Consider the following 72,089-nt stretch of genomic DNA (forward strand, 5'->3'; position numbering starts at 1 on the left):
GCTATGTTATCTCAGAAAATTTGTGGCTATGTTATCTCAGAAAAGTTGTGGGACGTGCTTGCAGAGTTTGGTGTCCTACAACACTTGAGAACACTGATCCAAGTCCAAGTGCCGGCTCGTCTAATTACTTCGGTGTATTAAAAGGCGTAACTGTACAACATCTATGCAGGACATGTAATTAAGAATGCTCTTGATGACTAGACTAAAGGCATCGCAATTGGTGGAAGAACTATTAAAAAACTCCGATTTGTCGATGAAACCGTGCTTTTAGCCAGCACAGAAGATGAACTTGCTGAGGTATTAATGAAAGTAAAGGCCATTACTCCCTCGTATGTATTGGACCTCAATCTCAAAAATGATTCAAATGGCTCTCAGCACTATGGGACTTAACTTCTTAGGTCATCAGTCCCCTAGAACTTAGGACTACTTAAACCTAACTTACATAAGGACATCACACACATCCATGCCCGAGGCAGGATTCGAACCTGCGACCATAGCGATCGCGCGGTTCCAGACTGTAGCGCCTAGAACCGCTCGGCCACTGCGGCCGGCCAAGGACAACGGTTTTAGATTCTGAGATCGCCTTCAAGACAACTGACAATGTCAGGTAATGTTCATGAACTAATATTCTTTATATGTGTTGCAGTAAGCGCTCGACCTCCTCCAGAAGTAATACTGATCCACTTTTGTGTCGTGTGTTTACACATTAAAAGTTTTAGGGCGGGTGGCTATGAAGAACCTCACTAAGATCTGACAGAAAAGAGCAATAATGAACACCATAGAGATCTAGCTCGTTGAAACGCTTTTGTTACCGATCTTCTTTTATGGTTATGAAACATGGACCCTTAAGGCCAGAGACAAACAGCGTATTGATGTATTTCAGCTTTGGGGCTGCCGCATGATGATGTGCGTAAAATGGACCGATAGAAGAACAAATGTGTCCATTATTGAGCAGCTCAGTATTTTCAGGCATCTTTCTTCTCGCGTCAACCAAAAAATTCTCCAGTTCTTTGGACATATTGTGAGAAGAGATGGAAGAAATGTAGAGTAAACAATCACGGAGAGGGCGCTCGAGGGCAAGAGTCGAGGGGAAGAGCAGTGAGCAGGTGTACAGGTCAAAGAAAGATCTCTGGTCTACCCCTTCGGCCAGTTCTAAGAGAAACTGATAACCGTCCAGGATGGAGACCCTTGGAGCGTGAGATCACGATGCTCAGCAGTGAGCACAATGGCTCGTGATGATGATCTGCTGCGAAACCATGCTCAGTATTATGAGAAGAGTGAGGATGAAATTTAGAGGCGGGTGTTCGAAACCCTTGTGACTCCACCAATCCCTAGAATTACATCTCCAGAACTTCATTTTCTGATGTAACCGATGACTGCCTTCCTTCAGTAGCAAAAACCCAGGCAATAATTGTCAAAAAAAAAAAACTACTCGAGCTTGTAACACGCCACTTACAATGAAAACCCCGGTTGACAAATATAACTGCAGATATATGAACATCCGCGAAATTTTAAAAGTAGACTTGCTCATATTACGTAGTGTTTTTAATTTGGTACTTAGGTGGTTTTATATGTAGGCTTCGTTGGTTCCGGTGTATGACTGCTGTCTCCGGATTTTTCTTTACGAAGAGATCAGGAACTTTCCAGAGTTCGATGGAACACTAACTACAAAACAACAAATATTCACACTTTAACTTCTGTATTCTTAAACACGTCAAACAACTGGTTGACAAAAATAGCTTCCTTCTGCTCCCATGAGCTACAGACTCCAGTTAAATCTATCCTGTACAAACGACTTCCCACCACTCCCTTTTACGACTACTCTTCACGACAGATGAGAAACTAGCAGCGATCACATTTATAGGCAAAGAATCTATTTATTCACATCATTGCCAAAGACAGTATTTCAGTTAACATTTAATGACGGAAGTAGATTTCGCATGATATGTGACTACCAAAGAACTTAGCGATATGAAACCTGGACCATACATAGATATAACAGCGACAGTGCAGTGAAAATGACAACTGAAAGAAACATGCAGTGAGACGAACAGAAATTGCACCTTTATTCAAGGACAATAATTACACTGAAGTCACCGCCATTCGTGACGGTCCACTGGACATTACAAACAGCGGAACATGGTTCCTGGATGCATTACGTATTCCCATCGTTCGCCATATGTGGATGCATCCAGCATTCTCGAACATGATCGTTCTCATGGTCCAGGTGTTATGGTGAGGAGAGGCATATTGCCCTCCAAATCTTGGAACGTGGTGAACTCACCAGTCAACGTTATTTTGACGCCGTATTCCTTCCCCACGCGCTTCTCTTCAGGGGTGCATGCGGCCCTTACTTCATTTTTGTGGGTGACAATGCGCGACCGCGTCGAACGCGCAGCTGAAGGGGCTCCTGGAACGAGAGGATGTTCGGTGAATAGAATGACCTGCCCATTCCCCCCGACTTAAATCCCACCGATCACGTGTGGGATGCGTTAAGTAGATCTACTGCAGCACGTCCACATGCGCCAACGAGCATCCGGCAGTTGTCAGCGGCGCTGGTGGAGAAATGGAATGCCCCATCACAAGAACTCCTCACCTACATTATGGCCATCATGGAAGAACGCGACAGAGCATTGTTGTCCGATGTGATCACACACCCTATTAAGAACCATGTCTCACCTTTCGTAATGCCCAGGTGACCATAATGAATTGCGATGACTTCAGTGTGTTATTGTCCTTGAATAAAAGTGTCATTTCTGTTCGCCTCATTGCTTATTTCTTTCAGAGAGTGGTTTGAAAAGTTCTCGGAACGGAATAGAGAAAAAAGTACTTACATCACTGAATCTTCTTTTATTTTCCAATGTAGTCTCCTTGTAGATTAATGAACTTGGTCCAACGATGTTCCAGCGCCTTGATACCATGTCGAAAATGAGTTTCCTCCAGGCCTGCAAAATAGTTGTCAACTCCGGTTATCAGTTCTTCATTTGAAGTGAATCTTCGTCCGCCAAGAAAAAATTTCAGTTTTGGGAAGAGATGGAAGTCTGAAGGAGCCATATCCGGTGAATAAGGCGGGTGTGGCAACAATTCATACCTTAGTTCCTGTAATCTTGTCATGTCGACGGCTCATGTGTTTTTGATCCAGCGGCCGGCCTGGGTGGCCGAGCGGCTCTAGGCGCTACAGTCTGGTACCGCGCGACCGCCACGGTCGCAGGTTCGAATCTTGCCTCGGGTATGGATGTGTGTGATGTCCTTATGTTAGTTAGGTTTAAGTAGTTCTACGTTCTAGGGTATTGATGACAGAAGTTAAGTCCCATAGTGCTCAGAGCCATTTTTTTTTCTTTGCTCCAGCGTCAAGAGTCGCCGAGCCCATCTTGTAGATTTTTTTTTCATGTCTAATTCTTCAGTTAAAATGTAATATACCCTTTCAGATGACATATGGCGATCCTACATGACCACTTTGTGCACTTTCACAATGATTTCTGGAGCACTGACAAATCTTGGCCGACCACTGCGCGGATCATCATCTAAGCTCTCCCGACCAAATTTAAATTCATTTGTCCACTTGGCAACAGTCGAATATGATGGAGTAGAGTCCCCAGTGTATTCTGGAAATCGGCATGAATGTCCTTTGCTTCCATACCTTTCTTTACGAAGTACTTAATCACTGCTCGAATCTCGATTTCTTCCATGTTCTCAAATCACTATGCGGGAACAATATCAGAGACACGTCACCGACACAGCTCTCTTCCAAGAGCACTGACGTGGCACATATTTACAGGCAACAGTCCAATGAACATCACGTGAACAACTCGTTGCGCTAGCGCTGACCTCTCGTGGTGATTCCGAGAACTTTTCGAACCACCCTGGTAGTGCACCCTATCAATATTTTTATATGTATGGTCCAAGTTTCGTCGAGCTATGTTACTTCGAATTACACGTCGTGCGAAAGTTACTTTCGTCCTTAAGTTACATTCTTCTATTCATATAGAACGTAACCAGTGATGCAGAAAATATTTTTGTATAAGGTTATTGTCTTAAAGTGAAATTATTGATACCCCTCAACATCACAGAGTTCATGAAGCGTGTTAGGCTTGATAACATCACAAGTTTTCTGTCGCTAAGACACTAACCACATCCTCCACAGCCACCAAGTCGTCCTAAATAAACCACTGAGGAGGCATAACAACGCGAAACCGTTCTGTCTGCGCGAATGTTACTATTCCAGCCGACGTTTAGCCAGGAAGCTTGGAGCAGGAGCCCGGAAGAGGGAAAACTCTCCGTACAAGTCAATCTACGTGGGAGCAGAAAGTCCAAAACACCGTGTAGAGACTTGACATGGGAAAAAAGGAAAAAAAAACACGACCAGCGCGAATGACCGATACAACTAGCACGTGTAATTAAAGAGCACGGAGCGATGCGAAAGCCAGGTCCGTGTTAATAGATCGCAGCGTAACAAATGACACACCCGGTCTGTCGCCGTGAGCAAGCAAACTCCCTGGACAGCAGTTCCACTTACATGACTCTCCAGGCACACTGTCCGATAGCTTTCTACACTATTCTGCCATGAGACCCACGCCAACCCATCTGCGTAGGCTACATCCGCTGGTGGGGCTATTAAAACCTCGGTTGGTACTCTGTTAGTAAACTGGAATCTCCACCTACTAATTACGTAGAAGAAATAACACAACACACTAAAACTAGTAAGACTACAGGCCGAACATGGGGGGTTATTCATTCACTATCTTCGATACATAAAAGATCCCCATTTGTCCCACCCTTGGCTATTCCAATGTCGCTTGGTCTTCCACTCCTAAATTCTACCACTGTCTCCAAATCCAAGATCGCCATGCAACCCATCTTATCTACTGTATTGTGAAAATCCTCGTCGCCACTTTTAGGCCTCGCCGCTACTGCTGTAACGGTAAGCCGAATTTGTGATTTCGTGAAACTCAGGTGAATCATGTGAAAAGATTTCCGACGTGACTATGGAAACATGACGGGAATTAATATACTTTGGTAGTTGGAGATAGACGCATGGGACATTCCATTTCTGAAAGCGTTAGGGAATCAAATCGTTAAGGAATCCGCAGTGTCAAGAGTGTGTTGAGAATACTAAGTTCCAGACATTACCTCTCACCACGGACAACGCAGTAAGCGAAGCCTTTCACTTGACGACGAGAGCAGTAGCGTTTTCGTGGAGTTATCAGTGCTAACAGACAAGCAACACTGCGTGAAATAACCGCAGAAATCGATTTGGGACGTACGACGAACGTATCCGTTAGGACAGTGCCGCGAAATCTGGCGTTGATGGGCCATCGCAGTAGACGATCGACGTGAATGCATTTGCTAACAGCTCGACTTTGGCGGCAACGCCACTCTTGGGGTCATGACCATTTCGGTTGAGCCTGGATAACTGGAAAACCGTGGCCTGGTCAGACGAGTCCCGATTTCAGTTGTTAAGAGTGATGATAGGGTTTTAGTGTGGCGCAGACCCCACTGAGCCATGGACCCAAGTTGTCAACACCACTGTGCATACTGGCGATGGCTCCATGACTGTGTGGGCTGTGTTTGCATGGAATGGATTGGGTCTTCTGGAAGTTCGGCTACTTGGAGACCATTTGCAGCCATTAATAGACTTCATGATCCTAAGTAACGATGGAATTTTTATGGATGACAATGTGCCATGTCACCAGGCCACAACTGTTCGCGACTGGTTTGAAGGACGTTCTGGACAATTCGACAGAATCATTTGACCACCCAAATCGACCGACATGAATCCTATCGAACATTTATAGGACATAATCGAGAGGTCAGTCTGTGGGGCGGCGGGTGGAAATTTTTTGTTCTTGAAATGTTCCTATGATTTATTTAATGCTTTTGTTTGCCGTTCTCAACACTGGCTCTCTAACTACAATATTGGCAACCAGAAAGTGATTAGCAAAACGTGAAGCCTGTAATTAGAATTCCAAGTGCCCACTTCAACTGAGATATACACTTATAGCTACAGCTTATAGCTCTGAGGAATTAGGAGATTGTCTGGGATTCATAATCAAAAGCGATTCACTCTAAAAGGTTTACTATATTCTGAAAGTCACAGACCAAAAAAGAATCCACACAATCCAACTACCGGAGCAGTTCAGAGTCTAATGCGCTGATGCAACTATAACTGTTCAAATTAAATGCTTAAGTGAATGCTCGCCATAATTTGATGATAAAGTTCATCAAACGCCACGCTAAATAATGGTAGAATGTCTGTCCCGCGGCGGCACGTGAAAATACGGCATACGCGAACTGAAGATAGATCATCAAAGTCATCCCAGAATTAACACTTCACTCGAAAATGATTTCTTGGCTACTCGTATCCCGAGTAACTTATTACGGCATCTGAGGCTGTTTATAACAATGATACCGACGCGACGCTACTCCCGGCACAGATGGTGCGCTAATCAGCGTCTGGAGAGAACTGGGGCCTTATTTCTCGCGCAGCGTTCTTATATATAAAGCCGCGGTGCGGACAGCTAAGGGAACGCCTGATTAATTCCGCTGTCCCGACTAGACGCTGGGCTAGTAATGCACCACTTTAAGTTATCGAATAAATCATTGCTTCCTTTGCTGATGGCCAATGAAGCTCTCAATTTAAATGTGCAATCAGCACACAGGTAAGTAATCGGAATAAAAGTCTGACGTGGCTGAGTCCAACATTTTGGGCAAGAGAATTAATTTAATTACAGTACACGCAGTAAACGAGCTCTGAACTTGCCCTTTGGAGATACGCTATCGCTATAGTTTTATAGTTATACAGTTGAAACTTTTCACATCTTTATGATTGTAGCGTATCTCCCTTCTAATTAAATTTAAACATCCTAGCTTTATTTATTCACCTACTTAATCTATCTTGCTTCCTTAATTTTTAAGACAAAAACAGAAAATCATGAATTTCAACTAAAATTTTCATTTATGATATCCAGAATACTGTTTCTACTAAATTGTTATGCAAAAGGAATCTAAATATAAATTTTTAAGTTTCTAGCTGTTTTCTGTTGCGCCAATGATTTTTACAGAAAAACATCCCAATTTCGAAAATGGTTTAAGTTATTGAACTGATATTCAACACATATTTATTTAGTATTCCTCCTGACATGCTAGAAACGTTTCAGGTTATTTACTTGATTTTTAAAGTATTGCGCAACATTTATGACGCCAGAGCTAGTTACAGCGAACTGGCTGGCACACAATGGAAAGACTGATGTGAATTTTATACGGCGTGAGTAGGCTGCTTCCCTACAAGTCTGCGCACAAAAATCATGCACCGGCAACACTTTGACTATTATGGGAGGCTATAGAGACAGAATGACTCAGTATTACTGCAGGTGACTTCCAACGACTTATCGGTCCGTGCCACATCTAGTTGCTGCACTACAATTGGCGAAAGGAGGTCCTACACGACATTAGCAGGTATCCCATGACATTTGTCACTTCAGTGTATGTCATTCATCCACAAACAAGGGAACGAGCCAATAAGAAAGTTGTAGCCATCCGTGCGACCAGGACTGAAGGCCGCCCTCTGGCCTCAGCTGGCACCTCGTCCACCCACTGAAGGCTGGTGTTCATTTCCGTAGTCGCCGCCGTTGCTACCGCCCAATCCGCTCGCTACCGCCGTCGCGGTCCTCACTCGACATCGCGCTTCTGGGCTGCTCAGCACATCACTTTCGGACTCAAAGAAGTTTCAGTAGTAACTATGGAAATCAGACAAATTTTTATGTTCCATTCTGGACACGGACTTTAGCTCAGAACCAAGGCAGGACATTTTACGCGCCAGGATAGTGAATTTGCTAGTTGGGTGGTTCCAAGGGTTGTCTGAGTTTCCTGCCAGGAAATGAAGATTTTTTTTCTTTGGATCTAGACACTTCAAGAAGAAGCTAACCTTTCTTTCAGTATTCAGAAGAATATTGTTTCCATTTTCGATTCAAGCAATGGCTTAATTTTGTTCAAAGGTCCTTCAATTCTGTGTTAGTAAATGTGTTAAATAACAGAGCTTCTCAGTTTTTTTACGAAACGTTTCATTAAATCTCTCCCATCCTTAACAACACTGGCTTGTTACCGCGCCTCCATCAGCATGTCCCAATACTCCTCCTTCTACATAAAATCCATATCTTCCCCAACGAAATTCCACTCGCATCCCCTTCCCTGACAGTGAAATCCGCGAGATCTACTCCTGATTCCTAAAAGAGCCTTCCTAACCATCCCATCCAATACTAATGAAGGCTCCAAGCCACCCCAGGTGGCACCACATTGCTATCCCAACACCTGCGTCCCAGCTACCAATTCCTGCTCACAAACACAGTTCATCCATCTGTTTCCAATGTCCTCCCGAACACTTCCTGCATCCCATTACACTCTCAGAATTACCAAGAGCCCTTATCACATCATTCCCCAAATGATTTTGAATGTACATCACATCTTCATTATCTTTTCATAAACGTAATCATTTGTAATTTAAATTTCATACGTAGCTGAATTATGATTAGTGAATAAATGGCTGAAGAGCGGCAACATAATCACTGCCAGCCTGCCTTACAAATGGGACTGGTAGAACGTAAATAACTCTTAAACAAAACAAAATAATAATAAAAACACAAAAAAATTATTTGGGATTAATAAAGTAAGAAAGTGAAAAATACAGGCTCGGTCTGTGAAGATGTTTAAGTTGTATGGTGAAGAGGCAATAAAGATTCAGAAGTATGAGAGTGGGTATAGAAGAACACGTGATCAGAAAGCAACGGTAAGGAACACACAAATCATAGTCCTCCTGGCTGATGCTCAGGAAGGTTTACAAAATTTTTTGAATTGAATGGACAATACACGTATTTCAGAATGTGGATTAAGAAGAAAGTAATAGTGACTTCCTAAGAAATAAAGTGAGAAACACATAGCAGAAGAAGTGAATGAGACAAAATTACATAGTTAGGTCAAAGTGTGTGCTGCTACAGACAAAAATCACATTCAGTAACAAACACTTTCAAAAGCTTCTATGAACTAAAGAATCTCTATTTACCATGACAGATAATACACTAAAATGAATAAATCCGAATTAATTAAAAAAAATGTTCAAACGTGTGTGAATTCCTAAGGGACCAAACTGCTTAGGTCATCGGTGCCTAGACTTACACATTACTTAAACCAACTTATACAAAGAACACCACACACACCCATGCCCGAGGGAGGGCTCGAACCTCCGGCGTGAGGGGCCACGCAGTCCGTGACATGACGCCTCAAACGACGCGACCACCCCGAGCGAGACGAATTTATTGCCACTGGGAACATTTTATGATCTTGAAAGGCTGCAGGTCATTTTGGACTGCTGCCCTTTCACAATTGTGATCATTACGGTGTTGTTTATCAATATTCTGAAGAGGTATGTTTGATCTAAAAGTGACTGCACACTTATAGGGTCGGTATTTAGTTTCTGTGGCCAACCAAGAGGTTACAGATCCTTCCTTCATTTAATCATTACTTGTTCGATCTGTTTCGCTACACATATATGCAGAGGCAAGCGTATGTTTTTGGTGGGCGACAACTGGGAAAGTATTAACAGAAGGAACAGTTGTGCGCATAGCAGGTTAGAGCTGAGCAGCTCTTTCACGCAAAACGGACCTCATGCAAGGAGAGAGTCAATAGTATGGCCGAACGGGGCCTGGTGGTAGCTGTGAGCGCAGGCTGGCGTCCATTGCAAGCCACAGGGGTCCATCCCAACACGAAGGAAACGCCTGCAGAAACGTTTTACACCGGAAGACGACTGTTTTTTCACTGTCTCGCCATTTTCAGGCTGAATGTGTGTTGCTTATGTAGACAGCACATTTTTCTGTTTTCCTTTTGGTTCTGATGCCTAGCGATTTCCCACTTGCGGAACAAGTGAACGTTTTGGTTCGAAATCAGACGGTCACGCCAGAAGATGTAAATAGGCACTACTGACTTTTTTTGCAACAAATAACTGTGTCGGAAGAATGACTTCAACCCGTCTGCTGGAGGGAGAGGAACTGGGAATGTTTGTTTATGGAGCTAGCATAGAAATATGCTGCTCTATCCTATTGGTTGACAAAAAATGGTTCAAATGGCTCTGAGCACTATGGGACTCAACTGCTGTGGTCATCAGTCCCCTAGAACTTAGAACTACTTAAACCTACTTAACCTAAGGACATCACACACATCCATGCCCGAGGCAGGATTCGAACCTGCGACCGTAGCAGTCGTACGGTTCCGGACTGCGCGCCTAGAACCGCGAGACCACCGCGGCCGGCTGTTGGTTGACACATGTGTTTGGTTGAGTATACGTGGAGTAATTTGGCACCACAAGGCATGCTCTGAGCGTTAGTGGCAAGAAGCCAAAGTGAGGAGTCGGCAACATGAAGCTGAGGTGGGGTTTGAGTGGCGGGGACTCCGTTGCGACGTCAGAGTGTGGTGTTTGTAACTGACAACATGCGGCCCTTGTCGTAAATTTGCATCTCTTCACAGCACTGCGCCCAATGTCGAAATTATGGGAACAGTCTGTGGTAAATATACTAGCAGCTAAGGAATTTACGGAATTCGGCAGTTTTGCTACTAATAGTCAGCGTAGCGTGTTTCAGCCGATCTGCTGTTACACGTACTGCAGCATGGTCACTGTCTCGTGGACTGAAATCAGTTACGTAGTATTGCTAACAGTACTCACAAGAGGTAGCGTAGTATTTGAACAGCAGCCTATTTGAACAGCAGCCCTTTCATATCAGCATTGCCATTTCCCATAAATGTGATTCATTGATTTTAAGTATTTTGTTTTTTTTCCTATGACAAAACACAATTTTCCCCGTGTTTTTAGATAAAGAAACCTATTTGTTATCGTGAAACGTTTCTCATTTTAACATTAAACGTATCTCCTGTAGTCGTTTAATTTTGCAATTCCAATTTCATTTGTGGAATATTTCATACGATATATACTGATTTATGATGAAAACTTCTCTGAAAGGAACCAGCGCATTAGCGCTCTTAACTAACATGGCGGGTCACCAGAGCGCCATCTGTGCCTACCCTTTAATGGGTAGGCTCAGTGTGTTACAGAAATGTGAAGCAAGCAGGCAACGATGCAACGGAGACGCACTCGAGGCTTCTACAGCCAAATGAGCGAGTTTGAAAGGGGTCAAATTGTGGCATTCCGAGTGGTGGAATGGTCCTTTCTGAGAATTACTACACAAGTTGGACGTGCTGTGTCAGTTGTACAGTGATGCTGATACCAGTGGTAACATGCACATTCTCACACCCGTAGATGAGGTTCTGCACTTACACGCACTATAGACGCCCGCCAGGATTGTCGTATTGTAAGGGCAGCAGTGGCAGATCGTATAGCTACTACAGCACAGACAAGAGGGCTTTTCTTTTTTTTTCTTTTTTTTTTTTTTTAGCTCAGACACGCCAACACGAGCCATGGTGAAGCGGTTATTAGCAGTGAGGCTATGGGCACGCACTTATCTAGCCCGTCTTCCACTCACATCACAGCATCGAGTGCACAGTTCGACTGGCGCTGTCGGCGTATCACTTTGGACACGGAATGGCGCGCCATGATCTTCAGCATTAGGTGCAGATTCTGTTTGCACGCAAGTAATAGTCATTTGAGTGTACGACGTAGACCTGGTGAGCGCTGTCTCGTAGATTGCATTTGTCCAAGACACCCCACGCACTGGGCCAACTACACGCATTATGGTCTGGCGTGCGATAAACTATAGCTCTCGTTCGTCTTTGGTGTTTCTGGAGTGGACGCTAACCAGTGCACGGTACGTGCAGAATATTGTTCGACATGATCTTCTGCCGTTTTTGCAACAGGAAGCTGATGTGTTGTTCCAACACAGGCCGTGAACCTCACTGTGCTCTGCTAGACATGCAGCAACCTTCCTGGCCAGTGCAATTTCCGGAGTTGTCTCCAATCGAGCACGAGTGTGATGTGATGGGACGAGAAGTGACTCATGCGACTAGTCGACCAACAACTCTTACAGAACTACGTGAACAGGTCGAGAAGGCGTAGAATGAGGCATCCCAGGACGTTATTCACCATCTATGCGATCGACTGCATACCAGAGTCAGCACCTGCACTGCCGTCCGTGGGGGCTACACTGCGTTCTGTTATGAGTATTTCAGCATCGGTCTATACACGATACCTCAGAACCGGTTGTGCTACTCACCTGTAAATATAGCAGTGTCTTGTACTCCAGACACACTGTTGTACCAATAAATGCTGGGTCAATTGACAACCCTAAAATGGGGTACTAATTTCTTTTCCAGCAGTGTGTTAGTGCACGTTAACAGTGGTGTGTCCATTCTCTGTCTTTATGATAGCTTCAACTTTAATAGGGGCACTTTCAATGATGTGTCTGAATGTCTTTAAAGGAATGGCCTCACACTGTTCCTCAAGAGCCGAAGCGGAGAAGGTAGTAATTTTGGATGCTGGAGTATGGAGCGAAATCGATGTTGTAACTCATCACGAAGGTATTCCATTGTGTTCAGGTTAGGACTCTGAATAGACCAGGGCTGTTATTGGCCACAAACCATTGCCGCGCGGATGAAGCTTTATATGAGCTCACATTGTCACATTCAAAAAACAGCGATTATCGTCTCTGAACTGTTCTTCTGCTATACACACTACGCAGTGCTGTAAAATGTGTTCGTTATCTTCTGCACAATAAGGGGACCACACTCTAACCACACCCGTACCATACCACAATCTCTTCCATGTTCACTGTTAGCACCACACTTGAAAGCATATAACAATCTTCAGAGATTCATCAAACCCAGTTCCTTCAGTTTGATAGCCCCAGGGTATAACGTAATTCATCAGTGCAAATCATTCGTTTTGGGTCACTCACGGTGAGTACCGTCGCGCTTTACACCATCTGAGGCGTCACTTAGTACTGACTACAGAAATGTTTGGCTTATGCGGAGCTGCTCGACCATAGCACCCAACCTTTGTAGCTCCCTGCGAAGAGTCGCTGTGTTGCTGGAATTCTCCTAGCATTCTGAATCTCAACGGTTTTTCACAACCAGCCTCAACAATGCTCGACGGTCCCTGTCCATTAATACATGACTTCTGCCTACTCTTCCTTTAGCTGCGGTTTTTTCTACTTAACAAGCACATCACCAACACTCGACTTGAGCAACTTTAGAAACGTTAAAATATTCTTGATGTATTTCTTACTCAGGTGACATCCAGTGATTAGACCACGTTATATCTCCCCAACTACACTTGTAATTTTTTTAAACAAAGCCTGTGATGGTATAATAAGACAACACATTAAATAATAACCATAGTCGCCTGAAAATCAGACTGTTAATTAATAGTGCTATGCAGACCATGTATCGAAGCTTCTAGCTCAATGAAGAGTCTAGAATAATGCATAGGCTGTGTACAGTATGCAAGACCACGGCGTTCAACCTCCTTACCACTCTCTCCCAATGTACTGCAATCTTATTGAAGATTAATGGAATAAAAAGTCAGAGACTTCAAGTTGCCTCACCATCAGTTTCGTGGATCTGGCCTTTATTTTAATCATCTCCGCATTCAATTATTGTGTGTCACAGCACGTAGTAAAGACAGATAATGATTCTGCTCGATAATTAACACGTCATTAATCATATGTCTGTACTAGAGACTCGACTAGATCATGTCTTTACTATCGAAAACACAATCACAGTGATACTTCTCTATAAAGTTAATAAGACACAATAAAAAAGGCGTAAACACGTAGTACATGGAGCATACATCGAGCTACATTTTAGCCACATATAGTCATTAGTCCACATAGTAGTGTGTTTAACAACACGTTTAATTGTAGGTGTAGTCTCTTTTCATACTCAAGGCCAATGTCGCATCCCTTCATAAACGCTATACTACAACATTTGAAGTCACTGAGCTCTCCTCTCCAACAACTTCTGTTGTCGTAGCTTCCCTACTGACAACACAATAGTCCCCACCTCCTTTCACGCAGGAGGGTCAGCCTCTCATGACATCCAGTAGTTAATTCCGCATTGCGTAGTGGTGTCCATATATTTTTTATCACATAGTATGTGCAAAAGCTGTTTCCCTTACGCCACCTGCTAAGAGAATCTAGCGTTGTAAGCATTAATTAATAAAGGCGTATTTGATGTGATCTTGCTCGACGTCTGAGCGAAATGCCTCTAAGAAGGCTTCAAAAAAATGTTGATGCGGCGCACACTCACCAACAAGTCCCCATATCCTCAATGTGTGCTCTCCCTCCTAGATAACCGTACGCAAATTCTATCCAACAATCATTTGCCCATGTGGGCAGTAACGAGTAATGGAACTGTTCCAACCATCCCTATGTGTGGATACAATTTTAAGAGCTCCGGAACATTTCAGACTTCCGCGCTGATATAAAATGCTTGTAGTCAAAATCTCCCCTCTCTCTGTGTATGTTGCTACAATTATTCTGACCGTAGGTGGGACAGCAATACTCTTGACCTCAATGCGCTCAGCTATATTGTACATCCAGACAGTCACACCATCTTCATTAGAACTTTCTTTGACTTCGTCTGTCTTGACCAATTTTCATTCTACTGGAGATAGACGCTTATGCAAATCATGCGCGATAACCTGGTGATGTCTTTTAATTTCAGACTGTGCCTGTTTGAGTTTTAGAAGCAAGATAACTTCGTCAGTATCCACCTGAAATTGGTACGCATTATTCCATCGGAATTTTTCTCCATATCTCTTTCACACTGTTGATGAGCTTGGTAGAATATGCTCTTGGATTCTGCGGCAGAAGGGCATTACCGACGTACCTGCATTATACACTGAGGTGACAAAAGTCATGACGTACCTCCTATTATCTTGTCGGACCTCTACTTGTCCTGCGTAGTGCAACAACTAGACGTTCCGAAGTAACGTGGACTCAATGAGTCGTTGGAAGTCCCGTGCAGAAATATTGAGCCATACTGCACCTTTAGCAGCCCATAACTGGAAAAGTATTGTCAGTGCAGGATTTTGTGCACGAAATGATGTCTCGATTGTATAACATTAATGTTCACTGTGATTCATATCGGGCAATCTGGGTGGCCAAATCATTGGCCCGAAATCACTAGAATGTTCTTAAAATCAATCGTGAACAGTTGTGTCCCGGTGACATATTTGGGAACATTAAAACCACGAATGGCTGCAAATGGCCTCCAAGTAGCAAAACATAATCATTTCCTGTTAATGATCGGTTCAGTTGAACTAGAGGATCCTCTCCATTCCATGTAAACACAGCCCACACCACGAGGCAGCCACCACCAGCTTGCTCAGTGCCTTCTTGACAACTTAAGTCCATGGCTCAATGAGGTATGCGTCATACTAATACCCTACCATCACCTGTCACCAACCGAAACTGGGTCTCATCTGACCAGTCCACGGTTTTCCACTTGTCTAGGTTCCAAAACTGGTTCAAATGGCTCTAAGCACTATAGGACTTAACATCTGAGGTCATCACTCCTCTAGACTTAGAGCTACTTAAACCTTACCTAAGGACATCACACACATTCATGCCCGAGACAGGATTCGAACCTGCGACCGTAGCAGCAGCGCGGTTCCGGACAAGCACCTAGAACCGCTCCTCCACGGCGGCCGGGTCTAGGTTCCAACCGATACGTTCTCGACCTCAGGATAGGCGCCACAGGCGATTTCGTGCTGTTAGCAAAGGCATTCACAAAATTGTTAAGGCTTTAGTGGCCACTTGTTGACAAACTGCCTATTGGCTTCTGCCTCGGGTTCTTCGGCCGACGTTCATCTAATGATTTTTCTGACGTTTCGCCAGCACAAGTGGCTGGCATTGTCAAAGCTTCACCCTCCATTGCCGGTGGTGAACTGGAGCCCAGCTCGCGGCCGAAGACTATATGTACCTGGCGCGCCAACGTCCGAGGGCTTCTACGCCGTCATTTCCGGTGCGGCTCTCCTCTTGCTACCTGCGACGGTCGTTCGCTGCAGTACGGGAAGCCAGGATCCGTTTACCTTCAGGCTTTATGGAACAATTCGAAGCACAGGCACTGGACTCGGCGACTTGCAAACCTAAGGTGTGGTACAGGTACGTCGATGATACTTTCGGGGTGTGGATCCATGGTGAAGAACAGCTCGGTGGCTTCCTAAGACACTTGAACAGCCTCCATGCCAACATAACATTTCCCACGGGAGTAGAAAAGGACAAGAAACTGCCATTTCTAGATGTGCTGGTCACAAGGGACGGCGAAATCCTGGGACACAGCGTGTATCTAAAACCGATACACACGGACCGATACCTGCACAAACTGTCAAACCACCACCCGAGCCAGAAAAGAGGCATGATTAGTACGCTCGTAACGAGAGCAGGACGAATATGTGAGCCGCAACACCTCAAACGAGAAATGCAACACCTGGAAGCTGTTCTGAGGAGCAATGGGTACTCCACAAATTATATTAGAAGTGTAACAGAGCCAAACACTCGGCGAAGTAAGGAACCAGAAAAAGAAATGTCGGGTACGGCCTTTCTGCCATACATTCCCAGAGTGACGGACAGAATCAGCGGTATATTGCGCAAACATGGCGTAAAGACGATTTTCAAACCGACAACGAAGATCAAAGAGTTTCTTAGATCGGCGAAGGAGAAAAGAGACCCACCTGCAATGTCGGGAATATGCCGGATACCATGCGCCTGTGGAAAAGTTAATGTCGGAATGACTGGACGATCAATTAACACCAGGATCAAAGAGCATAAACGACAATGCAGGTTGGGGCAGGTGGAGAAATCGGCCATGGCAGAGCACGCACTGAATGAGACCGACCACGTAATAAAATTCGCCGACACGGAAGTTCTGGCTGTAGAGAAGCACTATCACACGCGCTTGTTCAGAGAAGCTGTAGAAATACAAAAATACGCGAATAGTTTCAACAAGAAAGAGGAAAGCCTTAAAGTAAACGGATCCTGGCTTCCCGTACTGCAGCGAACGACCGTCGCATGTAGCAAGAGGAGAACCGCACCGGAAATGTCCGCGGAGAAGACCTCGGACGTTGGTGCGCCAGGTACATATAGTCTTCGGCCGCGAGCTGGGCTCCAGTTCATCACCGGCAATGGAGGGTGAAGCTTTGACAGTGTCAGCCACTCGTGCCGGCGAAACGTCAGAAAAATCATTAGATGAACATCAGCCGAAGAAACCGAGACAGAAGCCAATAGGCAATTTGTCAAAGGCATTCACGTCGGTCATTTGCTGTCATAGCGGATTAACGCCAGATTTAGCCGCACTCTCCTAACGGATTCATTCTTCGTACGTCGCACATTGATTTCTGCTGTTATTTCACGCAGTGTTGCTTGTCTGTTAGCACTGGCAACTTTACGTTTACGCCACTGCTCTCGGTCGTTAACTGAAGGCCGTCGGCCAGTGCGTTGTTCGTGGTGAGGGGTCTCGGCACACTCTTGACACCGCGGAGCTCGGAATATTGAATTCCGTAACTGTTTCGGAAATAGAATATCGCATGCTTCTATCTCCAACTACCATTCCGCGTTCTCTGTTAGTTCTCGTCATGCGTCAGTAACCAGTAGGAAATCTTTTCACATGAATCACCTGTGTACAGAATTACAACTCCGAAGATGCACGACCCATTTATACCTTGTGTACGCGATACTACTGCTATCTGTTCAAAAGTGGTTCAAATGGCTCTGAGCAATATTTGACTTAACTTCTAAGGTCATCAGTCCCCTAGAACTTAGAACTACTTAAACCTAACTAACCTAAGGACATCACGCACATTCATGCCCGAGGCAGGATTCGAATCTGCGACTGTAGCGGTCGCGCGGGTACAGGCTGTAGCGCCTAGAACCGCTCCGCCACCACGGCCGGCTCTGCCATCTGTATATGTGACTTTTGCCACCTCAATGTATTATCTATGTGAAAATATCAAGCCGGCCGGAGTGGCCGTGCGGTTCTAGGCGCTACAGTCTGGAACCGAGCGACAGCTACGGCCACAGGTTCGAATCCTGCTTCGGGCATGGATGTGTGTGATGTCCTTAGGTTAGTTAGGTTTAATTAGTTCTTAGTTCTAGGCGACTGATGACCTCAGAAGTTAAGTCGCATAGTGCCCAGAGCCATTTGAACCATTTTGAAAATATCTATAAGAGTTCCCTGAAATAGATGCATAGGAAAGACAGCGATATATCGTTGCAGTCCGTAGCAGCAGCTCGCTTTTAGAGGGAGGGCCAGCGTCCACATGGCGCAGTATTGTGATGTGTGCCGGGAGGGGCGGACTGCAGAGCGTGTGGGATCGGGCCTCGCGCCACGCGGCCGGGCATTTGCATGACTATGGGAGCGCGGCACTGCGGATTAGGCGACGCTGACATGTCGACAGATGGCCGCCGCGGAACCCTTTAATCGCCGACGCTCGCTACTGAATGCACAGAGCGGCAGCGCCTGCGCCTGCGCATTAGCGACAAAGGCGGCCCAGCTCGGCGCCGCCCTCCGCGTTTAGTCATCCCCGCGGTGGCCGGACACGCCGCCACGGGCCGCTCTACCGCGCGGAGACACGGCCCAGGACGCCGCAGCCTCGCTAATGGCCACTCATTATTTCTGTCAGCTCGAGCATTCACTCACCGGCCGCTCAGGGTCTTCCACAGGGAAGGGAAGCTGAGGGTCTCGCTCCACCTTAGCATCGACGTCACACACATATGTGACAAGGCTGGAAACGCACCGTTACTCATTTGCTGTTGTCGATGCAGTGTGCAGTCCGAAGGCTGGTCTGATGCACTGATCAACGCCAGCCAGGTTCATTTCTGCGCAGCTGCCGCCACCTACAGTACATTCGTTTCAACTTGCTTATTGAGACGCCCTGCTAAACCCACAGGACATTGACAGGCAGTTTAAATTGCGGAAAGGGGCCAAAATAAGCGGCTGTCAGTTACACTCGAACATAGAACTTTATGTATTTGACTAAATATTACAAGAGCCAAGAAAATTAAAAAAAAAAAAAAAAAAAAAACAAGAAACACAGCATTAATTTACCGGCTGATGCGCCCTACAATCTCATGCTTTAAGGGTAAGACCACTTTAATCTAAAAGCGGTTGAAAGCCAATAACTTAAGGCTCAAACCAAAATCAGAAATTTAAAGGGCAGAAGGCCTTATCTTAAATCAGTTCTTTCAATCAGGCTGAAGGCCCAAACAGTTTCACAACTTAAGAGCAAAACAACTTTAAGTTTTAAAAAATCGGCTGAAGGATCACCTCTTAAGACTCAAACCATAATAAATTTTTAAAAGGCCAAAGCCTTACCTTAAAACCACCGAAGTTAAGCACTGTCAGACGTGGTCGGCTCTTGGATGACTGACCATCCAGGCCGCCATGCACTGTTGCCATTTTTCGGGGTGCACTCAGTCTCGTGATGCCAATTGAGGAGCTACTCGATCAAATAGTAGCGGCTTCGGTCAAGAATACCATCATACGACCGAGAGAGCGGTGTGCTGACTCCACGCCCCTCCTATCCGCATCCTCCACCGAAGATGACACGGTGGTGGGCTGGTCCCGGTAGGCCACTCGTGGCCTGACGACGGAGTGCTTACCTTAATACAGTTCTTTAAATTAGGCTGAAGGCCCAAACAATCTTACGCCTTAAGGGCAAAACAACTTTAATTTAAAAATCGGGTAGAAGCCATACAAATACAAACAACAAGAACAAATAAGAAAACGCAGTACACCCAACGGCGCTCAGAAGTTTCCGAGGATCGGCCTAAAAATGAAACACTAACGCTCACTTAGTTGAGACAGGCAGTCGACCCAACCATTCCCGATCCGACGACAACCCAACCGACAGACAGTCAACGGACCCACCGACAAGATAACTTCCACTCCACCCGACCAGCACACAACGGGGAGTTCAATAGAACAACGTAGAAGGTACTGGCGCTCACAACCAATTATACATTGAGCTGTCAAACCACACACACTGCTGGACAGCGACAACACGATGAGGAAAATACACTGCCATAATTTACATCAATGGCCAGGGTAGGTAACCGGAACGTTAACGGCGACAAGGCAGAAGATTCCGCAGGTGCACTTCAATTCAAAATAACCAAGCACAGTTAAACTCCACCGGAGGGTAGCTAAAATTTGCCAACTTGAAAACACACGTTGTTGCTCGCGGGAATGTCCCAAAAGCCGACAACGAAATCCAAACGACACAACGGGAACAGTCGTGACTTGCTGGTAGATTAAGTCAAAACTCAACTTTCGTGTCCAGGATCGGTGAGCCACGGACCTCGTAACAATGGGAACAGCACTCTCCGACCGTGCGTGGACGCCGCCAGCGGCCTCGGCCAAACAACGCACAGTGGAGATTTCCTCGCTGCTCCAAGCCAACCGACCAACTGGCTGCACACAGCACAGCCGGAAACTACAGGCGCCAGGCCAAAGATAGTACAAACATCGATACACACCGCTGCTGCCACTCGCGGAGAAAGAGGATAATAGCATAATCGCGATTACCGAGGGAGACTAGATACAGAATAGCAATCAAGATTTAATCCAAAGCATAACATGAGCCAGCCACGGCTCACTTATTCTAGTCAGTTCTTCGTCTCTCTGCACACTTTTTACCTGCCAGGCCTCCTTCCATTACTAAATTAGCTGCTGATGCTGCCGATTAACAGTCTGAAGAGACTAAACATCTCTCACAAGTCTCTTATTCACCGCCCCTTCACCTGTGTGGAATCCTGTTTACTCTAACTGTCGGCGTTTAGAGTTAATTGCGCACAGTCCCGTCACATTAATGTGACCACCGCTTATTTTCGACGTCAGTCCGCAATAATCACTATCGCTATCAATGGAGGTGGAATGCGTAGTCATTGTTGTAACGCGGGAACGAAGCGATTTATCTTACGAACAAAGGACTCGATCATTGGCTTTCGGGCCAAACTCTTCCCTTGCCGTCGTGCCTAAAGAATACCGTGAATGTCAAAATAGTACTATGCAACACCGGCACCCCGTCGGTGCACCACGGTCATAGATGACAGGGTCGAATGACGGCTGCGGATATGTGTAGTGCCAATAGGTGACAACTGCTGGAAAACTCATCACCCGGATCAACTAGGGCCTACTAACAGCATCAAGCAACTCGTTCATGCACCCATTCTGACTGCTGTTCATCTGCGACGGGGGTTCAAATTTGCACTCGAGTACCGAAACTGAACGTTCAATGAATGCTGACGGGTGACGTTTTCAGATGAATCATGTTTTATGCTCCATAGGACAATAATTGTTAGAGCGGACGGCGTGAAACGTCTGAAAGCGAAGACTCAAGGCCAGAGGCGGAAGCATTATTGTCTGGATAATGTTTTGTGGCATTCCCTGGATGATCTCATTATTTTGGAAGGCTAAATGGAACAATACATGAATACATCTATCCTTGGGAACCATCTCAACCCCTACAAGCAGTTTATTTTTTCCTTGGAGTAAATGGCATTTACCAGCAGGACAATGCAGCGTGTCTCAGTGCACTTGCGTGCTTCGAAGAGCTCCAGAATGAGTTTACCACACTCCTGTGGCTGCCAAACTCCCCTGATTTAAGCCCAATCGACCCTCTGTGTGACTACTTCGACCGGGCTGTTGACTTAACGGATCCTCAGCCGAGAAAGGCGGATCAGCTGCCTATGGTACTGGATTCGGCATGGCTCCATGTCCCTGACGGTACCTTCCACAACTCACTCACTCTCTTCCCGCACATCCAAGCTGCAACAGGTGGTCAGTTATTCAAGCTTTTGGTAGATGGTCACATTAATGTGACTGTACTGTGTATTGAAACGCAAATAATATTTTTCCACTGCTGGTAGTAACAAAGTTGCAAAAATGCGGTGCTATCTGTTGCCACACCAGTCTTCGTGTAGATTCGGTGGTCGTATGCCTGTGGGTGAAAGGAGACTTCAATGCTTTAGAAATACGTTAATCTAGCTAATTGCGAAGAACGTGTTGCAGTTCGATTTTTGTCTTCAAGCTTATATACAGTTACCTGAATTCATCAGACGTCGTGCCTAGTTTATAGGTCTGAGTCACCAGCAGAAGAGGTCATCTGGACCACCAGAGAGAGAGGTCATGGAGTCCCATGTGGATTGTCATACACAGAGTTCACGGAGTCTTATCTGGACGGTCAGGAAGAGTTCTCATTGAACCTCATGTGGCAGTCAGGGAGAGAGGTCACAGAGTCTCATCTGGGTCGCCAGAGAGAGAGCTTCACGGAGCCTCATGTGGACCGCCAGAGCTCATGGAGTCTTTTCTGGACTGTCAGAGAAGTCATAGAGTCTCATCTAAACTGTCAGAGACAGAGGTAATTGAGTCTAATCTCAGCGGCCAGAGAGAAGGGTTGTGATGTTTCCTCTGGCCCAGCAGTGAAAGCGCGTTTCTTCGTGGAGTAGACCAAATTCGTGGTCGACATAGTGAAACGTCCCCTTAGAAAAATTTATACAAGACTGGTCTATGTGAAACGTCCTCTTTGAACAATTATACACGAATGTGCTTAAACTGACACACAATATTTTTAGCGCAACGCAATCTGACTTCCAAAAATCCCTACGAAAGAATGGCCCTGACTAACATTAACCTATACGTTTCACATATAACTTACCTCACAAAAGTCTTGGTTACTCGAACTACTGCAACACAGCAAGACGCCACCACTGCCAGCTAAATAAAAGATTCAAACTACTGAAGGCACTAACTACTGATAGGCAAAGTTAGCAAATGAAAGATTTTAATACAGAACAAACAATGTATTTACCTTAATAGTCATAATATATATATCAGTTCGTGACACCAGTTCTTACAAATTTCAAAACTCCGCCATCTCTCTCCCCACGTCCACCACTGCTGGCGGCTCACCTCCAACTGCGCAACGCTACGCGCTGTTAGCATCCAGCTGCCGCTGCCCAACACTACAATGGCAGACAACAATGCAAACCAGCCACAGACTGCACACGGCACAGCCAGTGATTTTTATACAGAGCGCTACGTGGCGGCGGCGTTACCAATAAAAAAACCTAAACAGCCTACTTACAATAGGAGTAATTGCTGTCAGGTAGCCTGTGATCTAGGAGTGGTGCCTTCGATTAGCAATCAAAAAATTCTGCATCCCGGCTTCGAACATTGTCACCGTATTAGTTTTGAATAATAATCATCAGCAGAAGACTTCTGGCATAAGATGTCACCCATCATTCTGCCAACGGCCTTGTCAAAGAGGGCGGGGAAACTGCCTCTAAAGGTGGAAGAATAAGTAATGATCAACAGCATTAGGATTCAGAAGGCAATGAAAACCCCTGCATTAAAGACACATAATTTGTATCCACAGGATATGTGGTTTCTAACCGAAAAAAGTGTCATAATGACCACAAGAAAAAGACTGAGTAATCAACGGAAAGGCAACGTTCTGCGAGTCAGAGCGCGGAATGTCAGACGTTTGAATGTGATAGCGAAGCTAGAACACCTGAAAAGGGAAATTCAAAGACTAGGTCTAGATATAGAAATGGGAAGAAGGCACGGATTTCTAGTCATATGAGCACAGGGTAATATCAACAGCAGCAGAGAATGGTACAACGGGAACAGAGTTCGTAACGAATAGGAAGGTAGGAGAGAGAGTGTGTTACTCTGAACAGTCAAGTGACAGGTTTATTATCAGAATCAACAAAAAACCAACACCAGCATCGACAGTTCAGGCATACATGCCAACGTCGCAAGTCGAAGATAATGAGATAGAGAAAGTATATGAGGATACTAAACGGGTAATTTAGAGTGTACATTTAGATGAAAGTCTAATAGTCATAGGGGTTTGAAATGCGGTTGTAGGGGAAGGAGTAGAAGACAGTGTTAAGCCTTGGTACTAGAAATGAAAAAGGAGAAAGGCTAACTGAGTTCTGCAATAACTTTCAGTAAATAGTAGCGAATAGTATATTTGGAAAAGGTCGGAAGACCCGGGAAAATCAAAGATAGACTGCATAATGGTCAGGCACAGATTCCGAAATCAGATTCTAGATTGTAAGGCGTACCCAGGTGCAGATATAGATTCAGATCACAATTTAGTAGAAGAGTAAGCCGAAGTTTAAGAGACTAGTCAGGAAGAATCATTGTGCAAAAAAGTGGGATACGAAAATATGAAGCGGTACGCTTGAAGTTCTATGGGGCTATAATATTGCGACAAGGAATAGCTCAGTAGGCAGTTCAGTTGAGGTGGAATGGACATCCCTAAAAAGGGCAATCACAGAATTTGGAAAGAAAAACATAGATACAAAAGAGATAGCTGAGACGAAACCATGAGTAACAGAAGAAATACTTCAGTTGATCAATGAAAGAAGGAAGTACAAAAATGTTCAGGAAACTCAGCAACAGAGAAATGCAAGTCACTTGGGAATGAAGCAAATGCAAGGAAGCTAAGCCGAAATGACTGCAGGAAAAGTGTGAAGAAATCGAAGAAGAAATGATTGTCGGGAGGACTCACTCAGCATACAGAAAAATCAAAACAACCTTCGGTGGAATTAAAAGCAAGGGTGCTAACAGTAAGAGTCCAAAGGGACTTCCACTGTTAAACTGAGAGGAGAGAGCAGATTGGTGGAAAAAGTATACCGAAGGCCTCTATTACAATTAGTGTTTAAAAGAGACGTCGGAATTTCTAAAATAACTGGGGAAAGTCTACTCACGTTGGTGTGTAGAATGTATGAGACTGGCTATCTACCATCAGACTTTCGGGAAATCATCCATACAGTGACAAAGATTGCAAGAGTCGATAAGTGCGAGAATTATTTCACTATCAACGTAACAACTCATGCATTCAAGTTGCTGACAACAATAACATACAGAAGAACGGAAAAGTAAATTGAGGATCCGTTCGATAACCATCAGTTTGGTTTTACGAAAAGTAAAAGGACAAGAGAAGAAATTCTGACGTTGCGGTTGATAATGAAACCAAGGCAAAAAAAACCTAAGACACATTCACAGGATTTGTCACCCTCGAAAAAGTGTTCGACAAAAGATGCAAAACAGGGGTAAGCTGTAGGCAAAGACAGGTAATAGAACCAAGAGGGAGCAATAAGTGGGGAAGACCGAGAACGAACTGCTTGGATTAAAAAGGGTGTAAGACAGGGACGTAGTCTTTCGCCCTTGCTAATCACTCTATATATCGAAGAAGCAATGACTGAAATAAGAGACAGTTTCACGAATGGAATTAAATTTTAAGGTGAAAGAGTGTCACTGATAAGTTTCGGTGATAACATAGCTAATGTCAGTGTAAGAGAGGAAGAGTTACATGATCTGTTGAATGGAAAGAACACTCTAATGAGAATAGAATATGGATTGAGAATAAATCGAAGGAAAGACGAAAGTAATGAGCAGTAGCAGAAATGAAACAGTAAGAAACTAAACATTAGGATTTGTTATCGTCAAGTAGATTAAGTTAAGGAACTCAGCTACCTAGTCAGTAAAATAACCCGTGATGAACGGAGCAAGGGGGACATAAAAAGCAGACTAGCTCTAGCAAAAAGGATATTCCTGGCCAAGAGAATTATACTAGTATCCAACACAGACCTTAATTAGACGAATAAATTTGTGAGAATGAACACTGGGAGCACAGCATTTTGCTACAGAAGAGTGAAGTATCCTGGATTTGGACGCTTCCACAGGAAACACACGGGCATCTAATTCGTCCTCTATAGTTAAGAACACTATGAGTTCATGACAAATGGTCTTGTTGACCATCACAAACAAGTAACAAACTATGTAACTAGTTCCGAACAGGAAAATAAGTTCACAGCTTAATGCAAATATTTGGCAAACAAGTCTTGAACGAGGAAACAACACAATTATAGCTTATTCAGTCAGAGATCGTTGTCCACTAGTCTGACTACCAAATACTTAAGATCTCGCTCACCTTGAATGGAACACATTGCAGCAAACTAATACCAAAATTACGATCTGTAAGAGTTCACAGTTTCTACAGTCTTGCCAAATGAGCAGGACAGAATGCCAACAGGCCTACGAGCATGTTACCCAGGTCCCTTGGCGGCGAAGGCGGCATGCGGTCGAAACAGTGCTGGATCCGAGGCAGACTTCTTCTCATGGCTGGCTGCATCATAACTGCCATGATCCAAGCTGGGCGCTGGTGCGGACCTAAATACCCATATGGTGGAGGTACACTTCCTGCTGATCGGCTGCACCTGAGTTGGCGGATGCAGCAAAAGGCTTGTAGAAGGAGCTACATCTCTTGCCGATTTACATGCCGATGTCTGTACCGTGGACCGTTGAACGTGAAGGGCCTCTGCAGGTCACGCTGCAAATGATGGAGCCGGAACGTAGTGTAGTCACAGGAACTGAGTAGGCAACCAACCCGATGGCACTGTGTTGCTGTGTGGCGTCTGCGCCTGACGACTTTTGCGACACGCCATTTCTCTTCACCCTCCCAAAATGACAGAGGCGAGGTGCAGACAGGTATCTGAGTCCTCAACGAGATCATTGGTGTCCCCCCTCCCCCCACACACACACCCCTGGCTCGGTCGTGGAGGCGAAGGCAGAGCAGGATCGACTTCCATTGGGGTGTCAGGTTGTGACATCGGAGAGAAGTGTCGAGATCAGCATCCCCAGGAAGCCCTCGTCATGCTGCATGTCTGGAATAGAAAATTAAGACAAATTGTCTGTAAGTGGAATACAGCTATGCCATGGTCAGATCTGATTAATGTGTTTGCGACAGTGGGCGCCGTTTTCTAGAGTAACTTCCAGAATTGCATGGCCAAAGACGTGGGACACTGTAGTTTACGATTTAATCAGACAGTAATGTCGTCAGTACTAAATGGATGCCGTATGTTCTTACAATGTGCGTAATACTATATACAGCCATGAGCATGAGCTCTGTAACAGTTTTCTTAAATTTTCCATTTGCTGTAGTCAAACTGGATTAATCTTCCCTTTAGTTAAATTTGACTGAAGTAATTCTCTTGTCTCCAGTTTTATCGAAGCTATTACTTTTTCACAATGCAGCACTTTTATTTTGATGCCTGCAGTCAAGCCATAAGCTCTGTAGCGTCGTTGACTCTCCTACACTCATTCAAAAAATTAAATAAATAAAATAAAAACTAAAAAACAAACCTGAACAGTGAATAACTGTGCAAGAAACAAGATAAAACAGCTTTCTGTTTGTACACTAATTATTGTATACTAATTTTAACCGTTGAACTTTAGTGTTTATTACATCAAACGTACATTTTTTGAAATATTCGTCGTTACTTCTAGTGCTGTTAAATTCTCTTCATTGAATTATAGTAAATATCAGTGCTATGACGTATGTAAATATTTTAAAACTGAAATCAACAGATTGTGAACTCTAAAACAGGTCCACATTCAAGTGACATTAAGCCTAAATAATATTCGCCATGGAGAAGATGTAATCGTACGTTTCTCTCGTATGAGAATTACTTATCGTGAATAAAAATCAAACATACACAAATGCTCAGCCAAGATAACTGGTTGATAGAACGCAAAACAATAATAACGTTACATTTTTGTATGTGGCATAATGATGCTTTAATGAGCACTCTCAAAAAAATGAATGATACGATAGGAACTGCAACTGACAATTTAACTTATACTAATTTTGCAACGAGGCACAGTTGAAAGGAAAGGGAATTTAATCAAAGCATATATTAAATAGAGATAGCTTTTATTGAGTGTTTTAGTTTCCTCTAAATCTATATCAGATTCCAATGTAATCTCCGGACACTTTTCTGCTTTTCTCGTAACAGTGCACAACGCTTTTTAGCATTTCTACAAAGATGCTCTGGGCGGTCAAGAGTTGTCCTCAAACTATTTCGATTCTTCGATGGTTTAGGATATCTACGTCTCGTTGTCGGTAATAATACGGTAACAAATTGATCTTGTCGAAAGCGGTACATAAACACTTGTACGTCTGAATTCTTTTGCTCTTTGTGTTCATCGGTAATCATTATCAGTACCCAGCTTGCACAGAATATGTGACACCAACTTTTACGTGGGGTGGGAATTTAAAGAGATGGGACCTGGATAAACTAAAAGAACCAGAGGTTGTACAGAGTTTCAAGGAGATCATAAGGAAGCAATTGACAGGAATGGGGGAAAGAAATACAATAGAAGAAGAATGGGTAGCTTTGAGGGATGAAGTAGTGAAGGCAGCAGAGGATCAAGTAGGTAAAAAGACGAGGGCTAGTAGAAATCCTTGGGTAACAGAAGGAATATTGAATTTAATTGATGAAAGGAGAAAATATAAAAATGCAGTAAATGAATCAGGCAAAAAGGAATTCAAACGTCTCAAAAATGAGATCGACAGGAAGTACAAAATGGCTAAGCAGGGATGGCTAGAGGACAAATGTAAGGATGTAGAGGCTTATCTCGCTAAGGGTAAGATAGATACTGCCTACAGGAAAATTAAAGAGACCTTTGGAGAAAAGAGGACCACTTGTACGAATATTAAGAGCTCAGATGGAAACCCAGTTCTAAGCAAAGAAGGGAAAGCAGAAAGGTGGAAGGAGTATATAGAGGGTCTATACAAGTGCGATGTACTTGAGGACAATATTATGGAAATGGAAGAGGATGTAGATGAAGATGAAATGGGGGATACGATATTGCGTGAAGAGTTTGACAGAGCAGTGAAAGACATGAGTCGAAGCAAGGCCCCCGGAGTAGACAACATTCCATTGCAACTTCTGACGGCCTTGGGAGAGCCAGTCCTGACAAAACTCTACCATCTGGTGAGCAAGATGTATGAGACAGGCGAAATATCCTCAGACTTCAAGAAGAATATAATAATTCCAATCCCAAAGAAAGCAGGTGTTGACAGATGTGAAAATTACCGAACTATCACTTTAATAAGTCACAGCTGCAAAATACTAACACGAATTCTTTACAGACGAATGGAAAAACTAGTAGAAGCCGACCTCGGGGAAGATCAGTTTGGATTCCGCAGAAATGTTGGAACACGTGAGGCAATACTGACCCTACGACTTATCTTTGAAGCTAGATTAAGGAAGGGCAAACCTACGTTTCTAGCATTTGTAGACTTAGAGAAAGCTTTTGACAATGTTGACTGGAATACTCTCTTTCAAATTCTGAAGGTGGCAGGGGTAAAATACAGGGAGCGAAAGGCTATTTACAATTTGTACAGAAACCAGATGGCAGTTATAAGAGTCGAGGGATATGAAAGAAAGGGCAGTGGTTGGGAAGGGAGTGAGACAGGGCTGTAGTCTCTCCCCGATGTTATTCAATCTGTATATTGAGCAAGCAGTGAAGGAAACAAAAGAAAAATTCGGAGTAGGTATTAAAGTCCATGGAGAAGAAATTAAAACCTTGAGGTTTGACATTGTAATTCTGTCAGAGACAGCAAAGGACCTGGAAGAGTAGTTGAACGGAATGGATAGTGTCTTGAAAGGAGGATATAAGATGATCATCAACAAAAGCAAAACGAGAATAATGGAATGTAGTCGAATTAAGTCGGGTGATGCTGAGGGAATTAGATTAGGAAATGAGACACTTAAAGTAGTAAAGGAGTTTTGCTATTTGGGGAGCAAAATACCTGATGATGGTCGAAGTAGAGAGGATATCAAATGTAGACTGGCAATGGCAAGGAAAGCGTTTCTGAAGAAGAGAAATTTGTTAACATCGAGTATAGATTTCAGTATCAGGAAGTCATTTCTAAAAGTATTTGTATGGAGTGTAGCCATGTAAGGAAGTGAAACGTGGACGATAAATAGTTTGGACAAGAAGAGACTAGAAGCTTTCGAAATGTGGTGCTACAGAAGAATGCTGAAGATTAAATGGGTAGATCACATAACTAATGAGGAGGTATTGAATAGGATTGGGGAGAAGAGAAGTTTGTGGCATAACTTGACCAGAAGAAGGGATCGGTTGGTAGGACATGTTCTGAGGCATCAAGGGATCACCAATTTAGTATTGGAGGGCACCGTGGAGGGTAAAAATCGTAGAGGGAGACCAAGAGATGAATACAGTAAGCAGATTCAGAAGGACGTAGGTTGCAGTAGGTACTGGGAGATGAAGAAGCTTGCACAGGATAGAGTAGCATGGAGAGCTGCATCAAACCAGTCTCAGGACTGAAGACCACAACAACAACAACAACAACTTTTACGTGCCAAGTGTGCAAATAGTTGTGCCTACTGTTGTGACTGCCCTTGCACGCTGTGGGGTTCTGCAGTGGATACAGGAGCAAGGAACAGACGCCGTTCATGAATAGAGACTTCAGATATTTCAAGAATGAAATTTTCACTCTGCAGCGGAGTGTGCGCTGATATGAAACTTCCTACAAGACCTGCAGGAGAGCTTCTGTGAAGTTTGGAAGGTAGGAGACAAGGTACTAGCGGAACTAAAGCTGTGAGGACGGGTAGTGGGTCGTGCATGGGAGGCCCCGATGATAGAGTACTTGCCCGCGAAAGGCAAAGGTCCAGAGTTCGAGTCTCGGTCCGTTACACAGATTTAATCAGACAGAGAGTTTCAATTCCGATATTAATTCGTCTTACATTTAATGTAAAAAAGTAAGCATAACGCATAATTTTGCAGAGTCAGTTTCGAACAGTAGATTTCAATGTAAAAATATATCTGTCACTCTTTAACATAACGCCTATTCAGAAAATATCGAGCCCTGGCCACTGTGAGAGTCTGCAACTTTATTCAACTGGCAAACAAACAAAATGGGCTCAGTTCATGAATGGAGCTCCGGAGAGGGGATGCTTACATCTCATTGGCAGCGGCGTAATCGTTCGTGGCAGCGTCCTCGTGCGCGATGGCGGCAGTTGGGAACGCGCCGGCTTAGCTGGCGGAGCGCATATTTGAAAGTGCGGCCTGCCGGGTAGTGGCCGGTACCGCACCTACCACACGAGAAGGTTTATTAGCCAGGGCAGCAATCATCAGAGCTTACAGTTTAGTGCCATTTGTCCCGTATTTCGTCGGTCCTGATAATGTGCCTGGCACTACACTCTTCACTTCCTTCATTCATACAGCGTCTATGTAAATTTCGATGGTACTCTCTTACCTTTCTTTCCCATTCCAGATGGGACTCCATGACCTCTCTCTCTCTGATGGTCCTGAAGAGACTCCATGACCTCTTCCGCTGGTGACTCAGATGAGACTCCATGACCTCTCTCCCTGAGTTGAGACTCCGTGATATCACTCCGTGACAGTATGTAGGAGAATCTGTGAATGTCTACACTGGTCAATATGAACATCATAATCTCTATCCCTAGTGATTCAGATGAGACTCGATTGCCTCTATCTCTCTCTCTGAAGGTTCAGTTGACACTTCATGAACTCAGTCTCTGGTGGTCCAGATGAGACTCACTGATCTCCATCTCTGGTGGCCAAGAAGAGACTACGTAACCTCATTCTTGGGTACCCAGATGATACTCGCTGATCTCTCTCTCTAATGGTCCAGATGAGACTCTGTGAAGTTGTAACGACCCCTTAGCAAAATTTATAATTGCTGTGCTGGTAAACCTCTACGTTATTTGAGTTTCAAGCAGCTGAGCAAAACTGAAGGTACTCAGACATTTCTCTCTTTATTTATTCTCATCAACACTAAACTGACACACAGATTTTTTTTTAGCGCAACGCAATCTGACTTTCAATAATCCCTACAGAATAATGGCCTTGACTAACAATAACCTATACCTTACATGAACCACTTACCTCACAAAAATCTTCGTCACTCAATCTACTGCAATACAGCGAGCGTCAATAGTGTCAGCTAAATAAAAGATTCTAACTATTGAAGGCACTAACTACTGATAGGCAAAGTTACCAAATGAAAGATTTTGATGGAGAACATACTATGTATTTATCTTAATAGTGTTCAAAAGTTATAATATGTATATATATATATATCAGTTCATGATATCCAGTCTTACAAATTTCCTTTTTCTGACGGACACACATCCAGATCATCCGCAAAACTCTGCCATATCTCTCCCAACATCCACCACTGCTGGCGGCTCACCTCCAACTGGGCAGTGCTACGCGCTGTTCCCATCCAACTGCCCAACACTACAATAACAAATATTCCAGCAATGCAAACCACCCACAGGCTGCACACAGCACAGTGATTTTCTTACAGAGCGCTACGTAGCGTTACCAACATAAAAACCTAAACAGACTACTTACATAGCCTCCACGCTCCCCCCAAAAAATTTTACATATTGTTTTGGGCAATGGCCACTACACACTTGTTAAAAAAAAAATTATATTAACGCTAATAAATATATCAAATTCACACACTTATAGATACAATGTTGTCAAAAGCAAAACTTTTCCACTGCCTGTAAAGACAGTCCTGATCATTCATCACAGTAGTAATTACAGTATTTTTTTTTTTTTTTTTGCAAAGTCTGAGCAGTAAAAGAAAATGCACACGGAAGTAATGGATTTCCATGCTGTCTTGAAGAAGTAGTGTTGTCCTTCCAGTGAAAAGACAGTGCTGACTCTTGACATGCAGACAGGTAATTGGCCACAACAGAGCGAACCTACAGCAGAGTCAGTCGAAGTTTTGAAGAATACTGGTAGGTAGATCACACAGAGCAGACTCACTGTAGTCCTGGTAGATAGTGTGGTATTGGTGGGCCACCAAAGGTGAAGACCCATTGTAGTCCTTGTAGAGATGGCTAGCAGGCATGTGTTGCAACTGTGCGTGTGCACAATCACCACTGATGAGTCTTGATAGGAAGTCCATAAACAACCACTTGTGCACTCACAATTTTTTTTTAAATATTCTTAGAACCAGCAGTGCTGTTAACCAGTCCCTTGCTGAATTATCAACACACGTTCAAACGCTAACAGTCACAATTTTTTAACTTCTCACATATTATGCATATACTATGACCAACAGAAATGTGTGCAGTGAAATTAAAATACTTATTTGAAGAACTGGTGTCTACAAATTTACGACATGAGAATACAATCACAAAGGTACAAAATACATCATTAAAGAACATAACAATACAGATAACATTTGTAGTAATACAGGCTTTACAAAAGAATAGAAATAAACATATACATCAGTGTTACAGGGATTATGACATAAGTAAATACATAAAAGATCAGAATAACTTACGAAACATCAACTTCACACGTGAGTATTAAAACAAAACACAATAATTAATGTCTAAACATCTTTACAAAGTAAATAACATATTATTAGAAAAATTCTACAACATAACTCTTACCAGATAAACACATAAAGACAGAAAGAACACAAATACACAAGGGTACACAAACACATAGCGGTGGCAGGGTCGCCATATGTAACATCCCCTTAGCAAAATTTATAATTACTGTGCTGGTAAATCTCTATGTTATTTGATTTTCAAACAGCTGAGCAAAACTGAACGTACTCAGACATTTCTTTCTTTACTTATTCTCATCAACACTAAACTGACATACAATTTTTTTTTCTTTAGGGCAACGCAGTCTGACTTTCAATAATCCCTTCAAAGGAATGGCCCTAACTAACAACCTATACTTTACATGAATAATTTACCTCACAAAAATCTTCGTTACTCAAACTACTGCAATATGGCGAGCACCAATAGTGCCAGCTAAATGAAATATTCGAACTATTGAAGGCACTAACTACTGAGAGGACAGATTTTGATGGAGAACAATCATTGTATTTACCTTAATAGTGTTCAAAAGTCATTATATATATATATATATATATATATATATATATATATATATATATATATATATATATATATATATATATCAGTTCATGACATCTAGTCTTACAAATTTTCTTTTTCTGACGGACACACGTCCAGATCGTCCGCTCTTAAAACTCTGCCATCTCTCTCACCACATCCACCACTGCTGGTGGCTCACCTCCAAGTGCGAAACGCTACACGCTGTTCACATCCAACTGCCCAACACTACAGAAGGAAATATTCCAACAATGCAAATCAGCCACAGACTGCACACAGCGCAGTCAGTGATTTCCGTACAGAGCGCTACATGGCGTTACCAACATAAAAACCTAAACAGCATACTTACAATGTCTCTCCACCACAGTCCAACTGAGGCTCTATGACATCTGTTTACAGCACTTCAGGTGACACTCAATGACGTCTCTCTCTGGAGACCCAGGTGAGACTCTATGACATGCATTTCTTATGGTATAGATGACACTATGTGACCTCTGTCTCTGGTGGCCCAGATTAGACTATGTGAACTCAGTCTCTGGCGGTCCAGATGGGATCCTGCGACCTCTGCCTACGGTGGTCGAGATGATGCTGCCCAAAAAAATTTGCTCATGTATCAACTCCAGAAAATTAGTGCACATTGACCCCTCCAAGTTTCTTTACTTCGAATCATACACCAATCACAACCTCTCCAAACACAGCTCCCATGGAGAGACTTGCTGACAAATTTGAGCGGCGTTCTATTACGTCAGTATGAAACATCTCCAGTGCTTCAGTTATCTTGCTCCTCTTTTGGTCGGATGTATAAGGACAAGGAAACTGCACCCAAACGCTGCAAAACCGATCATACACTACTGGTCATTAAAATTGCTACACCACGAAAATAATGTGCTACAGACGTGAAATTTAACCGACAGGAAGAAGATGTTGTGATATGCAAATGATTAGCTTTTCAGAGCATTCACACAAGGTTGGCGCCGGTGGTGACACCTACAACGTTCTGACATGAGGAAATTTTCCAAACGATTTCTCATACACAAACAGCAGTTGACTGGCTTTGCCAGGTAAAACGTTGTTGTGATACCTCGTGTAAGGAGGAGAAATGCGTACCATCACGCTTCCGACTTTGATAAAGGTCGGATTGTAGCCTATTGCGATTGTGATTTATCCTATCGCGACATTGCTCCTCGCGTTGGTGAAGAACCAATGACTGTTAGCAGAATTTGGAATTGGTGGGTGCTGGATTCCAATGACCTCGTATCACTAGCAGTCGGGATGACAGGCATCTTATCCGCATGGTTGTAACAGATCTTGCAGTCACTTGCCGAACCCTGCGTCAACGGATGGGGACGTTTGCAAGACAACAACCATCTGCATGAACAGTTCGATGATGTTTGCAGCAGCATGGACTATCAGCTCAGAGACCATGGCTGCGGTTACCCTTGACGCCGCATCACAGACAGGAGCTCCTGTGATGGTGTACTCAATGACGAACCTGGGTGCACAAATGGCAAAACGTTATTTTTTCGGATGAGTCCAGGTTCTGTTTACAGCATCATGATGGTCGCATCCGTCTTCGGCGACATCACGGTGAACGCACATTGGAAGCGTGTATTCGTCATCGCCATACTGGCGTATCACCCAGCGTGATGGTATGGGGTGCCATTGGTTACATGTCTCCGTCACCTTTTGTTCGCATTGACGACAATTTGAACAGTGGATGTTACATTTCAGATGTGTTATGACTCGTGGCTCTACCCTTCATTCGATCCCTGCGAAACACTACATTTCAGCAGGATAATGCACGACTGCATGTTGCATGTCCTGTACGGGCGTTTCTGGATACAGAAAATGTTTGACTGCTGCCCTGGCCAGCATATTCTCCAGATCTCTCACCAATTGAAAACGACTGGTCAATGGTGGGCGAGCTACTGTCTCGTCACAATACGCCAGTCAGTACTCTTGATGAACTGTGGTATCGTGTTGAAGCTGCATGGGCAGCTGTACGCGTATACGCCAACCAAGCTCTGTTTGACTCAATGCCCAGGAGCATCAAGGCCGTTATTACGGCCAGAAATAGTTGTTCTTGGTAGTGATTTCTCAGGATCTATGCTCCCAAATTGCGTGAAAATGTAATCACATGTCACTTCTAATATATTATATTTGTCCAATGAATACCAATTTATAATCTCCATTTCTTCTTAGTGCAGCAATTTTAATGGCCAGTAGTGTACATTATTCTATAAACTTAATAGGCCCACTATGACCGTTGACATTTCAAGTGAATGATAAAAATGGAAGAAAAATGGAAGAGGACAAGCCAACAAGGGTTTGGCGTTTTTCACCCAAAATATTTCAATACTTAGTTTTTCATACAACTGTAGCGCACAATTCTTCATACGTAAAGACCACCACTAGATGTAAAAATAATTCGCCTCTTTTGATCCTCAGCAAATTTGCTTGTGTGAAAGTGGACTCAGTGTAGCACAAATATTGTTGAGTACGCTGTCTGCCTGTATAACTGAGTGGTAACGTGTTTCCCTACCATGCAACGGGCCAGGGTTCGATTCTCGGCCGGATCGGAGATTTTCTTTGCCCATGGACTGGGTGTTGTGTCGTCCCCTCCTCATCGTCATCACCGACACGCAAGTGCTTCAATGTGGCCTCACCTGAAGTAAGACTTTCACACGGCGGCCGAACTTCCGCCCGATGGGGCCTCCCGGCCGACAATGCCGCACGATCAGTCCTATTTTTCTGTGTACGCTTGGGTCAGAAACTGATTTAGCAGAGCATTCAGTTTAACGAGACTGTCTAGCAGGTCTGTGAGCTCATCTGTTGAGGTTGCCCCCCTCCCGGCTGGAAGCAGCGTGTGCAGCGGCGCCGGTAATCGCCCGCCGGGACCCCCGCTGGGACCGCGCGTCATGCAAGCCGAGAGCTCAGCACGCCACCCGCAGATTGTGTCGCTGCTGTGCCGGCTTCAAGCACCGCGCCTCGCACAGCTGCGCTCTCACTGCAAAACCACACCTACGCATTCCCAGCCTCAAGAATAATTTTTGCCATTAGGGCTGCAAATGCAGCCGTTGCAACAGAAATGTCACTTAGGTCTTAGATTTTACTCGATGATCCATGGAACTTTTCCGTTCCTGTCGTTTCGTCCAGAGCTGAACTGAACTCCTTTAGAGGTGCTCTTGCGTCTGCTGAGTCTTTCCGACTGAGGGACAGGACTTCAGAGAGCGACGTAAACACTTTGAAAAAGGAGTATGGTAGTTTACACGTGATCGACAGAAATAATCCTCGTCAGAGGATTAACTGTCGACGGTCATTTGTCAAGGAACAACATGCGGCGCGGCACGTTACTTTTTACCGCCCTGCCAGTGTCCAGCAATGTTCATTTGTTTAGCTAAAAGCTGTAGTAGAAAATACTAGACCACTACTGTCTACTGCAGGTCACAACATACATAGCATTGTCCGGTAAACGGGGTATGGCTAGTACTGAAATAAAAGTTTTAACTTGGCAATGTATATTTTCAGGTGTATTTTTACGATAATGATCACAGTTTAAATTGTCAAATCCGTACTAAGTGAAACACAATGTAAAGTTCACACGCAATCCACAATCACACACATAGCCAGTTTATGGTATTTACTCCCATTACCGAAGTTAATAGAGTATCGTTTAGTTATGAAAATGCTCGCTCAGATGTGGTGCGCTCTGCTCTACACGTAATACCTGTTCCAGTCTTAGATCGCACAACACGCCACGCGGTTTTAACTAACAGTCAAAAGCAATAATTACTCCTTCTGAAATTACCGATTAATTTGTGTTCTACTCACGATTTATTAGTACCATAAACTGACTGCACGTTTAATTATAGTAAATCCTCTGTATAGTTTAACTGGTACTTCGTGAATAAACAAAACAATTTTCATTTACTTCTGTTCTTCTTCACTCATACAAAACTCACACTGGTAATTACTACACATATAAAACCATTATAAATATGCAAATACATTAAATATTAGTCAAACATAACTTTACAACATTGTTTTGACTACGACTGCTAGCGCTGTCCGTCAACTGCTGACCTCTGCCGCCTACTAGTACAACTACGTGCAGCTCTGTAACTCAGGTCCATGTCAGCTGGTGACATCTGTCGATGACTCATGCCTATAACGATATTGTCCTAACAAGTGACAGGAGCGATGCGAAGGAGCTACGCCTCAAACAATCCATCGATTCTGTGGACCTATTGTTCAGACAGCACTTACTTTCACGGCTTCTTCTTTTCTTTTAAAATTACCCTCAAGTTTATACAAACATCAAAAAAAGTTTTGCATCACCCCGGTTCCCAGAACTCCTGTAGACAGACGTTGACTGAGGATATTGTATCACAGACGCACTCCTTTTGACTGTTCAGAGATGTCACTAAGCCCGCCCAAAGATGTAAACAACTATAAAGCATGTGCAACGCCTATTAGCCGGAGGGGTCCGACAGCCGATTAGTTCCAGTCATTCCCCCAGGAAGGAGGTACACTGGTCGTGTTCTCTGTAGCTTAACCATGCCTAGACGGTCAATATCGCGGTTCGATTGCTTCCGCATTGTTACTTTGTGCCAGGAAGGGCTCGCAACAAGGGAACTGTCCAGACGTCTAGGAGTGAACCAAAGCCATGTTGTTCGGACATGGAGGAGACACAGAGAGACACGAACTGTTGATGACATACCTGCTGCTACTGCAGTGGATGACCGCTATCTAAGGATTATGGCTCGAAAGAATCCTGACAGCAACGCGTCCACGTTGAATAATGCTTTTCGTGCAGCCACAGGACGTGGTGTTACGACTCAAACTGTACGCAATAGGCTGCATGATGCCCAACTTCACTCCCGACGTCCATGGTGAGGTCCATCTTTGCAACAACGACACTATGCAGCTTGGTACAGATGGGCCCAACAGCATGCTGAATGGGCCGCTCAGGATTGGCATCACGTTCTCTTCACCGATGAGTGTCGCATATGCTTTCAACCAGACAACCGTCGGGGGCGTGTTTGGAACGCCTTAGACACACTCTCCAGAGAATACAGTTAGGTGGAGGTTCCCTGATGTTTTGGAGTGGCATTATGTGGGGCTGACGTAGGCTGCTGGTGGTCATGGAATGCGCCGTAACGGCTGTATGATACGTGAATGCCATCCTCCGACCGATAGTGGAACCATGTCGGCAGCATAGTAGCGAGGCCTTCGTCTTCATAGACGACAATTCGCGCCCCCATCGTGCACATCTTCTGAATGACTTCCTTCAGGATAACGACATCGCTAGACTCCAGTGGGCAACATGTTCTCCAGACATGAACCCTATCGAAAATGCCTGGGACGGATTCAAAGGGGCTGTTTATGGACGACGTGACCGACCAACGACTCTGAGGGACCTACGCTCAATCGCAGTTGAGGAGTGGAACAATCTGGACCAACAATACCTTGATGAACTTGTGGATAGTATGATACGACGAATACAGGCATGCATCAATGCAAGAGGAGGTGCTACTGGGTATTAGAGGTACTGGTGTATACAGCAATCTGAACCATCACCTCTGAAGGTCTCGCAATGCGGTGGTACAACATGCAATGTGTGGTTTCCATGAGCAATAAAAAGGGTGGAAATGATTTTTATGTTGATCTCTATTCCATTTTCCTGTACAGGTTCAGGAACTCTCTGAACCGAGGTGATGCAAAACTTTTCTTTGATGTGTGTATTAGGTTGGTGCATAAGTTCCCAGCATCTGTGTTTTGCATGTTGGTATTCCGGTTGCTATGGGTTTGTTTATCGATTGTCATTTTTTTATTTGTACTTCACTGTTGCTAGCTCAGTTTACATATTGCCATTTGGAGATAATGAGCTGAGGACGCTATAAAATGGAGTGCCAATGCAGAAATCGGAACATTTCCGATATATTCTTCTGTTTGAGACAGAGGGGTGACAGCAGCGCAGGTAACCAGAAGCATTTGTGACCTGTATGGGGTAACGCGACTGTACAGAGCATGACAGGAAAATGGTTTCCTTATTTTCACGAGGATCGTTTTGACATTAGTGACTCTCCATGTTTAGGAAGACCTTCGAAGTTTCATGAAGATCGTTTAATCTCTACTAGAGAACTGGCTAATGTGATGAACTGTGATCATTCCTCCATAGTACGACATTTGTAGACAGTGGAGATGGTTCAAAAATCGGGTGTGTAGGTACCGCAAGCTCTGAACCAAAATCATAAAAATCTGTTAGTAGCCATACGTGCGTCTTTGCTTGCTCGTAATCAATTGGCTCGTGAACAACAACGATCATTGCTATCCCATATCGTTTCAGGTGACGAGAAACGGTGACTTTAGGCTGACATAAGGAAAAGAAAGGAACGGTTTTGCCCAAAGAAAGCAGCCCCCACACAGAGACCAGCGCACATCCACAAAAGATAATGTTATGCATCTCATGAAATAGGGACTGTGTGATGTACCACCAATTGCTTCCTCGAGGTGTAACCATCACTGCTGACATTTACTGAGACGTTTTGCACTCCAAGAACAACGAGCAGGAAGACTGCGTGAGGTGGTGGTACTCCACGATAACGCCTGCCCGCATTCTGCTATAGTGGCAACAGACTATACAGGAGTTGGGTTGGCAAGCCATTCCACATTCACCTTATTCACCTGATCTTGCGCCTTCAGATTTTCACCTTTCCCGCTCTCTATAGAACTTCATTTCCCAATGAAAATGAGCTCCAGTCATGGTTCGACGAGGTCTTGGCCTCAAGGCCGCGTTTTCTCTACAGTCGCGTAATCGAAAAGTTACCCGGCGCTCGCAGACTATTGTAAACGGTGGAGGAGAAAATATTATTGATGACTAAAGTCTCTGTTATATGTGTCTGTTTTGTTTATTAAACTTGTGGAAAAACGCTACGAACTTACACACCAAACTAATGTATTTCAGTGACTTCACAGTATAGCTGTGGATAATAGTTCGTCATTGCAGATAAAAGTTTGGTTTCGAAAAACTTCATGATTTGATCAATGAAGAGGATGATACACCACAAATTATATCTCTACTTTCAGTGCAGACCTTACCACATGTACTATGAATTATAAATATCCCGTTTATCTTTTACAAATTAGGGATACTGACATGTTTCCTTAGTTGATCTAAAAACCGGTCTGATGTTATGTTTCTATAAAATCATTCCGATCCGTTCAGTTACTGTTTTAACAAAAGTACCTGCCGACTAGTACTTTTTGGTACTCACAGCAGCTCCGTAAACCGGCTCCACACATCATCAATAAGCTTGTGGCGAAGATGGTCGCTTACACAGTAACCAGTTACCGGAATTGATGAACAAATAATTTTTGCGATGCGGACTGTTTTCTCTGTTACACTGCGGAACACTTGTCTGCTGATCGTCGACGGAGAAGACTTTACAATCGCTTCTGCTAAGGCGTGTTAGGAACTGTGGAGCTCGTAACGAAAACCATTATTCTTGCACATGTTTTGAAAGGGAAAAGCCTTCAACCAACTCATCATTTAATAGGAGTGTGTGATTGTTGAGTTTTGACGATAACGACTCACTATCGCTATACACTCATTGTAAGGCGCTTTACGCCAAGAGCATGGAGATATGTTGCGGAACTACTGCATATTTCGCTGGTCCAATGTCTTCCTTAATCATTCCTATTATTTGCGTTAAACCAGAGAAAATTAAAGCCACAATTTGGCTATATTACGCTCACGGAATTGCGATTACTTGGTCCTCGTGGTATCCACTTTTAATTCTTAATTTGTGGAATGGCAATTCGGTAACTCGAGATGTGTTCAGACATGGATGTCCTTGCTGTCCGTATCCTCTGTTTATAGAGTCTCGTACTTTCTCTCGGTGTGTTTTCTCAGCACATTTCTTTATTATAAATAACGTATGTTTGTATTTCCAGTAACACGTAACCACACATCGTGTGCGTGCAATATGTAGCCACGTGTCTGTGATTGGGACTCCCACTGCGTTTTATAATTTGACTTACAGTATAGAGATTTACACCCGTTTCTTTAACCAAAATCAAAAAATTTCCATATGTTTCCTCCCATGGCGCTGAGTGTCTGCTTCTGTGATTGAGACCCCCACTGCGTTTTATAATTTGACTTACAGTGTAGAGATTTACACCCGTTTCTTTAACCAAAATCAAAAATTTTCCATATGTTTCCTCCCATGGCGCTGTGTGTCTGTGTCTGTGATTGGGACCCCCACTGCGTTTTATAATTTGACTTACAGTATAGAGATTTACACCCGTTTCTTTAACCAAAATCAAAAATTTTCCATATGTTTCCTCCCATGGCGCTCGCAACTTGAAATTATTTTTTTGCGATAACTAACGCTGCTCATACGAAATATAAACATATTCTCTTTTAGGGTATCAGATTAGTTCGTCGCCGTACGGGACTACGAGGTCCAGGACAAACAGAGCACACACAAGGTCTGTGGCGCATAATTGCAAGCGCAACAGGAAAAGTTTTAAGTTTCTGGATATTATTCGCTCTGCAAATTCATTTTAAAGTTAAATAAAGTTGGTGCATTCAGATAATGCCCGATTCAAGTCAGGCGACGGTCTGAATTAACAAACATTCTATTGAAATGATTATCTTGGAAGCTTTAGAAGAATTCGGTGCAGTAACTTACAACCACTATACTAGTTACTAGTTTCAGCTGGTCACTTTTATTCGTTTAAACACAAAATACGAGCTTTAAAAGTCAGAACTATAAATGAAGTTTTCAATAGAAACATTGTGTGTTTGTTTAGAGATCAGAGGCGCTCAAAGGCGAGGTTATCATGCGCCATTCTGAATTTAAAAGAAACTGAATGTGGATAAAATGGCTAAACGTGTTGTCTCACCGTGAGGTGCTAACCTAAGAAATGACACTCACTCACTCACTTCCACCTCACCGGCCGTAAAGCGGCGGAGAAAACGTGAAGACATAAAGAAAACGACAGAGGAGCTAAAATAAAAGGACAGTGAAATGTGACTGGCTGACCACTAAAAAATTCAAGGTTAGCCAGTATGTAAAATACCTCCAAGGCACTAAAATTATAAAGAAAGAAAATAATATACAAAAGAAGAGCTGAAGTTGAAACATAGGGAAACGTGACTGGCTGACCACTTGCACAAAACATGGGTGAATCAGTCACCATGTTAAGACATTTAGAACATTTCATACAATTTTAGGAAACAAAAAAAAAAAAGGCTCTGAGCACTATGGGACTTACATCTGAGGTCATCAGTCCCCTTGAACTTAGAACTACTTAAACCTAATGAACCTAAGGACATCACACACATCCATGCCCGAGACAGGACCCGAAGCTGCGACCGTAGCAGTCGCGCGGTTCCGGACTGAAGCGCCTAGAACCGCTTGGCCACGGTGGCCGGCTTTAGGAAACAAGTTGGACACAAATAGGGGGCAGATCTGTCGGCAAATCTTCCGCTGCCCTCTGGTCTGAAAATAAAACGCGGTGTCTAGTAAAAGGGGGCGGACAGTGTTATGTACACAAATTGGAGGGTCCTCTCGCAGGACCCAGAAGCCATGCTTCACAGAGCTGTGGCCTATGCGAAGACTAGTAAGGATGGCCTCATCCCCCCTGCGAGACCGGAAGGCGGTGCACAACGGGCACTTTGTAGGCTTGGCTAGACGCAACTTGTCTGTCACTCCAGGCTCTCATTGTCCGCCTACATAGCTGGATGGTAACGTACTTGCCTCCCATGCAAGCGGGCCGGGTTCGATTCCCGGCCCGGTTGGAGATTTTCTCCGCTCGTGGACTGTGTGTTGTGTTACCTTCATCATAATTTCATCCTCATCACCGGCGCGCAAATCGCCCAATGTGGCGTTGAATGAGATAAGGCTTGGCGGCCGAACTTCCCTCAATGGGGCCTCCCGGCCAACGATGCCATACACTCATTTCCTTTTCTTTTTTTTCACATCGACGCATGATTCTGTACCTCAAGAGCGAAGTGATAAAATGCTGAAGGATGGGTCATTGGACTAACTGAGGAACACTGCACGGGTCCTTGGCTGCAGTGATCCGGTCTTTCGTTCTCTGCAGTACACATGTGCGATGGCATCCAGCAGGAAAGATCATCTTCCCCAGCTGTTTTAAGCGGAAATGGGCGTCCAAGATACCATGAACTAGTTTATCGATTAGATACAAATGTTGTAGTGCCTTACGGGAGCTCACGTATTCGAAACAGAAGAGGAATTGAGCATAGACGTTACGTCTTATCTGCTCTGGCACACTCAATATCACGGAAATTCAGCATGGAAGACAGTAAGTCTGGAGCCAAACGAATCTTGGGGAGACGATCAGCGAAAGCAACAGAGCAGCCAACGGAATTGCCCTATTTAGACTCGTCTGAGAATATGGCTACATAATTGTGGTGCTCATTTAAAATATCAGAAAATTTCGTCTTAAAAGTAGAAGCAGGAGTGCAGTCTCTCCGTAACTGCACTAATTCTAAAATTCCTATGGTGGTAGTAGGTTAGAAGCCCCGTTTTGAGCTTGTACGTTCCCCTCACTAAGAGACTCCAGCCCACGCTTCGCAAGGGTCCCAAACGGCCTCGTTGCCCGTAGGCTATTGGTAAAGAGGCATTCCATAGCTGGACTCGTTACGGTATAGCACGCTTGATGCATCAGGGGAGTTCCTGCCGGATGGTAAGTGGCGGGTCACCACCAGTTTGGCTTAAAATACGCAGGCGTTCCTTGCATATTCGTGTCACAGATGGCAGCTCTGTACGGCAGTCAGAACTGTAGTGGCTGCGGTGAGAACGAACAGACTGAACCGTGCCACAGCGGACCAGAAAAGTCTGAGAGGTGGAAATACATAGGTGGACTGGACATTTATTTGCGGATAGTTTCAGAGTGAGTGGAAATTTCGTGTTACGAGAGTGAAGCAGTCGCGAGTGACCTCTGTGGAACAGACTTCCGGCAGTGACAGTAGTGTCTCTGAACTTGTGTATCTTTGGTTCAGCTATAGAGCGTTCGAATAGAGTATGCTGGCAGAACTTTTATCGTAGTGCATGTTGTAGGATGATTTCAATGAAGAAAATTGTTAGGAATTATTAATTTCTTGCAGATGCAGCCTTTATTGAACAGAAAAAAGGATTTGCGGTTTAGTTATGTTTTTAAGGTAATAAGTTTTGGTGTCATTTACTGATAATGTTAGCGATTCTTGCAACCTTCCCACCTCAGTTTACGTCATGTCAATTTCATTCATTTTAATCTGCATAATCGTAAAAGCATTGTCTTGTAAGACTTTTGCCAGAAAAAGTAAAGTTTTTGGTTTTCTATGAGTTTTATGTTTTGTGAAATAAGGGTTTTAAAAGACAGCATTGTCGTTATAATGATCGCATTAGTATTTTCGTTTCAAGTGAGGTTTTTTTTTTAGTATGAGAAAGTCATCCCAATCTTTCTCCCAGTAGTTTAGCTTTACCTTAGCATATTTTAGCTGGCGCGATTTCTTCATGCTGTGCTGTTGCTGCTGACCATATTGTAATTTTCCGGGTGAGATTCTTTTCATTTTTTGTTGGTTCTTTCGTTTCTCACCTCACGTTTCCATTGCCCAGATTCTAAATATCTTCTTTGTAATTCTCATTTTTAATGTGAACAGTGTGTGTTTCATAGTGTTGCTATGTCTGCCCCGATGGCTGAATAGTCAGCGTAACGGACTGTCATCCTAAGGGGTCCGGTTCGTTTCCCGGCTGAGTGACAGATATTCTCCGCTCAGGGACTGGGTGTTGTGTTGTCTTCATCATTATTTCATCCCCATCGGCGCGCAGGTCGTCCAATGTGGCGCCGAATGTAATAAGACCTGCCCCGTAAGGGGCCTTCCGAGCATTTCCATTTCCATTTCAATAGTGTTGCTATATAACTTTAATGTTCAAATTTTTTTGGGCAGTGTGCAGTTTGATTTTGGTAGTGGTTTTTGAGTAACAGTTTTGATTTAACTTCCTGCACAGTGGAAGCCAGTTAGTTTTGTCTTTATGTAAATGTGCGCACTGAGACACGCTGCTCGCAATACTAATTCCAATTCAACCTTTTTGCAAGGGAGGACAGTACATTCAGTTCCCAGTAAAACGCAGGCAAACATATGAATGCTCATGAACGAACGAACGATCGAATCAGAGGAAATAACTTTCAAGTCTAAGCCTTTCAGCAGCCGGCGTGAGAAGGAGGGACAGCTGGTTTTGTGCGCAAGGTGTCGCCTTCGTAGCTGACAATGTCTTTGCACACAGTATTGCCCGCTTACCTGAAAATGCGAGAAACGTTCTCTAATTGGGTGCCAGGAATTCTGAGGGACGAACATAAGGATGTGAACTTGGCAATATGCCAAGTGATGTTAACAAGTGATGATGGCATAAATGGAAGTTCCCTTTCAACAGTTGTGACAATGGATGAGAGATGAATGCCATTTTTCAATCATGGAACGAAGTGCTAGTCAGATCGTGGAAGCTCACGGGCTCACCGCCACCAAAAACGCATTGACCACTGGCAACCGCAGAAAAAAGTTTGTTTGCAATGTTGTGGGACAGCGGTTGCGTAATTCAGTTCGTACTGCGTTCCAAACAGCACTACAATAGATTCAGTCATCTCAGACTCCAGATTACCTCGCAAGCTCGTTCCAACATTGTTGCATCCTCATAGCTACGAGATGTAGTGAGGCAGCAGCCGACGATGAATACCTGGCGTAGCGAGTGTCACGGTACATGAACAACTCGCAAGACTCCTTCACATTCGAGTGCAGTCTGTTACAGTGCTATGACAACGAATGTTTTGCCGCATTACATGTACATTCTACTGAATAGATCCTAGACCAAGATGCGGTAGCTCCAGCTGGCAAAATTTCAGGTCATTTCTTGTTTGATTCTGTTACAAATTTGGGTCGCTTCATGTCAGATGAACGAGGTGCTTCAGCCAATGTTATCGGATATTCCTAAAGGTTTTTTTTTTCTTTTTACAACCATATGAAATAAGATACCTTAAGTTTCTTTTTATACCTCTCCAAGTTAAAAATACAAAAAAAATTATGCATTTCTTTCACTTATCGTGTTAAGTTATCTCTGTTCCACATAAAGCTAAAAAGATCAGTTAGAGTAGAAAGTATGAGAGTATCTCAGCAGAAATAAGCGGAAACTGGAAGATAAAATAAATTTCGGTAACGGATTTAGAAAAACTGTTACTCTGATTTTACCGAAAAAATTGAGAAAATTGAGTAATAGTTCCTATTTGCCGAAGGAACTGCCAACCAAGTTTCAGCTCAGGGCTATTGTGAGAATAATCGTCATAATTAAATTATGTGGCATTTCGCCACTTATCCTGTACTTAATTACTCCACACAACTACATCGTGTTCTTTGACGCAACGTAAGCACGTAATCTGAATGCACTTCCTTTTTCATACACATGTCACCTTTTCCTACGTAAACATTCGACAATGGCTTAAAACGTCGAAACTAGTTGTGGAACAGAAAAGATGTTTAACTACAGAATGCCTAAGTGTATAAATGCCACATTCATTTCGTAAATGTTTGGCTGTGGTGTCTTCCGAAGAGCAGAGTGCCAAAGCAAGATTCGCACCACAGAGGAGTACAGTCGCAGCACGCAGCACCAACGAATGAGAAACGCCGGCGTAGCCACACCTCCTAGAGCTTCTCCAAGCCCCCACAATCGATAGTCTACTTATGGCTGAGCAGAATAAAGCTCGCCCCGATTTGCAGTTATCGATCAAAGCAGCATTATCTTAGCTAGGTCACCAGTTATTAAAACTCTTAGGCAGAACATTAGTGTGAACATTAAGGCACTCATTCTTCAAGTGAAGAGTCTTGTAAATTTGTCTGTACCAAGTGATACTTTAATACTCAGAGACATTTGTAGATACAAAATTCCCGTGGAAATGGACTGAACAAAGTTAAGTACATCCTCTTATATATATCGTAAGAAATAGAACTAATATTTTATATGTTGTACTTAATCATAATATTTTTGTCTGTACTTTTTCTTTCCCCTGATTAAAAAAAATGTGTTTCATTGTTTTGAAGATGTATGAGAAAGATGTAGGAGCTATATTGGATAGAACAAATGTTTATTAATACTATTATTAATTTCAGCCAATGGCTGATAGGATCGTTGTACTCCTGTGGGCTACTTCCAGTTAGAAGGAGAAGAATGCGAAGCGTTACTCGTATGTCACATCTTACTGTTTCTGTCATTTTCAGTCTGAGGACTGGTTTAAGGCAGCTCTCCACGCTAGTCTCTCCTATGCAAGCCTCATTATCTCCGAATGACTGTTAGACCCTACATCCATTTGAATCTACTTACTGTAATAATGCACACACCAAAAAAAGTTTTGCATCACTCAACTTCCAAGAGTTCCGGAACCTGTACATAAAATTGGAACAGAGATGAACATAAACATCATTTCCGCCCTTTTTATTGCTCATGAAAATCACACATTGCATGTTGTACCACCACACCACGAGACCTTCAGAGGTGGTGGTCCAGATTTCTGTACACACCGGAACCTCTAATACCCAGTAGCACGTCCTCTTGCATTGATGCATGCCTCTATTCGTCGTGGCATACTATCCACAAGTTCATCAAGGCACTATTGGTCCAGATTGTCTCACTCCTCAACGGCGATTCGGCGTAGAGACCTCAGAGTGGTTGGTGTGACACGTCGTCCCTTTTCAATCTATCCCAAGCATGTTAGATAGGGTTCATGTATGGAGAACATGCTGGCCACCTGGTCGAGCGATGTCCTTATCCTGAAGGAAGTCATTCAAAAGATGTCCACGATGGGGGGGGGGGGGGGGGGGAGGGGGGGCGAATTGTCGTCCATGAAGACGAATGCCTCGCCAATATGCTACAGATATGGTTCCCCTATCGGTCGGAGGATGGCATTCACGTATCGCGCAGCCGTTACGGCGTTTTCCAAGACCACCAGCGGCGTCCGTCAGCCCTACATGATGCCACCGCAAAACAGCAGGGAACCTCCACATTGCTGCACTTGTTGGACAGTGTGTCTAAGGCGTTCAGCCTGACCGGGTTGCCTCCAAACACGTCTCCGACGATTGTTTGGTTGAAAGCATATGCGACACTCATCCGTGAAGGGAATGTGATGACAATCCTGAGCGGCCCATTCAGCATGCTGTTGGGCTCATCTGTGCCTCGCTGCATGGTGTCGTGGTTGCAAAGATGGACGTCGCCAAGGACGTCGGGAGTGAAGTTGCGCATCGTGCTGCCTACTGCGCACAGTTTGAGTCTAACACGACGTCCTGTGGGTGCACGAAAAACATTATTGAACATGGTGGCGTTGCTGTCAGGGTTCCTCCGAGCCATAATCCGTAGGTAGCGGTCATCCACTGCAGTAATCGCCCTTGGGCGGCCTGAGCGGGGCATGTCATCGACAGTTCCTCTCTCTCTGTGTCTCCTCCATTTCCGAACAACATTGCTTTGGTTCACTCCGAGACGCCTGGACACTTCCCTTGTTGAGAGCCCTTCCTGACACAATGCAGACGCAATCGAACCGCGGTATTGACCGTCTAGGCATGGTTGAACTACAGAAATCACGAACCGTGTAGCTCCTTCGTGGTGGAATGACTGGAACTGATCGGCTGTCGACCCCCCTTCGGGTAACAGGCGTAGCTCATGCATCATGGTTGTTTACATCTTTGGGCGGATTTAGTGACATCTCTGAACAGTCAAAGGGACTGTGTCTGTGATACACTATCCGCAGTGAACGTCCTTCTTCAGGAGTTCTGTGAACTGGGGTGATGCAAAACTTTCTTTGATGTGTGTATATATTTTTCGCCCTCGCCAACTTTTACCTCCGAACTCCCCCCCCCTCCCCCCCCTCCCCCCCCTCCCCCCCTCCCCCCCCTCCCCCCCTGTACCTATCCGACAATCCCTTGATATCTCAGAATGTGTCCTATCAGACGAGCTCCTCTATTAGTTTAGTAGTGTAACAAACTTCTTTTCTTCCCATTTCTATTTAGTTACGCGATCTACGGAACTTATCATTAGAATTCTTCAATAGCACTGAATGGTGGACATGTATAGGTGGACTGGACATTTATTTGCGGGTAGTTTCAGAATGAGTGGAAATTTAATGTTACAAGAACGAACCAGGCGCACGTGATACCTGTGGAATCGTCGACTTAACAGCAGTGGCGTTAGTGTCTCTGAACTTGTGTAGCTTTGGCTCAGTTGTCGAGCGGAGGGTTGTCGAGTGTTGGAGTGAGTTGACACAACTTCAGCGTAGTGGGTATTGGAGGAGGATTTTGCTCAACAAAATTGTTAGGAATTATTAAATTGATGGTAGGACTTATAGAAGCAGACTTTTACGGAACAGAGAGAATGGATTTGCGTTACGGATTTTTTTTTAAAGTGGTAATTTTTGCTGGTGCATACTGATAATGTTAGCGATTCTTGCAAGAGAACAGTCCACATCCCAGCCTCAGTTTACGTCGCCACACTTTAATGGGTAGCTTTAAGAATGGGTAGCTTTGAGAGATGAAATAGTGCAGCAGAGGATGAAGTAGATAAAAAGTCGAGGGCTAATAGAAATCTTTGGGTAACAAAGATTGAATTTAATTGATGAAAGATGAAAATATAAAAATGCAGTAAATGAAGCAGGCAACAAGGAATACAAACGTCTCAAAAATGAGATCGGCAGGAAGTGCAAAGTGGCTAAGCAGGGATGGCTAGAGGACAAATGTAAGGATGTAGAGGCTTATCTCACTAGGGGTAAGATAGATCCTGTCTGCAGTAAAATTAGAGAGACCTTTGGAGAAAAGACAACCACTTGCGTGAATATTAAGCGCTCAGATGGAAACCCAGTTCTAAGCAAAGAAGGGAAAGCAGAAAGGTGGAAGGAGTATATAGAGGGTCTATACAGGGGCGATGTACTTGAGGACAATATTATGGAAATGGGAGAGGATGTAGATGAAGATGAAATGGGAGCTATGATACTGCGTGAAGAGTTTGACAGAGCACTGAAAAACTTAAGTCGAAACAAGGCCCCGGGAGTAGATAACATTCCATTAGAACTACTGCTAGCCTCAAGTGAGCCAGCCCTGACAAAAGTCTATCATCTGGTGAGCAAGATGTATGAGAAAGGCGAAATACCCTCGGACTTCAAGAAGAATATAGTAATTCCAATCCCAAAGAAAGCAGATGCTGACAGATGTGAAAATTACCGAACTATCAGTTTAGTAAGCCACGACTGCACAATACTAACACGAATTCTTTACAGACGAATGGAAAAACTGGTAGAAGCCGACCTCGGAGAAGATCAGTTTGGATTCCGTAGAAATGTTGGAACAATACTGACCCTACGCCTTATCTGAGAAAATAGATTAAGGATAGGCAGACCTATGTTTCTAGCATTTGTAGACTCACAGAAAGCTTTTGACAATGTTGACTGGAATACTCTCTTTCAAATTCTGAAGGTGGCATGGATAAAATAAAGGGAGCGAAAGGCTATTTACAATTTTTACAGAAACTAGATGGCATTTATAAGAGTTGAGGGGTATGAAAGGAAAGCAGTGGTTGGGAAGGGAGTGAGACAGGGTTGTAGCCTATCCCCGATGTTATTCAAGCTGTATATTGAGAAAGCAGTGAAGGAAAGAAAAGAAAAATTTGGAGAAGGAATTAAAATCCATGGAGAAGAAATAAAAATTTCGTGGTTCGCCGATGACATTGTAATTCTGTCAGAGTCTAACAACCCTACCACAACAAAGGTCAAAATTTAATAATGATTATGGTGTTGCTCACGCTGCTAAATACTGCATTTTCGGGCAACAACAAAGTTATTAAGTGGCAGGTGTCATTGGAGCACAGTTAATAAAGTCATTTCATGTAATAAAGAATAAGCTTTTTTCGTGTTTCCCACGCTGGGTCTCGTTGTAAAATCATGGGTCAATCGTCGAAAATCTAGGTGGTGATGATTCCAAGCTCGGATGCAAAGAGGCCTAGGTTTTGTTCTGCTATATTAAAAAGTTTTATAGATGCTCTTCACAAACCATTCTTGAAGATTACACTTTTGCAGGACAATGGTGATGTAAAAAAAAGTAATCATCACTCCGAATTTAAGTTAAACCTCTTTTCTATTACTTTAACAGCAATATCACGTAACACACAAAACATCACTTCACAATACAAAACATACTTGAAAACATATTCCTCACTGTTAAAGTTCACATTTTATAAACTGGCTACAATATGCGTCTTTCCAACATGACGTCCAAGACCTTACTTTCTCAAGGTCCGACTCTCTAACTAATAATCACTCACGCGCCCAAAACTCAGAGTTACAAGCACGTCAAAGAACATAGTGACAAAAAAGAGAGTTCACATAAGAATAATATCGTTGCAACATAAACATATCGATGTATCAAAGTACCTCTACATTAATGAAATAAAATCTGAATGTTGTCTCAGAAATATGTTAACTACTTTACAAAAACGCAGTAGAATATTGCTGGTATCGAGAGGTTCAGGTGAGGTGCCGTAATGGTTGCGTAATTCAAGTACCATTACAAGAGACAGCAAAGGACTTGGAAGAGCAACTGAACGGAATGGACAGTGTCTTGAAAGGACGATATAAGATGAACATCAACAAAAGCAAAACGAGGATAATGGAATGTAGTCGAATTAAGTCGGGTGATGCTGAGGGAATTAGATTAGGAAATGAGACACTTAAAGTAGTAAAGGAGTTTTGCTATTTGGGGAGCAAAATACCTGATGATGGTCGAAGTAGAGAGGATATTAAATGTAGACTGGCAATGGCAAGGAAAACGCTCCTGAAGAAGGGAAATTGTTAACATCGAGTGTAGATTCAAGTGTCAGGAAGTCGTTTCTGAAAGTATTTGTATGGAGTGAAGCCATGTATGGAAGTGAAACGTGGACGATAAATAGTTTGGACGAGAAGAGAATAGAAGCTTTCGAGTGTGGTGCTACAGAAGAATGCTGAAGATTAGATGGCTAGATCACATAACTAATGAGGAGATATTGAATAGGATTGGGGAGAAGAGAAGTTTGTTGCACAACTTGACTAAAAGAAGGGATTGGTTGGTAGGACATGTTCTGAGGCATCAAGGGATCACCAATTTAGTATTGGAGGACAGCGTGGAGGGTAAAATTCGTAGAGGGAGACCAAGAGATGAATATACTAAACAGATTCAGAAGGATGTAGGTTGCAGTAGGTACTGGGAGATAGAATAGCATGGAGAGCTGCATCAAACCAGTCTCTGGACTGAAGACAGCCGCAACAACAACACTTTAATTCATTTCAATTGTCATAATCGTAAAAACATTGGCTTGTAAGACTTTTGTAAAGAAAATAAAGTTTTTTGTTTCTGTGTATTTTATGTTCTTGTAATTCAGTTTTTAATGAGCCACTGAACAGTGTATGTTTCATAGTGTCGCTACATAATTTCAGTGTTTCAATTTTTTTGGGCAGTGCACAGTTTGATTTTGGCAGGGTTTTTTAATAACAGTTTTAATATCCTGCACAGTGGCCGCCCATTATTTTTGTCTTTGTGTAAACGTGTGCACTGTGACACTGTTAGCAATTGTAATTTCAGTTTCATCTTTTTATAACATTGAGTTCTGAGTGAACGAACTAACGACCGAGTCGGAACAATCAGCATCACATTTCAAAAGCTTCTACTCTTATCTGAACTGCTTACTGTCTACGTCTCATTCCCGCAAAAGGCTACATTCCGGACAACTGCCTTCAGAAATGACTTCCTAATATTTAAAATTATATTCGACGTTAACAAGGCCCCCTTATGCATATTTCCTTTCCTTGACATAGCCAGTACACATTTTTATACTTTCTATTTCGATCACCATCAGCTATGTTTCTGTCTAAACAGCAAAACTCATCTACTACGTTTAGTGGTTCATTTCGATATGAGATTCTCCCAGCATCTCCTGATTTCCTTCGGCTCATTCCATTCCCTTTGTTTTATTTCTTTTATTGTTCATCTTATAAACTCTTCCCAAGACACTATCCGTTTCGTTCAACTCCTCTTCAAGTCCTTTCCTCTCTCTCACAGAATCACAAATGTCATCGACATACCCTAAAGTTTTTATTTTATCCCCCTGAACATTAAGTCCTTCTCCAGATTTTCGTTTGGCTTCCGCTAATCCTTGATGATTGTACAGACTGAATGATATCGAGGATAGACTCATTCTCTCGTCAACTACTGCTTCCTTTTCATGTCCTTCAACTCCTATAACTGCTGTTTGGCTTCTATATAAGCCGTATATAACCTTTCGTTCCCTGTATTTTATCCCTGATAAGTTTAGAATTGTAAGAGAGTATTCTAGTCAATATTGTCAAAAGCTTTCAGTAAGTTTACAAATACTATAAAAGCAGGTTTCCTTTCTTTAACTTATCTTTTAAGACGTAGTGTCAGTATTGCCTCCGTGTTTCTATGTTTCTCCACAACCCAAAATAATCTTCCCCAACTGTGGATTCATTAATTTTAAATAGAAATAAAACATCGTAATCTGGAAACAAGTTATTAGCTTCTGTAGTGTCATTTCACCAATTCAGCACGTAATGAGCTGTATGAAGGTTACACCGTCCCTGAAAACTGGTACCAGTTAAGTAAATGATTAAAAATATGTCTGAATATTCTTGTCTTGAACTGTATGTACGACTGTTGAATATGAAGTGGTTTACACTAAAAAACAGCAGGTAATCGAGATCGGACCGTGGATCAATCGAAATTTGTCACTTTGTCTGAAGAACCATGTTTCTTGAAAAAAGAGGTCAATGGTCGTGTTAGTACACACTGTCATGCAGGTAAACGGCTGCTTGCAAAATTCTTCGTACCATGTAGCCAAGCCTCCGGGACAGTATTATGCTATGGGGGATATTCACTTGGGTTTCCGCCGGACAGGTGGTGGTAATCAAAGGAGCCTTGACATTTGTGGACTACATGAACACTATTGCGGACTACTTGCATGCTTTCATGCTTAATGTCCTCCCCATTATCGATGGCACGATAAATGGCCGTAAATGTCCGTGTCAGGCCAAAAGCATGCTTCAGTGGTTTTAGGAGTTGACGTCATGACCATCAAATTATCCTGGTTTAAACCCACTGGAACACACGAGGGATCCTATCGGGCACCATCTCTGTGCCCCACAGACCACCGTCGCCGAGTAATTCGCAGGAACTGCGTGACCTTGTAAAGGCCTTCCCTTAATTTTCAACATGGCATATGTTAATTTTAAACGGAATTGCTTTTTAGTGTAAACCACTCCACATTCAATGTTCGACGTCAAGGTAAACGCCATCGCTGTCCAGGGGTGTCGAAAACTGTGTAATCTTCATACAGCTAATTAGGTTTTCGGTTGGTGAAATGACATGGTAGAAGCTTAATACCTTGTTTCCGGATTACGATGTTTTATTTCCGTTTAACATTAATCAGTCCACAGTCACAAACACTGTCCAAAGTCGCAAGGCATATATAAACTCGGAATGCAACCACTTTCCACAGATGCTCACGAAGCCCATACAAACAATTGTTTCGGAGACGCTCTTTCCGAGTCGTGGGGCCACATCAATCTGATTTTTGTCAGTCGCTTATGTCAGTGGAGTTGGTTATTTTCGACCCATATCGTCGCTATAATAATTTTCCATTCGTCTCTGCTCCACGTAGACACTTACCTCACCACTTCACGAGTCAGAAACGGACGTGGCGTTCAGTCACGAGTAGGGCAGTGGTCATAATTTTTTGTCGGCTCAGTGTATGCCAGATTAGAATTAAAATAATATGGCACGTTCGAGAGAAAGTTGTAGACTTACGTAAACATCGTTTCAAAAATAAAAGTCTTGGTTGGAAAATAATGATTATCTAATAACGCGATTCGCATTTTGGGGGCATCATCAGATTATCTACAAAGACCGGAAAGAAAAGAAAATATTAATAAGAGAAGGGGCATCCTCCTACTGTGCCCATCTACAGTAAGTAAATAAGTAATTTAAAAGAAAAGTAAATGCGAAACATAAAGATGTGGAGTTTGGATGTATGGAAACATTGCTGCCGTAGAACTAGCAGCGGACAGCGAATACTCTAAAATGAGCCGCCGGATAAGATATAATTATCTGGTAGGAGAATAACTGTAATGCGGATTACAAGTAAATAAATAAATGTCCAGAACTCAAAAATGGTATACAAAAGCCCCAAGAATGGATGAGTATGCCAGAACACAGCACTCATCCACGTAATAATATTACAGAAGAAATTTAAGGAAAAACAACCGTAAAAAAAAACAGCTCTTTGCGGATATCAAAACGAGGTCGAAAGAAATAAAATAAAACGAAGAAAAAATCAAGAAAAATGTAACTAAGCGAACATTTTTAAAAGTGACAACACTAAGTCATAATAGGATTGACTTTTACTGAATACTATGTAAGTTTCCATTGAGATGTTTCTAAATTACTTATTTCCTCGTTATAAAATGGTTCAAATGGCTCTGGGCACCATGGGACTCAACATCTGAAGTCATCAGTCCCCTAGAACTTAGAAGTACTTAAACCTAACTAACCTAAGGACATCACACACATCCATGCTCGAGGCAGAATTCGAACCTGCGACCGTAGCAGTCACGCGGTTCCGGACTGAAGTGCCTAGAACCACACGGCCACCGCGGCCGTCTCCTCGTTATAAATGTGCATGATAGGATCGTGCCCCTGCTCTTATTGCTATTTTCATTCCTTCCCTTTCTTTGTGGTTGATCTGACGATGCCCAAAAAGGGTGAACAACATTATTAAATAATTATTATTTTGCAATCAAGATATTTCTTTTTCAAACAGTCGCTGTACCAGCCAGCCAATGGAGTGGAAAAGATTTTTCATTAGCCTGATGTCTGAGAAAGAGCATATCGTAATGCGAGAAGGCGTTCGCTTGTTCGCTTGCTACTGTCATATCTTTTTTCTTTTCCTTTTTCTTTTCTTTTTTTTAAGTCATCAGTCTTCTGACTGGTTTGGTGGGGCCAGCCACGAATTCCTCTCCTGTGCCAACCTCTGAGTCTCGAAGTAACACATGCAGCCTATGTCCTCATTTATATGCTGGATGCATTCAAGTTTCTGTGTCTCTCTACAGTTTTATCCTCTAGAGTTTTCTCTGCCACTGTGATGTCTTAACAGATGTCCTATCATCGTATCCCTTCTCCTTGTCAGTGTTTTCCACATATTCCTTTCCTCTCCAATCCTTCGCAGAACCTCTTCATTCGTCCCCTCATCAGTCCACCTAACTTTCAATATTCGTCTGTAGCACCTGGGGAGAGTACTCAACTTGAGTAGTTCGTACAGCAGTGCTGAACATTGTGTTATGGTGGTGTAAGGGTTAGCATTTCTGTTTAACAAGCATGAAGACCTGGTTCGCGTCCCGGCCGAAGCACAAATTTTAATTCATATCTTCTGCTTCGATCATTATTGTAGATAACTCTAATACTTCGATCCTGTTCTGTTCCAGTTTTCCCACAGTCCATGTTTCACTACCATACAATGCTGTGCTCCAAACGTATATTATCAGAAATTTCTTCCTCAAATTAAGGCCTAGTCTGACACTAGTAGACATCCCTTGGTTCTTTTTTGGCAGTGCTAGTCTGTGTTGATATCCTCCTTGCTCAATGCGACATTGGTTATTCTGCTGCCTAGGTAGTAGAATTCCTTTGTTTCGTCTTCTTCGTGACCACCAATCCTGGTGTTGTTTGCCGGCCGGTGTGGCCGAGCGGTAGTAGACGCTTCAGTCAGGAACAACGAGACCACTACGGTCGCAGATTCAAATCCTGCCTCGGGCATGGACGTGTGTGATGTCCTTAGGTTAGTTAGGTATAAGTAGTTCTAAGTTCTAGGGGACTGATGACCTCAGATGTTAAGTCCCATAGTGCTCAGAGCCACTTGAACTTGATGTTGTTTATCTCTGTTCTCATTTCTTCTACTTATCATTACTTTCGTCTTTGTTTGATTTATTCTCACCCCATATCCTGTACTCGTCAGGCTGTTCATTCCATTCAGCAGGTCCTTTAATTGTTCTTCACTTTCATTGAAGCTAACAATGTCATCAGCGAATCGTATCATCGATATCCTTTCACCTTGAATTTTAATTCCATCCCTGAAACTTTCTTTTATTTTCATCATCGCTTCTTTTACGTATAGATTGAACAGTAGAGATGACTACATCCCTGCCTTACAGCGTTTTTAATCCGACCACTTCGTTCTTGGTCTTCCACTCTTATTATTCCCTCTTAGCTCTTATACATATAGTATATTAACCGTCTCTCCCTATAGCTTACCCCCAATTTTTTGAGAATTTCGAACATCTTGCGCCATCTGACATTGTGTCCTGGGACTCTTTCGCGACGGCATGTATGAATAAAACGTTCTCGGTTTTCCAGCAGCGTCATTTCGAATAAAATCCTCGAGCTTTCGATGGCCATCTCCGCTATCGTCATCAGGAGTTCACTGGCTGCAGAGGCTGCTTTTTTTTTTTTTTTTCCTTTATTGTCATTTTATACCTACAAAGGTAGGCCGGCAGCGGCCTAATATGCCGCTCTTCGGCCACAAGAAACATACAAGAGATAAAAACAGGAAGACATAATCTCAAAACACAGACATGGAGGACAAAAATCAGAAGACAACAGAGAATAAAAAGAAATGAAGTCGTTCACCGACGCAGCACTGTTTCAGTTTTAAAAAGACGGGCAGCACAGCACGGAACAGAGAACACTAGCACAGGTGAACGGTGGAGCAGAAAACGAAGAAACACTCGAGGCACAGACGGGACGAAAGACACGGACACTGCGGAGATGGGCTTCGGCGCTTGCAGGGGCACTGTCCACACCGAAAAGCTGGGGGCCTGCCAAGGGAAAAAACAGGGGGAGGGAAGGAGGGAGGGGGAGATAGGATGCCAGGGGGGAGGAGGAGAGAAAACGAAAAAAGGGGGGGTGGAAGCCCAGGGAGAGGGGGAGGTAAGGATGAAAGGAGGGAGAGAGGGAGGGAGAGAAGGGAGAGAGGGTGCCCACAGGAAAATGAGAGGAGAGGGGAAGGCAAGGCTCAAAGTTGGTAGGAGGGGTAGATGGAGGGGAGGAGGGCATCATCCGGGAGGGGGAGTCGGCGGAAGCCACCTTGGGAGAGGGTGTGGAGAGTGTGAAGATGGAGAGCAGGTGGGATACAGGAGTACAGGCGCGGCAGTGGGTTGGGGTGGGAGAGGATGGAAGAGACAAGCGGGTGGGGAGGATCAAGCTTGCGGGAGGTGTAGAGGATCCGTATCCGTTGGAGGAAGAGAAGGAGGTGTGGGAAGGGGATGAGGTCATAGAGGAGCCGCGTGGGGGAAGGGAGGCGGATGCGATAGGCGAGGCGGAGTGCATGCCGTTCAAGGATTTGAAGGGATTTGTAAAAGGTAGGCGGGGCAGAGATCCAGGCGGGATGGGCATAACAGAGGATAGGGCGGATGAGAGATTTATAGGTGTGGAGGACGGTGGAGGGGTCCAGACCCCATGTGCGGCCAGAAAGGAGCTTCAGGAGGTGGAGTCGGGAGCGTGCCTTGGCTTGGATTGTCCGGAGATGAGGGGTCCAGGAGAGGCGACGGTCAAGGGTGACGCCAAGGTACTTGAGGGTGGGTGTGAGGTTAATAGGACGGCCATAAATGGTAAGATAGAAATCAAGGAGACGGAAGGAAGGGGTGGTTTTGCCTACGATGATTGCCTGGGTCTTGGAAGGATTGACCTTGAGCAACCACTGGTTACACCAAGAGGTGAACCGGTCAAGATGGGATTGGAGAAGGTGTTGGGAGCGTTGCAGGGTGGGGGCAAGGGCAAGGAAGGCGGTGTCATCAGCGTACTGGAGAAGGTGAAGGGGGGGTGCAGGTGGAGGCATGTCCGCCGTATAAAGAAGGTAAAGAAGAGGGGAAAGGACGGAACCTTGGGGCACACCGGCAGAGGGGTAGAAGGTGTAGGAATCAGTGTTGTGGATAGTGACATAGGAAGGGCGGTGGGAAATGAAGGAGGCGATCAGACGGACGTAGTTAATAGGAAGAGCAAAGGTTTGGAGCTTGAAGAGGAGACCAGAATGCCACACTCGGTCATAGGCGCGTTCAAGGTCAAGGGAGAGGAATATGGCGGAGCGACGGGAGTTGAGTTGTTCGGAGAGGAGGTGAGTGAGGTGAAGGAGAAGGTCATCGGCAGAGAAGGATGGTCGAAAGCCACATTGGGTGGAGGGAAGGAAGCGGTGCCGGTGGAGATGCTGGTGGATGCGGCGGGTTAGAATGGATTCCAGGACCTTGCTGAAGACCGAGGTAAGGCTTATAGGACGGTAGGAGGAGACAGCGGAAGGTGGTTTATCGGGTTTGAGGAACATCAGGATCCGGGAGGTTTTCCACAGGTCGGGGTAGAAGCCGGTGGACAAGACCACATTGTACAGCCTGGCCAGGGTGGAGAGGAAGGGGGCGGGAGCTTCACGGAGGTGACGGTAAGTAACACGGTCGTGACCAGGAGCAGTGTTGCGTTTGGTGCGGAGTATATCGATGATGTCTTGAGTAGTTATAGGGGTATTGAGTTCAGTGTGTGTAATGTTGTCCAAGTACTGGAAGCCAGGAGCTAGTGGAGGGATAGAGGTGTCAGTTCGATCGCGGACATCGGGGAAGAGGGAATAATCGAACTGGGGATCGTCAGGGATGGTAAAGACATCGGTGAGGTAGGAGGCAAAATGGTTGGCCTTACTAAGGTTGTCAGGAAAGGGATTGTCATTATGAAGGAGAGGATAGTAAGGGGGGGGTTTTGATCCAGTAAGGCGGCGGAAGGCTGACCAGTATTTGGACGAGTTAATAGGTAGGGTAGCAAAAGAGGCTGCTATAGTTTCCCGCTTATATAGGCACGATGACATCAGCAGCAGCCAATCAGATAGATCCAATGTGGCGTGTGCGCGTTAAGTCGGCCCGGGCAGCTAGCGGAGCTATTACCCGTGGCAGCACCGGTAGCGTCAGGTGACGCCAAGGGCAGGCGGCGCGTTTGAAACTGCCGCTCCCGCGTCGCGCACCTGTCTGCTTTCTTTCGATATCCAACGCCCGCACCCCATGCCCTGCTGAGTGTGTACCCCTACTCCCTATTGAAATTGTTGTTGTTCAAAAGAATCTCGTCCCCTTCCTTTATAACGGAGTCCCAATATGTAGCCGCATAAGCCAACACTTTTGCGTTTTTGAACTGTATTTTATATCCGTTTTTTAGACAATGCTCCGCTATGGCCGACTTGTGCTCAGTACAATGCTCCGCAGCTGTGCGAAGTATTTGTCCAACATACATGCTGCCATATTCACAGGGTACACCATACACACCGGGCACTCGAAGAGCGATGTCGCCTTTAATAGGGCGCAACATTATCTTGTATCTTGGGGGTGGGCCGGAATACTGGTCTTAGCTCATGTTTCTGCAGCATACGTCCTAACTTGCTGCTAGTTGCTCCAAAATATGGCAGAAATACAGTCCGTTTGGCCTCTTCTACTGATTCGTCGGCGGCCCTTGAAAGCGTTTACGATGTCTCTCTTGCTGTATCCATTTTCCCTGAAAACACGCTTTAAGTTCTGTAATTCAGACTGTAGGTGGTCGTCGTCAGAGATAATCTTGGCTCTATGAACCAACGTGTTGAGGAGCTTTCTTGTTTACAGGGTGAAGGAAACTATTGGCGTTCAAGTATCGATCACAGTGTATTGGCTTCCGGTACACTGAATAACCAAGCTGGCCTCCTGCCTTCCGCTCAACCAAAGCATCCAAGAATGGTAGCTTGCCATGCTTCTCCATCTCGATAGTAAATTTAATTTTCAGGTGGACACTATTCATATGATCGACGAACTGCTGTAGTGTATCTTCACCATGAGGCCATATCAGGAAGGTGTCATCAATGTATCGTAGAAAGCAAGACGGCCGTAATGTGGCAGTTTGCAAAGCCTCATCCTCAAAGTGCTCCATGAAGAAATTTGCGACTGCTAGAGACAGTGGTGATCCCATGGCTGAGCGGCCCGTCATCTCATAATGTTCATCGCAGTAGAAAAAAAAAAAAAAACGTTGTCGTTAGGACGTGACGGAACAGCTTAATGATTCCATATGGAAAATGTTGGGCCAAAAGATCCAGCGTATTTTGTATTGGCACCTGTGCTGTCACGGGCAATACCTCCGCTAGCTGCCCGGGTCGACTTAGGCGCTCGCGCCACATTGGATCTATCTGATTGGCTGCTGATGATATCATCATGTCTATATAAGTTAGAAATCGTAGCAGCCCCAGTAGTCAGTGAACTCCTGACGAAAATGGTGGAGATGGCCATCGAGAGCTCGAGGATTTTATTCGAATTGACGCGCCTGGAAAACCGAGAACGTTTTATTCACCATCTGACATTGTCTAACGCTTTTTCCAGGTCAACAAATCTTATGAACGTGTCTTGATTTTCCTTCAATCTGGCTTTCACTATCAACTGCAACTTCAGAATCGCCTCTCTAGTGCCTCTACCTTTCCTAAAGCAAAACTGATCATCTTCTAACACATACTCATCTATGAAACGTGATTGAGAGACGGTGAAACCACAACTATGCGACAAAGTGCTGAATGTCCACGTCTCACATAGAACATGGGCGGTCGGAGGCTTGCCCTCTCTGTAAAGCAGCTTATTAGACGGTACGTAGCATGGATGAGGACAGAGTATATTGGAAGCTCAGGCAACAGTATTTCGGAGCACACCGTTCGACGCACATCGTTGTACACGGGGCTCCGCAGCAGATGACCCTTACGTGTTGCAATGTCGACCCAACAACGTCCAGCAATTATGATTGCAGTTGGCACAAGATTATCTAGATCAGAAGGTGGATCAATGGAAACTTCCTCCCACATAAGTCTCGCGAAATGATCACGACGAGAAAATCAGAGAAATTTTGGCTCGAACGGGAGTTCATCGTCAGTCGTTCTTTCCACGCATCTTTCTTGAATGGTAAAGGTAAGGGGAGAAGTGGCAGTGGTACCAGAGCAACTCCGCGTGTCACGCCATAAGGTGGCTTGCGAGCTATACATGTAAGTACTCACTGAAGCATGTAAACCGCTAACTTCTATATGTAACGGCGTTTTCGAGTTTTCAAAGCTTGGTCCAATGTGGATTTTACTTATTTGTATTTTCTACTGCCAATCACTTCTATTTGTTTTATATTTAATTTAACGTATCGCAACGCATTTACAACATGTTCTGCTGGTCTTCAGGTATTGATACATACTGAAAGCTGTTATTTAAAAATAAAATGTCTTAAACTAAATTGACATAGGGATTTATGACTATTGTTCGCAGCTGGAGCGGCTGTTAGGGCATTTGTAAGGAGGGGAGACCGTGGTTGTCCAGAGATTGATGTTCAGTGATGTTTTCTGCTGACCTGGAGCTGGACATCAGTTTCTGGCCAAACTGCGCCCTACCCCCCCCCCCCCCCCCTCTCCTCCCCCCTTCCCACCAAATGCCACAACAAGCTAGCCAGCTAAGAGCAATAAACAAAAAGCTATGTTAATTTAGTTTAACACCTTTTATTTTCAAGCAACAATTTCCTATATGTATAAATGCCCGAACGTGAGCAGAACATGTTCAAAATGCGTCGCAAAGCAAATAAAAGTGACTGGCAGCAGGAAATAAATATAAGTAATTATATCACACAGTCACCGTCCCCAAACGTAACCAGTATAGCTACAAGTAATTAGGACTTAATTTTCCTTACACAGTTATTCTTACCATTTAGGAAAAAATTTGTGTTGATAGCTCATTACCGATTTCCCTCACCGTGACTAATTTCTTACGATCTTTTGTATTACTGTCTTCCAGTATTCTATTGGTACTGTACTGTATGGTCCAAATTAAACAGTAAATGAGGTATTTCGTTTGCTTTCTCGCATAGACAGTCACAGACAATTATCAAACGTTCATAAAACCCTATGTTGTCACTCACGTTTCAGACACACAGAGGCACAAGGTTTGTAAAGCCCTGTAATACTGGTTGTAAGGATCTAAAATTTTATAGACAAAAATTTTGAAATCCAGATCTCACTATCAAAAAAACTTTCATTTATTCTATAGTCTTTTTTATTTAAATAAAAATGACAATTCGTATCACTATAAACGACTTGACGAGACTTTAATTAATCTGTAGTGCACCAGGGAACCTGAAAGCAACAGCGTCGTATATCATCGAGAATAAACGTGTTTTGCACGCAGGTTCAAAGGAGTTTTGTTAGTATCCAGTTATCGAGCCAGATACGTCACGGCAGTTATCCTGTGTGTTCTGGGCAGCTCCCTGTATAAAAACATAGACACGTGTCCTTCGAGAGTCACAGACAAAGCTGGCGTAAAACTGATGGCGTCTCACATTAGCCAAACTACGACACGCCTGGTACACGCAGTGTGCAAGAGGAAGGTGGGAGCCAGGCGACGAGACACGTTTCAGTACGCAATAAGAACCGAGCAACTTCAAAAAGAAAGGAAGAAGAACAGAGTGACACGTTCGACGTAACTGCACATCGTTAAGAAGCAAGACTGTCAGCTTATTTTAAATCGTCGTGGCCAGCGAAGCAGAAATCTTCGCGCGCAAAAAATCCCACCCTCGTTATTAGTGATATGGTACTCTGCTCGCAGTGGCCAATGGGCCGGGATAAGCCGCAGCGCCACCCTCTGTGTCGACCCCTCATTCAGAGCGCGTGCTGTGGCGAACAAGAGCGCTCGTGTTCCCCATTAAAGGCCTGTTAGTTTTTAAATTTAATTAGCAGAACACAGCTATTCATCATGCATTATAAAATAGACATTTACAAATTGGCCCTATACTAATGGTCCTATTATCGAAAGCACTTAATAACAATTCAAGTAAATACGAGTATCTAAATTTGTATCGTCGATGAACGACAAGTTTAAAGGGGACTGCTGTGCGCTTTCCAACTACCACCCTCTATGGACTGCCAGTTTTCACTGACGGTCGCGGCACAAAAGTAAAATTTTAACGCCTGTACGATGGTTAGTACTCACAAAGTCTTTGCCCGTTCTTGCTGCCTTCAGTCCTATTTGATACTAGATTATGAATGTCCGCCCCCCGTAGCTGAGTGGTCAGGGTGACAGACTGTCAATCCTAAGGGCCCGGGTTCGATTCCTCGCTGGGTCGGAGATTTCCTCCGCTCAGGGACTGGGTGTTGTGTTGTCCTAATCATCATCCTTTCGTCCCGATCGACGCGCAAGTCGCCGAAGTGGTGTCAAATCGAAAAACCTGTACCAGGCGAACGGCCTACCCGACGGGAGGCCCTAGCCACACGACATTTCATTTTTTTTTAGATTATGAATTACAGAAAGAATGCTGTTGAGGTGGGGGTCATATCTTTTCTTCGTCGTTTGTTGCGCAACGTAATATGTGTACTAGGGTGGCTCGAATTTGGCACCTTTTAAATTAAAAAAAAATTTCTGACTTATATTTTCTTGTAAAAATGAGCTGTATGAAATGTAGACTGAGAGGATAAGGGAAAGTCGTAGCCTTGGGACTTAAAATCCTAAAATCCACAAAAATAAAATTGTCAGCTGAGCGAAATACTACATCAGCGTGACAAATTCATTCATTAGCCAATACAGCCCGTGTTACTTCACTGACCTTAACTGAATGCGTTTTCATCTCACAGAGCAGACTGACTGCTGATGTGACGGGTCAGTGAATCCAAAATAGATAGAGGGAGGGCAGAGCGGGCTCACCCGCTCAACTTTTACCTTCCAACCCAAAGTCCTGAACCACCCCTGTAGCCTCTCAGGTCTCACGGGCCGTATCAACAACAATGTGTTCCTCTTCTGTCCGTTCCTGGCTGATCACTTACTTTCAAGGCTCTTGCTCTCATAAAATGGCTGCAAGCGAACTGCCATTTGTCAGACAAATCTGTCAGACAAACGTTGAGTATTTTCTTTTGTAATGTATGATTCTGTAATTTAACTGTGTGTCAAAGTGCCACACTTTCTGTGCGGAAAATGATTTATTGTGAAAAAACACAAATTCCGACAGAAGAGCTGAGAAACTGCGTACCTTGTATCAACAAGGGAGGCCAATGCAAAAATATGCTGGAGGATCGCCGGAATTTGGTGAGCGAAAAGATACTAATCTCGTTCAAACATTTGATGAATTTTTTCACATAACAAATGCTAAACACTGAAGTGACAAAAAACACGATACCTGCTAAACTAGCCGCTGTGACCGAGCGGTTGTAGGTGCTTCAGTCCGGAACCACGCTGCTGCTACGGTCGCAGGTTCGAATCTTGCCTCGGGCATGGATGTGTGTGATGTCCTTAGGTTAGTTAGGTTTAAGTAGTTCCAAGTCTAGGGGACTGATGACCTCAGATGTTAAGTCCCATAGTGCTCAGAACCATTTTTTGATACCTGCTAATATGGTGTCGGACCTCCTTTTGTCAGGTGTAGTGCAGCCATTCGATGTAGCACGGACTCAACAAGTCGTTGGAAGTCCCCCGCAGAAATGCTGAGTTATGCTGCCTCTAAAGTTATCCATAATCGCGAAAGCGCTACCGGTGCAGGATGTTACACACGAACTGACCCTCCAATACGTCTCATCAATGTTTGGTGGTATATACACTCCTGGAAATGGAAAAAAGAACACATTGACACCGGTGTGTCAGACCCACCATACTTGCTCCGAACACTGCGAGAGGGCTGTACAAGCAATGATCACACGCACGGCACAGCGGACACACCAGGAACCGCGGTGTTGGCCGTCGAATGGCGCTAGCTGCGCAGCACTTGTGCACCGCCGCCGTCAGTGTCAGCCAGTTTGCCATGGCACACGGAGCTCCATCGCAGTCTTTAACACTGGTAGCATGCCGCGACAGCGTGGACGTGAACCGTATGTGCAGTTGACGGACTTTGAGCGAGGGCGTATAGCGGGCATGCGGGAGGCCGGGTGGACGTACCGCCGAATTGCTCAACACGTGGGGCGTGAGGTCTCCACAGTACATCGATGTTGTCGCCACTGGTCGGCGGAAGGTGCACGTGCCCGTCGACCTGGGACCGGACCGCAGCGATGCACGGATGCACGCCAAGACCGTAGGATCCTACGCAGTGCCGTAGGGGACCGCACCGCCACTTCCCAGCAAATTAGGGACACTGTTGCTCCTGGGGTATCGGCGAGGACCATTCGCAACCGTCTCCATGAAGCTGGGCTACGGTCCCGCACACCGTTAGGCCGTCTTCCGCTCACGCCCCAACATCGTGCAGCCCGCCTCCAGTGGTGTCGCGACAGGCGTGAATGGAGGGACGAATGGAGACGTGTCGTCTTCAGCGATGAGAGTCGCTTCTGCCTTGGTGCCAATGATGGTCGTATGCGTGTTTGGCGCCGTGCAGGTGAGCGCCACAATCAGGACTGCATACGACCGAGGCACACAGGGCCAACACCCGGCATCATGGTGTGGGGAGCGATCTCCCGTACACCTCTGGTGATCGTCGAGGGGACACTGAATAGTGCACGGTACATCCAAACCGTCATCGAACCCATCGTTCTACCATTCCTAGACCGGCAAGAGAACTTGCTGTTCCAACAGGACATGCACGACCGCATGTATCCCGTGCCACCCAACGTGCTCTAGAAGGTGTAAGTCAACTACCCTGGCCAGCAAGATCTCCGGATCCGTCCCCCATTGAGCATGTTTTGGACTGGATGAAGCGTCGTCTCACGCGATCTGCACGTCCAGCACGAACGCTGGTCCAACTGAGGCGCCAGGTGGATATGGCATGACAAGCCGTTCCACAGGACTACATCCAGCATCTCTACGATCGTCTCCATGGGAGAATAGCAGCCTGCATTGCTGCGAAAGGTGGATATACACTGTACTAGTGCCGACATTGTGCATGCTCTGTTGCCTGTGTCTATGTGCCTGTGGTTCTGTCAGTGTGATCATGTGATGTATCTGACCCCAGGAATGTGTCAATAAAGTTTCCCCTTCCTGGGACAATGAATTCACGGTGTTCTTATTTCAGTTTCCAGGAGTGTATGTTGGGCGTTCTTGCTGGCCGAATCACTCGCTCGAATTGTTCATCATGTTCATCAAATTAGTCGCGGACTACTCTGGCCCAGTGACATGACATCGTTTTTTTGGAACATAAAGTCTATTAATGGTAGCAGATGGTCTCCAAGTTGCCGAACATCACCATTTCCAGTCAATGATCGGTTCAACTGGACCAGCTGACCCAGCCTACACTATTATCGAGCCACCACCAGCTCACAAGGTGCTTTGATGACAATTTAGGTCCAAGGTTTCTTGCGGTTTGCGCCGCATTCGAATCCTAACATCACCTGTTACGAACTGGAATTGGGACTCATCTGACGAGGTCATGGTTTTATATTCTACTGTGGTCCAACAGATAAGATCACGAGCCCATGAGGCGCGTCGCAGGCGACGTCGTGTCGCCAGCAAAGGCACTCGGGTCTGCCGTCTGCTGCCATAGCCCATTACCGCCAAATTTTACCATGCTGTCCTAACGGATACGTTCGTCCTACGTCCCACGTTGATTTATGCTGTTATTTCAGGCAGTGTTGCTTGTCTGTTAGCATAGACAACTGTACACAAACGAAGCTGCTCTCGGTCATTAAGTGAAAGCCGCTGCGTTGTCCGTGGCGAGAAGCAATACCTGACACTTGGTATTCTGGACACTCCTTGACACTGTGGATTTCGGAATACTGAATTCCCTAACGATTTCACAAATGTAATGTCCCATACGACTATCTCCAACAACAATCCAGAGTTAAAAGTCTGTGATGTGTGGTAATCTTTCAGCACATCGAAATTAAAAACATAACCAGTTTATAGTTGCCACACACTTCTTTATTACAAACATGTTGCTCTTATCAAAATAACAGTAGCAACGATTATATAAAGCCGCTTGCCACGTATTTTTCAAAATTGTCTCAACCAAATTTCATTAATTAAAACAATGTTCATAAAAGCATCATTAACCAAATATGACTGACTCAACTAAATCACACAAACGTCATGACTTAGATGGAACTGTTTTTCACATAACTCGCATAAAAACTCTGACTACTTCCAACAGCTAAATAATGTATTAAGTCAAACAAACTCAGGTCTTCCAAAGTATGCTTAACCAGCTTCCATTAAATAAAACAATATTCATAAAATATAACTGCCATAATTAAACCTCACAAGCTTCATAGCTTACATTGAAACTGTTTTTTCTATAATTCACATAAAAACTCTAAAATTATGTCCACAACTAAGGGGATGCATAAAATCCAACAAATACAGACCTTTCAAAATTTGCTTAGCCAACTTTCATTAATTAAAACAATATTCATAAAACCACAATTAATGAAATCTCAAACATGCTTCAACTAAAATATACTCAACTTTGATCTGCAAATAAGTTTGCGAAAAACCACAATGCTCCACCGGCAAGATGGAATTACCGCGCGTTAACAACATAACCATAGACAACGATCCAGGTCCTTAATATTCACTCTTCCACAGTGATACTCCTATCGGAGCTTGCTCGCGTCGACCACTGCCAATTATCTGAAATATAAATATATCAGCGGCAGACAACATTCTGACGCAACAGATACACAAGGATATTAACCCAACCAGTTATCAATAAACCTTTAATTCTACGCGACTCAAATGAACTTTAAGCAGACTTAACATACATGAGAGTGGCTCTTAAGATTTGATTAGACAACCTCTAAAACAACAAATAAAATAATAAAATATTTCTGCCCGCTTCTGAACGCCAGGCACAAAATTACGCACTACTTGGTATACATTAAACACGGCTTGATGTATGTTGGTTGTGGGTCACTAGCAGTTCCTTAAATGACGTCAACATATCAGGCAGAAAGATCACAGGTAACTAAAACAGCCAAGATAGTTTTCAGAGCACAGGGGTATTCAATTATCATGAATAGAACCCACCGATGAACACTTCGACGACTCCAGTTCATTGACTTTGAATCACATGCAAGAGACACGAAGGAAATCCATCCTTATCATATACAAGAAACCCCAATCACCGTCGGCAGCGGATCTGCATTACAACGGCTAAACACGCCGCAGCAGCTGCCCACGCTCCTTCGTCGAACCGACTCGGCCACTCGCCACGCTGCATGCAGGCACAACGCCACACGTGACTGTCACTGACACAGCTGATACCCAAACTGAAGGCCTAGAGAGCGCGCGCGCCGTAGTTAAATAGCCATCCGTCAAAGATACGAAGTCAAACAGGCAACGACAATCGACTCAGACGATTGTGATGAGAATCGATGGAGACTGGCGCCAGGAGTGCACCAGCTCATTCTGTTTTGTCTGTCTTATGAACAAAGGTTTCAGTGTGATCGGTTTGGTTTTATACCAAATTATTTATCAATAATTATTGTCACTTGAAGTTATGACAGGGTACTCCGCTGCAGACTGTTGAAGAAGGTGCGAGCATAGGGAATAGGTTCCCAGACATGTATGTGGCCCGAAGACTTCGTAAGTAGTAGAACCCAGCATGTTGTCATCGATGGCGCGTATTCATCAGAGACAAGGGTACCGTCAGGAGTGCCCCAGGGAAGTGTGATAGGACCATTACTATTTTCTACATACATAAATAATCGGCAGACAGAGTAGGCAGCAATCTGCTGTTGCTTGCTGATGATGCTGTGGTGCACGGGAAGGTGTCGAAGATTAATGACTGTAGGATAATAAAAGCTGACCTAGACAACGTTTCTAGTTCGCGTGATTAACAGCAACTGGCACTAAATGTAGAAAATGTAAGTTAATGCTAATGAGTAGGAAAAATGTAATGTTCGGATACAGCAATAGTGGTTAAAGATATGGGCGTAACGTTGCAAAACGCTGTGAGATGGAACGAGCATGCGAGGATTGCGGTACGGAAGGGAATGGTCGACTTCAGTTTACTGGCAGAATATTGGGAAATTGTGGTTCATCTGTGAAGGAGACCGCATATACGAAAGTAGTGCGACCTATTCTTGAGTACTGCTCGAGTGTTTGTGATCCGCACCAGATCTGATTAAAGGAAGACATCGAGGCAGTTCAGAGGCGGGGTGCCAGATATATTACCGGTGGTTTCGAACAACACGAATATGCTACGGAGATGCTTCGGTAACTCAAACCAGAAAACTTGGAGCAAAGCCGATGTTCGTTCCGAGGAACACTATTGCAAAAATTTAGAGAACCGGCGTTTGAAGCTGACTGCAAAACGTTTCTACTGCTGCCAACATACATTTCGCTTAGGACGGCGAAGACAGAATACGAGAAATTAGAGCTCATGGGTAGGCGTATTGACAGTCATTTTTCCTTCGCTCTGCCTGCAAGTAGTACAGGAAAGGATAAGATTAGTACTGGTAAGGGGTATCCTTCACCACGCACCGTACGGTACGTGTGGAATATGTATGCAGATGTAGATAGATATTCTTATTTCCGGATGTTTTATATGGGAGTTTCTGTGGTCAGCTAAAAATGTTAATGTCGTGCGACTAGGGCCTCCAGTCGGGTAGACCGTTCGCCGGGTACAAGTATTTAGATTTGACGCCACTTCGGCAACTTGCGCGTCGATGGGGACGAAATGACGATGATTAGAACAATATAACACCCAGCCCTGAGATAAGAAAATCTCCGACACAGCCGAGAATAGAACCCGGGCAGGTAGGATTTATATTCTGTAGGGCTGACCACTCAGCTACCGGGGGCTGATTGTGGTCAGCTCTAACTCAAGGACAACTTTCACATTCTCCAGATATGGGTGACTTGATCGTGTGTCATTGAGGAGTGGGTCGCTTGCGTATCTGCTTTGACACAGACACACGCACGCTCACACACACACACACACACACACACACACACACACACACACACACACACACACACACACATACACAGTTATAGTAGTGAATGTAGCTGCACTGAAATTAAAATTTAACCAGCAAAGTCTTATTAAGGTGACAAACTAAGTGTGGTGTCACCGCCAGGCACCACACTTGCTAGGTGGTAGCCTTTAAATCGGCCGCGGTCCGGTAGTATACGTCGGACCCGCGTGTCGCCACTATCAATGATTGCAGACCGAGCGCCGCCACACGGCAGGTCTAGAGAGACTTCCTAGCACTCGCCCCAGTTGTACAGCCGACTTTGCTAGCGATGGTTCACTGACTTCTACGCTCTCATTTGCCGAGACGATAGTTAGCACAGCCGTTAGCTACGTTATTTGCTACGACT

The sequence above is a fragment of the Schistocerca gregaria genome, chromosome 4 (genome assembly GCF_023897955.1).
Source record: "Schistocerca gregaria isolate iqSchGreg1 chromosome 4, iqSchGreg1.2, whole genome shotgun sequence".
Lineage (NCBI taxonomy): Eukaryota > Metazoa > Arthropoda > Insecta > Orthoptera > Acrididae > Schistocerca > Schistocerca gregaria.